Source organism: Lottia gigantea (assembly GCF_000327385.1).
Source record: "Lottia gigantea unplaced genomic scaffold LOTGIsca_22, whole genome shotgun sequence".
NCBI classification, from domain to species: Eukaryota; Metazoa; Mollusca; class Gastropoda; family Lottiidae; genus Lottia; species Lottia gigantea.
Window position 1 is genome coordinate 2,459,408 of NW_008708555.1, and position 72,089 is coordinate 2,531,496.

Genomic DNA, 72,089 nt, shown 5'->3' on the forward strand with positions numbered 1-72,089 from the left:
CTAGAACAGTCAGACTTAACACTATAGACGTAACGCCAATTTGTATACAAAGAGGGTAGTTTATACATTATGCGCTCAGCAGAGAAAATAAGGCAAGAGATCATCTCAAGTTCGCAGATTCCTTCAGCTCAGGCGACTATCAGATTCAATTTTTGATAGACACGCGAACTGGAGGCAACTACGAGCATTGAGTAGCTAGTGCGTTCAGGTCGACAAAATTAAAAGATTGTTCAAGTGGGCACAGCAGTTGTTGTCGGTCGCCATGTCGACCTAGGTCTCCCCTTCACACAACTCTATACCTAACTCTTAATGTTCAAGAATTCGTTTTCTCAATATCAATATTTAAAAAATAACTGAACCAAATTAAATTAATTGCGGTAAATTGACTTTAGGTTGGGATGCTTCGACAGCAGAAACATGGCTGTAATCAGAAGCCCACGGCGTTATCAACATCATTTTGGTGTGAGTTCTTTGTTTATTTAGAAATGCGAGGAAGATCCGCCATTTTGAAATGTCTTAATCAAACTTTATTTACCCTCGTTCCTTTCACCACAACGTTAATATGACGTCATCAGGAATCTCCAACGAAGTTGATTTCTCCGCCTTTTTTAATTGAACTTAAGATACTGCCTTCTTATCCTCACATTAATTTAGATACATATTGAATATTCAGATTGGTTCTTAAATTGAGATCTCGAAAATAATAAAAAAAAAACTACATGACTAGCAATACTCATTAACCTAAGTAATTGCTTACATAACTTTTTTTTGAGATTTTCAATCAATGACGAGTTTTAGAATGCTGTAGATATAAATAAAGTGACCGTCTTTCTGAATGTTTTTATGAAATTTTTATAGCATTATCAATCCATCTTTGAAATAGTCTCATTTCAACGAGATGATTTGTGAGTTTTCATATGCGTTTCACTTTGTCCATTGAAAAACTTGCCATGGTGCATTGGGGCAGTATATTGTGGATCTTGAAACCAGTCTTAACACTGTACCACTACCTCAGTATGTAGAGGCAATGTAAGAGGCGTGTTGCTTCTATTGAACGAAGGGTAAAAACTGGAATCTCGAATTCACAATGTCAATGTTTACATGTTGATAAATCAATCGGATGGAATGACAAGAATTAGCATAGTATTTGTAGTACCGTGTATTGTAGGACAGGTTCACGATACATGTAGTTTGATATGAAACACACAACTGCTTCGTCAAAGACGTAGAGTATAACCACCAGAAACCCAAATGACGGAACGAACTGAATGAATTTCTCAAATGATACTTAATGTAGAATAAACGAAATGTAAGAATCATATATGCGGCATAATGAAGTTAAGTTAAATGATTCTTCAGACAAATGTTGGAGAATCGCGGACACCCGAGATCTGGAAATAGGCAACGGCTTCTATTTTGCATCACACAAAGACCAGTTTAAAATTAAGATGTTCTGTATGTATGATAAACTGCAGCACAGTAATAGTACCTTACTAAACTTCTTAATTAAAGAAAGATATTTACGGAAATATTAAGTCACCTTATCAAGAAAACTTAAATGACAACCTTTTTCTTCATTAAAAGGTACAACAGAAACGCCAGAGCACGTGTGTTGCAGCAATAATGCTGGTGAACGAGTTGGACACATCGTTAACATTCCTAGGGCAGTCTGCATTTAACGATTTTCAATTTGTTTGACACATTGCTGTGCATTTAGTCGTCAGTCGGATATTGGTACATTGAATTAAACAAACATAATTCTTATGAAATCATTAGAGTATCGACTTGACTGAAATACAAACAATAAAAGGTTGCTGAATTTTCTTTCAAAATTAATACCTCACCTATGACTCCTATGTAATAATATTTAATAACTGTCGAACAATGACATTTATGTCGGTCATTTGTCAAAGCAGCAATTAAAATATGCATTTATCAACCATTACTTATTCATGAAAATTCTAAATACAGATATTATTTCAGATGCTGTTGTTCAAAAGAAGGTTCGGATTAAATCATATTAATCTACCAGAAATCATACTACATTAGGCCACACGAGTATCATCCATACCAGAGTGACAAAAAATATAGCCCTGATTACCAATACAGAATGCAATGCAACTAAACATAGAGAAAAACGAAACATATTTTTAATTGGTTGTATACAGTGTGTGCTCTGTAACAATCGGTGACAAATTTAGACTCACCTAGACAAAGACATAAAATAAACTTGTCGATAATCAAATTAACCTCAGTCAAAAATAAATACAACGGAATTACAATGTCAATGTTAATTACCGTAATGAAAATCTTACTGTGACAAATTGAAATTGATCAGAACAAAAAGTACAGAAACTACGTATGGGTTTACAGATTTTCTGGAATTATAGCCGCTAAGAAGATATTGCTAGATTTTGCTTACTTGACCCAAAAGGTAAGTATGGAGTCAGTGCACAGTGTTTTCTCGATGGGTGAATGGCATTAAGTTACAGTTAAGTTAATAGTCCATGTTTTATCAATATTTCGCGATTGCTGTATTTCCGCCAGCCGAACTTTTCCCGATGAAAAACAATCCTTCAAAGAGGCTTAGCTAGTAGTGACAAGGCAACTCAGGTATGCGATAGAGTATACCAATTGTTCTGATATATATCAAAAAGAGGAACGTTTAAAAGTACAGCACTGCACATTATGGATAGAACCTTAAATAAATTCAAAAGAAGTCGTTATGTTGATTGAGTAACATTATGTGTTCGACTTCATTTGATATTTTGCCTTTCTTGACTTCTGAATTATGTCGGTTAAAAGTTAAATAGTCTATTAATAGCTTAATATGTACCTAATCAAACAACCCAACTTGTGGACTTTTACGTGGACATTTATATCTTTTGATAGAAGCATGATAGGTATATAATCACAATTAATAAGTTAAATGTTTTCAAGAGGGTCGTTATAAGATGAAGTATCCATATCTAATTTATGACCGGAACGTACAAAGTGATCTGAATTAAGCTGCTGTCCTTGCAATTTCCCTCCCTTGTCCGTCCTCGTGTGTCAAATCAGACAAGTAGGGTGTAAAATTCCATTTAATTTTGATGGTATCATTTTGAAATAATATCAAGATGGTCGTCTTAAGTAACGGTATATTCACTGGCGTTTTAGATCGGAACGTGCTGTGTGATCTAACCGAATATACCCTTTGAAGCTAGTGTCTTTGAACTATTAGAGCACGAAGTGATGGTAGGCTATATGTATGTGAAGGATACACTATTATAAGGTCGAGTGTACTCATTTACCACCAAAGAAAATTTGAGTCATTTAAAACATTATTTACAATATTGACATTCTTGCATCATCAAGTTGTTACGGCAGTTGATCTTCAGATCATGAACTTGGATGTCATGTGTTGAATCCAAGGTATGTAGGAATACAGTATTTTCTTATTTCCAACTCGCATTCGTGATGATGATAGGAGCGCCTTGTAAGCAGGGAATTTCGATTTCGTCTCATGCTACATATTAGGCAATTTTTTCTGACTATGATGAGTGAAGACGATCTTTTGACCCAATTGTTGTCATTGGTCATCATAAAAATTGTTCGATTAATTTCAAAATAATTTTAAGAACAATATTGCTGTTTTAGTCCTGTATAAAAATTTGGACGATTGGAAAGAAACACAGAACTACGTTCTGCCATAGATAATACACGTGAACAAAATAAAGGAGAAGAGTGTTTTGCCAACATTTTAATGATAAAAGGTGGGTCATAAAAGTAACATCTAATACTGATGATATCACCTCAAACACTGGGTTAATTCTGTCTTTCTTTCTTCCTCAATCGTGAAGGATTTGTCCACTTTATAGGTGACAGACTTGGTTAATGTCATTATTCAACTCAAGACAATTTGTTTCGAAAACTGAAATTATTTGTTCACAAAATATCTAAGAGAGCGACTCTGTTTTGGGAATAGTTGATCAAAAACGTTTCTTCTCTGAGAGACATGGTCAGTGGTGAACAGGTTTTTATTCTGGCGGTTGGACCCCTCAGGGGTGGAAACCGTGACCTTTGTTCAACCAGTCAACCTTTGGTAGTCGAGACAATGTTGACCAACAATGGCATTATGGTCTGTAAGAGCGTTTTAATCCTTGCTGCAAAGATATACTGTAAACCTGAATGCTGTTTCAATACAGCAGAACCTTTATATGCGAAAAGCATTCATGCCATTCATTACTAGCCCTTTCATGCTTTCAAATTCACTTGAACCCGCCACTGTTTAATGTTATCGCTCCTGATCAGCTTCGTCGACAGGCGCAAAAACACATCGGTTTGTTGGGTGTCTGCAAAGTAACCAACACTCCAATTTATAATCAGTTTTTAGTTTTGCATGTCACACATCTGTGTTTCGCTAGGTGTGTTCAGTTAAACGATGCAGTTAAAGTAATTTAATTAAAATGTTAATACCCTATCAATGACATCAACATAATAAAACCCTCTAGATCAACAACTCGCTTCTACCTCACAAACAATCTTCCTTTTTTTAAGATACGAAATAGAATTGGGACAGGTCATAATGGCTTGCACATACTCGGGGTACGGTAATACAACAACGAGTAACCAATGATTATATTTGATTCTTTTTCTTTGCACAATATACAAAGATCTCGTATTGAGATGGACAATCTTATGACGAAGATGCTTTCCATTTTTTGAGAATTGAGAAATAAAGAACGCCCATTAGAATCGGATATCAAAAACCTTCTCTCAGCTACCATGGATTAAACTCTGACTGTTAGAGAGCTGAAGATGAGAGCAATAGTGAAGCTTCGTTGACCCCTTTCTCAATTTCTGTCGTTAATACAGCCTGTCTCTGCCCTCGTGATTAATAATGTGATCTACATTTTTAAAGGATTCTCAGTGATAAAGACGACCAATGTCCAAGAGAAGTATTTCTCTTGGCGGCCATGAGTTACACCATGAGAGCCGTATTCTAATTCCGATTTTTAACTGCAAATAGAGGGAATAGTCAGATGGTGCTATGGCAATCGAATTTAAAGAAATTGAGAAAGACTAAACGGTGGCAATGGGGCTAATGAAATTGAAACCATTTGGTGGGAGAGTAAATATACATTCTACCGAGGAAAAGTAAATTTGTCCAATTTAAATATAGACCTTTATTGTTGACACTTCCGACATTTATAGGTGTTAATGATTTTCTTAAATCAAATGGTGAATACAACACCAACTGAAGGTCTTGGTGAAGTTATTACTGGAATCAAACAGTTCTTAGATATATTATTAGAGATTGCGAAAAAGTTGCCTCCAGAATATTTTGCAAGGAATGAAAAGTCACACACAACAGTAGCCTCGATATGTGTCACATTGCATTTAATTCGGCATGCTAAAACATTAAAGGTTACTGAAAGTAACATCTAACGGCATATCAAACTTGAATATTACAAAATTCAGGGCCCAGAATTAAAATTGAGACTTCCGAATACTTTAATCCAAAAATAAGAAGACAATTAAAGTCTTTTGGAAAGACTCCGACAAACCAAATTCTGATCTTCACGAAATTTAGCTTTTTGCAATAACATGATTATTTTAAAAATAATTGATGTATTGACCAATTCTTTCCAAAAATTGTATCAAGTTCATTTTAAGAAAATAACAATTCAAGTTAAAAGAAAAAAAAATCCAGTTATACTTTTCCGAATTATTAATGTGCCTGGTTGTCGTATTATTAAAAAAGAAAAACTAAAAATTTAACAAACACAGAATGATACTGAAAAAACCCTAAAAAGAAGCAAACATATTTTAGTTTTACTTACCCGCGTTAAAACGGCCAGCGCACAGAATAATAAATATACTAATTTGGTCATTTTGACGAAACAAATCCTTTCTTACTACTTTCCAAGGATGAGATAAAATCCTTTTTTTTAGATTTTCTTCTTAAATTATACTTGTCGATACACAATATTTCGTTTATATTATAATATCAGTCTTAATTTTTAATCTACCAGTTTGAAATGGTCGACTGTTTCTATCTTTAAAGTAAAAGAGTTTTCCGCTGTGTTTATCGTAAGTGTTAGGAATCGACTGAAGTGGTGTAACTATTGAGTGTATTGAAGGATTGAATGCCGTGTAGATGTCGCCCCAGTGTCAACAAACAAAACGTGACATTGGTTCGTCTTTGACCCTTCCCCGCTTTTTCTTGACGAAAAAGTTACATTGGTAGATTGAGTTAGTCGTTACACCTTCTGATTCATTAATTAGTTAACAAGAGACCAACCTACTCAGATACTTTGTAACCAACAGACAACCAAATTTCGTAACGAATTTTACGAAGCTCTTATAGGTCTTTATGTTCTGTACCTCAATGAAGGCTAAGTTCAGGAAAGCCAAGGGAAAGCAATCCAAAGGACTTAGGTTTGAATTCTTATTTCTACAAGAACATGACAACTAATTACTGTTTCTCTCTTTGGCTCTGACCTTTTCTATTCTTACTTATCCATGTTCGAGAGAACCAAAGATTTACTTAATTTAAAGTAGTAACATAACTAATTTTTGTACCTCAGAAACTGTACCCCACAACCCGCATTTAAACCCTTGGATTCCCAAATTTGTGACCCAAAACAGTGATCCGGCCTTATCACCAACCAACCTACACTTACGTCCCCCAAAACAACTACTACACTCCCACTATATAGGGATTAATAGATATATCAAGAACTACCTTTATCATACATATTTGTCTTTTGTTCAAAGCTAAATCTTTACCTTCGTTGGCTATCAGTTTTTATGTGCAATGTAGAAAGAAGTCAAAAAGCATATTCATAACCACTAAACCTTAGAGCTGTCCAATTACCGACAAGATCTTTGACTATCCCTAAACATAATATTGTGTATTTACTAACACTAAAGATGCCTAAACATAAGTTGGTGCTGAGGTCCTGGAAAGACTTTATTCATACTCAGTATATATACTAATACTTATTATTGTACTTCATAGCATCGTCCTCTTGGATTGATGCCATAGGTTACGAGTTCAGATGGATATTATACTCATTTTGAAGTAAGTGTTATGGGAAAGCTGATTGGCTAGCCAAAATACAATTGATTCCAATTGACAATTTTTCTTATATATGTATGTCAATCTAAAAAATCTAAAATTCGGATTCAGATTAAAAACATCTGTTAACATGTTTGTCCCCACCCATCACGATTAATTAGTAATTGGGTGTCAATCTTTACCATATCTGGTCGCTATAAAGGTAAAGAAGCTGACCTATGATCTAATTTCCCTGCAAACTCTAGTGGGCAGGTTGGTTATATGCTAGACGTGAGATTACAGTACAGGGCCCAGTTCGTTCACATCTACCTGGTAATTGTAGAGTCAATAAGATTAAATTGGGAAGAAAGAAAAGAAAATAATAGAGGGATTAGTGAGTATTGTGTGAGTTTACTGTGGTCTACAAATTCCCGTTACGGTCGTCTTCAAAGGCGTGTACTTATCATTTAAACATTTGTCCAGTTTTTTGTCGTGTTGATCAGTCACTAATCCCTTTCTATCGCTGTATCACAAAGCAAATATAACAAATGCATACTCAACCACAAAGGAGCGGCGAGCTGTGCGAAATGCATGTGCACTCTTCTTTTGATATGTATTCCACCATCAGTTGACTGCAATTCGACTTTCATTCGGTGTTGTTCAAGTATAAGGGAAGTGTTTTTTTTTTGGACCTAGGTATAGGTGGTACAGTTTGGCTCGGCAATTTCTATTTCTAAATATTGTAGCCCTATTTGTCACATTATCGTAAATGCACTTCAGTTGCAGATATGAAATTTAATAATCATCTTTTTAAATATTTATCTTTACTCGTGTTAACCCAAAAACTGACAAAACGTTATATAACACACTGTCAGTTTTAATAAGAAGATTGGTAAAAAGATGAATATCGAAATCGATTCCTATCGATCGATGAAAACAAAAAAGGCTGTAAAACTTCACACTAGAATACTGTACTTAGAGATTTGACGTCCAAAATTTTGATCTGGGGCGAGAAATTTCTACATTTAAAAGTCACAGAATGGCAAATTTCTGAAAATCCTCGATTTCGTCCGAATCAATAGAACTTATTTGCGTTTGGGGATAAAAAATCGATTGTGATAGCCGGTAAAAAATGAAGTTGAACTGTTTGATATTTGTTCAACAAAAGTAGAGAACAATGACGAACAATGGTAAAATCTTTGTAAAATAGGATTTGGACTGTTGATGCGAAGATTATCAAAATTACAAGATTTGGTGTTGATCTTGTATAAATACGACAATAAACAGTTAAAAACTACATATTAAGCCGGTGATAATGATGGAACCCTGGTGTTAAAACTGTGGTAGACTGTTACAAACAATGAAATATCAACAACCGATCGTTGGTCAATTTGGATATGTTTCCTTAACAGATGTAACGATTAGATAAGATTTTCTGAGACTCGGTAATGCTCACATTGTTGTAGACTTTTGTCTCAAAAAATGGCACTTCAACTTCGACAACAAGACCAAAGGCAATGGATCCAACCAATCTTCCATGTGAGCATGTTACCATAGATCAATTTGCCTACAACTGATTAATCGTTTTACTGTGACTAAATTTCCCGTAGTTAAGTTTCTGAACTTCCAAATAAAATATCAAAGAACACAAAATATTAATTTACATTAATTCAAAATAGAATTTACATGTAATAAGTGAGAAAGTTACTTCAGACTTCTAGAACATAACATGCATCATTAGGAGTTCAACCTGATCCGGAAACAATGTTAATATATCTTCCTCCTACGTAAACCAAACAACTGTCTTCTTTCCCACAAATTATCAGTCTTGTCCACAATGACCAAACACCACTGTTTTTGTATTTGGTTTACTCACTACAACCTATATCAACACAAAACAGGTACATGCTCATTCCTTTACTTTCAGTTTCTCTTTTCATGTATCATAATCTATTGACAAAGACCTTCACATGGAACTTCTGGTATTCCGTTTCTTCTGTACCAATCCCTCATTGTACCTCATTCTGACAACAAGCTTCAAAACCAAATCATGGCAATTTAAGGTAAACCTTTCGCGTATATTGTAGAGGTCAAATGACATCCTAATACACGCGGTCATGGAGTTGATATCGCCGCAGTCGGCTTCCATATTCAACAGATGTTGCACATATATGATATCGGCTTAATGTAAATTTAGAAATTGTATCATGTAACATGTTCACATGTACACATGTAAAACTATTATTTACTTTTTAGGGAGCAGGTTTCCCCTTGTCAGTGATGCCGGTAAGAGGGCGTGACATGGAAAAAGCATCTTGTCGTTCGGATGGGACATCCATGCTGTGCACGTTAAAGATCCCTCAACAGTTAGAAATTGCAAAAAAAGCTGGCTTATGCCACTGTCCTGGAAAATTGCATCCTGCATTGCGTTGCCTGTCTTCATTCTGCAATAAAAGTACAACGTAAAGCTCCATTCATTTAATTTCATTTTTTCCCTTTTGAAGCAAAAAGATAGTAAATAAAGGGAGATAACTCTTTTTCGTTAATAGCCCTCGCCGAGTATAAACGTTAAATTAATGTTAATCGGTTCACCAGAAAACAAAACCGATACAGGTTTTAGTTTATCTATTGAGCGTTTGTGGACGGTTGTCGCACGGGAAAATGTATTAACTGTTATGATGACCTGGCAGATAGCAATCAGAAACTTGGTAAGTTTTTACAATGAATTATGACAATGACATTGCATCTAGAATATTATACAATGTAATGAAATGAACGGATTTTTTTTTAGTGCACATAATAGTGTAATAATAATAGTAATGGTATCAGAAAAGCTTACTCTCTTTACGGTTTTTAAATCGTTTACGAATCTGTCAATCGCACAAAGTTCTCTTCATCTCCACCACTAGTCGCGGCCACTTCGATAAGGGACAGTGGAGAACCGGGTTGTGATGACTATGGTGTGATAAAATCAGATACAGGCTGTCGAAATGCAGCTGGCAAACCAAAATAATGTACATTGTGATTCACTTCAGATACATATTGGAAAATGCTGTAGCATTATTAGCTATGTGGAAGACATGTGGAAAGCAGTGTGGAATTGACAAATCCAGTGGACAGTATACTGCATACAATGAACGTTCTCGTTTGTCTGGAACAAAGGTCTGCGTTAATTTGTCGGACACTTATTTTTCCCTTTTGCTCCAGTCGAATATAAAAGAACATTTTTTACGGAATGCAATGATCTATAATCATTTTATTTAAATTTTATTCAATAATTTCTACGTTGAATTAATTAGATTTTAGATTAATCTAAAAGTTGAACATGTGTATCAGGTGATTGGGTATGGTACTCAGAGATACAACCTCGATAGAAGAAGAAAGAAGATCCATACAATGCGGACCAATCTTCCATGATCTGGTGTTCAGGAAGACCATTCACGCTCATTCTATCTACGTTTGATGTCCCATCTTCTACATACATAGATCGCATCTGAAGGAAGGGAAGATTCGACAGGTCTTCATTGGCAGTTTCAACTTCAACGTCTACATCAGTTTTATCTAAACCAACGTTCAATTTATATCTCCAGATATTACCATCAGAGTAGTGTACTCTCAGCTCAGAGGTTTCAGGTTCGATGGTGATCTGGTCTATTCGTGAGCTTACTCGTTCTGCATCGGGATCAAATCTACCAGATAACAGAAACGTACCAAACGGTATCCAATCAGTACCATGAGTCGTTGGTGGTAGGAGTCGAATGACGCCATCTTGATAAATAACGAAATTCTGAGAGTAGTCTCCCCATGCAACCCGATTGTAGACTCGAATATAATGGGCTGTATCTGTAATATTGGTTCCGTTGATGGTCACTTTCATTCCAGGATCTCCGAGCCACCACATATCATGCTTAACTTTCTCTACCACAAACTCGCCATCGTCATATATCTTCTCCCCTTGTTCTTTAGATAACTTCCGTCTGGTCAACTTGATGGACTTAATGTTCTGGCTTCCCTCACCACAAACCTTCACTTCAACTTTATTATTGGATTTATGCCACAGGTTTTTGGGGTAAGGAACTTCATAAGTGGTCTGTCCAGAATCCAAGCGTATGGTGTTGTCAATAATTACAGTGTCGCCTACCGACATCTTCACCTCCATGTCACCTTGCAATGTTTGATCAGGAAATTCCAATACCAAAGATCCGCTTATATCTGTGACGTTAATGTCATGAAGAACATGGCTAAAATGAAACGATACGCCGTACAGGAAGCAGCGTCCCGGACGTTCTTTAACTTCTAATGTGGCGTCTTCTTTTTGTACAATTAAACGTTTTATTTCGTCATATTTGAATTCCCATATGTTCTCCTCCAATTTAAAACAGTTGGTTTTGTCACCTTGACGAGCGTTCAACAGACTTCTGTATGCAGGATGCTGGGCAGTGATTCGAAACTTCTTCAATTTTTCTTGATAAAAATCCATAAAGACGTTCTTCTCTTCAGCACACTTACTTGGTTTGCTCTTTTGAACGACTTTGGCGCAAGGACTCTTCTCTGTTGGATGTGCATCATGTTGTGGTATTTCTGGTTGACAAAACACTTCACAATGAAGCTGAGCATCCGTTAGCATGTCATCATCTACATCAAGTTTTACAGCGTCCAGATCACTCTCCCCTCCCTCAGCTGAAATCATAAGAACATGGCGGCCTCTGGTCAAAAATGTACGTCTACCACCTGACGTATTGCCTTTTTCGGGACAAGGAACGTTTGCCCCTGGTATTTCATTTCCGTCTATTTGGAAATTCAAAATTCCACTCCCGTTCGTGGAAATTGGTGTCAAGTTTACTATACCATCTCTTCGTAAACAGAATGGAATCTTCACATGCTTAGATCCAGCGATTTTAACCGAACTACCATCATTGTCTTCAAATTCTTCAGCCTCCAGTTTAAATTCCACCCCGAAAACTCCTGGAGTAATTAATAATAAACTCAATATTGAGTATAACATTTTGACTATTGTTCTAGCTTCTCATTGTCAAATTCTAATAACTAATTCGCTTTAGTTAATCGGGTTTTATTATTCACATTCATCCCAGTGCTTTCCCCATTACCATTTCGTCCGTTGTTGAAAGATATACAGTTGTTAATTGGGTTATTTCCCTTTATTACTATTGTTCCATTGTTGATTGTTGAAGACTTTTCTCACAGAGGTCTTACTTATCAGACTCATAATCTTGCATCATTGATATACAATAAACCGAAGAAGTACATCTCGTCGCGTTTTTAACCATCAGAATATTAACATAATAAATAATTAAACGCAAAGTATACATTTTCAGTCGATCAGATACTTTTAAACTACACTTGTGAATTAAATATTTCGTATTGACTTGATTTAAAGATATAATTAATCATATTTTTAACAAGTGTTCATTTTCATATATCAGGATGCATGCTGCCTTTAAAGGGCAAATAAAAAATAAAACAATATATTCTACGATATGTTACATTAAGCAAATTTTCCAAAACGGATTCATTTAAAAATGTCAGGTATCCCAAGATTAATCATTATTTTGCTCATTATGTGACGTCACATAAAGGTTAGATAATTAGATGTAAAATAATATTTGTTAAAGGGACGTAATCAACAAGTCAATATACACAATCACTAAGTGTTATTTATTTGAAGTTTAGATTTATTGACAAGTGAATAACGCCTTTTGATAGGGGATGGGTATTGACTTATGTGTACTGATAATTTGTGTCCCTGCATGATGAATATGGCAAAATGCCCTTTTTTCTATTGCCAAATTGTATATGGATACTAAGTATGGAATATCTTAGTCTTGATAGTACAAACATCAGCTATATGCATAGTCTCCGCAAGCCTTCTAATGAATCCGCATTCCAACAGACGGAATTAATGATTGTGCGCACCCAAAAACTAACGTTTTTCATTGTTGTCAATAACCAAATGTAGAGCAATAAACACTGAAAATAACCAATCTGAAAGTTCATCGATATACGTATCCAATCCAAGTTAAGCGAAATCTAGCTTTATTACATTGACAATCCAAACTTAGACAAGGGCGATAACTCAAACCAAAGAGTTAAAATGGGGTTCATTCGTCATTAATAGACACAAGCAGCCAAGTTCCATAAAATCTCTCAACAAAATTATAATCTCTTTTTTGTTTTCAACCTAATGTAAACGGTCGGTCAGGAATTACAACTATCACTTTATAATGCGGGTGTATAAAAAATATTTGTGTTGGATTTGTTAGGCTCTCTTCTTCTTACTGTGGGATTATTGTAGATCTTAACATTAACAACTTACTAATTACAATTAATCTAAAGTTAAACGTAAAGGAACAATATTATTGTATAGTTGTCACAGTTGAAATTGTAGACGGGTCATATAGACAGAGTTAAATGATATGTTAACTCTCTGCAAGGGATGCCATGTTTGTATCTCCAGTTTGTTATCGGTTGATCCAGAAAGTTAAAATGCACATCATTGTATTATGTACCACTCATATTGCCTATGTTTTGAGGCGATGGATCCTTTTCTCAGTTGTTTTTTTCGTGCTCAAAATAAGGGTTCAAACAGTGAGCATCAAGTGACGATTGGTATCATCTGTTTACAGACATTTTGCGATGGTGACATTTTGATGTGTGAAAGGGGCATCTGTTCAATTTCTTTTAAAAATAGAACTAAACTCTTCAACCGAATAAGAGAACAGTAAAACATCAACAAAAGTGGACTTCTATTATTCATTATTCTGTCAACCACAGATATATTACTCTAGAAAGTGTTTTGTGGTAGAAACTAACCCAAACAGATAGAAGGAATGTATTTTAATTCGTGAAAATGATTATATTCATAACGTTGCCAAAACAAATAAGAATTAATATAACCCCAAGGTAAAGAGAAGTGCACTTATTTGTAAACAAAGGGTGTTTCTATGGCATTAACCAATACATATATGAATTATATAATTATTAATGAATTAAGGTAATTAATCCGCTACAATCAGCTTAATGATAATGCTATTGTCATTGATCGCAACTACTGTTGACTGTTTAACTGTTATTTAATCGTACAACCCACAGGACCTACGTTTGGTGAAAGGTATAAGAGTGTCTTCCATATCTGTACAAAGGTCGACGATATTCAAGATTTTTCATAGACCGACGTGTTTTTAAGTTTTCTCTACCGAATTGCTCAGACAACTACAGTACAATGGGAAATATTGTAACCAGTACCACAGCACAAAGCCACACAGGTCAGTTATTGTTGCATTTTTTTGAAACAAATACATGTGCCAAGACTACGTTAATGTTTCTCGAATCAGTAGAGTTCGAGTTGACGAGGCCAATCGTAGTATGCATGTAACTTATATGAATCCTGATATAACTATCCACTATTCAAATTGATTATTTCACGGACTGTTTGTCGTCTATTTTAGGTCAAAGAGAGCCTCTGCCACAATGGATCCAGAAAATACACATGATACAAGAGTATACGACTGATAAATTTGGTGCTATTTCTGATGGGATGTACGAAGCCAGTCCAAATACAGTTGTCAGAAGCCGAGCTGGTCAGTTCCACACGGATGGTGCTAGATGGGGTCGAGGATTTACCAGTGGAAAACACGTATTTACCATCGTCTTCCCTGAAGAGCTTCGCGGAACGGAAGCATCAGTTGGAGTAGGCATGGAATCGGCTTCCTTACACGAGAAAGGTCGAATAACTCTAGTCGGAGATAACAGATACTCTTGGGGTATTGATTTAAGAACGAGGAGAGCAGTCCACAAGAAAAAACCAATGAAACGATATCCAGTAACACAAGTAAGATGAACTTTTCACTTCGTCTAAAGTGCAAGTCGCACACATTCTTGACATAAAAGCTATGATAGTGGGTGTTTCTGCCGACCGATGACCACATTTTGCTACCTTGATATGTTGCTCAAGATAAACTCCTCCTGTCAACGAACACTTATCATTTGCACACCTTTCAGGTTGTCTGATTGTGAAATCAGTCCTTATAATTAATGACTTCAGTTTTGAAAGAAATTTGTAGGTATCCTGTGATTTAAAATGTAAAATCCCTACTAATAAACCATCGTTTTTATTTCAGGAAGCCCTACCAGATATCTTCTACATGTATTTAAACATGGACTCTGGCACTCTTTCATTCGCCTCCGATGTAGGTTTCTATGGAACAGCGTTTCATGGTTTACGTCAATGTGCACAGCCCTTATTCCCCATGGTTTCTGCTACAGTAGAGGGTGCTGCTATTACAATGACGTATAATGGATCGGAGATGGGTAAGCTATGATCATTATTATTCAAAAACGGTACCAAATTGGGGGATTAATCATAGACTAAAAGAAAACTCAAAACAAATTAAACTTATTTGTTACCGGGGGGAATTTTGGTAGTTGTCGCCGTTGTACTTTTTTTGGTTTTTTGTATATGCTGTCTAACTTTTTACGGTCGAAATCCGAATAAAACCCAGTTTGAACACAGGAAATTCCACATACTAACTTAAACTAAGCAGATAATAATATTTTTCTATGAGGCAAATAAAGAAATTGTCAAGTGTCAAGGCATTTTCCTCTTTTGCCTTGATTTAGTTACAGCCCTGTAATAGAAAACCATAGACTTTGTTATCAAGAAACTCAAAAAAATTATTAAAGGTGGTTCAACAAGATATATTTAAGTAGCTAATCATGATTTGTTATGTGTATTTTGCAGATCCCGTAACAATGCAACAAGTTTACGGACAACAATCAACTACCGTGGTCGTTCAATAACAGAAAAACTCAATTTTCCAGCTTTCACCAGTCGTGCTTTCAGATTTATAAAAGGCAGAAATGTGTATTAATTTACAGTTGTTATATTATTGTGATTAAAGTCACTTATTGAAAATAAATTTATTTACTGTTTTTGAAACTTTTTCTAATCGTTTCTTGCAAGTTGAAAGTGCCAATAATACCAAATTTGTTTTTAGGAAAAGTTGCATCGACTGATTTGACAGTGCCACTGACAGTATTATTGGTTTGTTTTGCAAATGATCGTCGTGACAAACATAATATTCAAATCAAGGGAAGTAACCTGTATCTAAAATCTATTTCGAAAAAGGGACAAGTCTGAATATGGACAATATTCTCTTTCTATCGCCGTCTTAAACAAAAATTTCTTCTTGGTACGATGATTTATAGCAGTGAATACGGGCATAAAGAAGTTACAAAATCATATTTGAGAAATAAGAAGACCCCACGTACCAACGAAAATATCATTAAAAATAAGGTCTAAGATATAGGCCGATATAGGTCGTATATCTTTAGAACATGCACAATTTCTTACTTTACGATGGAATAGAGAAAATAAATTGAAGGAAAGTGCTGTCTATTTTGGACATACAATTTCATTTACAATTCTACATAGTCTAACATCTTGTTATAAAGAGACAATATAAACAAGTTTAAAAAACAAACACAATTCAAAGTTTGTTTATTTCATTCAGTCAATAACTCAACTTTTTAAAACAAACCCCTTAATTGAGAATACTGTTTGACACAACAGTCAGAAATATTGACTGTTCGTTTTAGACACGTTCTCATTTCAACCACGACTTGATGGTACAACTTCGTTTTATGTTTTGAAATGAAGATGTGGATGTATTTTTTGATAAACTAGGGTAAGATGTGAAACTTTCAAACAACATTTTGAACTATATTAGGATACACATCCAGATGTAATTTCAAATTTAAAGAGACAATTTGAAGAGACATTGATCATTATGTTTACAAACTTGTTCAGGAAATTTAACAAAGTTTTTTCTAAAAAAATGTGCTTCTACATGCATATTGTCTCTTCAACCTAGAGGGAGCCGCCGTGACTCCGTGAGTTAGACGCTTGCTCGCTAACCTGAAGGTCTAGGGTTCAATCCCTGCATAGGTCGAGATAATACCTTCGGATTTTTCAACCCGGTTTCCCCTTATCAGTGATGCAGGTGAGAGGGGCTGACATGGAAAAAGCGTCTAGTCGTTCGGATTAAACCGAGGCCCCGTGTGCTACGTTAAAGACCCTCGACAGTTGGAAATCGAAAAAGAGCAGGCTAATGCCGCTGTCGTGGCAAAATTTCCCTCATAGCACCGTGCATGGCGTTGCCCGTCTTCCTTAGCCCACATGGTGCAGAAAAGTAGGACGTAAAACTCCATTCGTTTCATTTCATTTTCTTCAACCTAGAACAGACCACGTATTCTCGAAACGATCTTAGATAGAATGTCCTAGAATCAATGTTAGAAGATAAGAATCTAGGACATCCAAACGCTAAGATCGTTTCGAGAATACGTGGCCAGGTCCATATGTCCAGCTTCCTCCAACTCGTAAAATGAAGAAACAATTAGTTAAAGAATTTTATGACCCACATGTACATTTTGTTATTGGGTTGGGAGTAAACTTTTCTCATAATTTCAATAGACATGAGTGGCCTTTGTCAAATTCCTTTTTCAAGGTCAACAATGCACCTAGGACGAGTGAAGATGAAGCGATGGATTGTATTAATAACCATAATAATTATACTAGTTATTCAGTATTTATTTACAGGTAAGGTTCTTTAAGAACTCAGAAGTTAGTTTCCATGAATCTTTTAGCATATGAAGGGACACAACTATAGAGACACCATTCAACTGAACCAGAAAAATGATGATATGAATTAATGAGTACAAAGAGAGGGATAGGGTCATATAAAATACCATAGCAGCCATCTCTCTTTGTCTCCCAGATATGCTGATATGCCATGTACGCACGTGACCTTAAGCAACTCCTTATCTGACTTTCGTCGAATCACATCATCAATCATAGTGCAAAGCTATCAATTAGAAAAAGGTCCATATAGAAACTTCTAACCGCAATTCACTCATTATTCACTCACTTTATCCTGATACAAAGATAAAACCTTCGGATCTTTCAACATGGTTTCGCCCTGTCAGTGATGCAGGTGAGAAGAGCTGACATGGAAAAAGAGTAGTCGTTAAAGTCGTGCACGTTAAAGATCCCTCGACAATTGGAAATTGAAAAAGAGCAGGCTAATGCCACTGACCTAGCAAAATTTCCCTCATTGCACCCTTAATGGCGTTTCCCGTCTTCATTAGCCCATATGGTGCAGAAAAGTAGGACGTTTCATTTCATTTTATACTGATACAACAGTTCACCGAGAAAGGTCTTACCACAAATTACTATTCCCTTGACTTTCTACGACAACAGGTGTTGAGAAATAAGAAATCAGGAACTTGTTTACTGTTGCCATGGATTAATATCATGGCAATAGATTATCGACAGCAACTTACTTACCAATGATAGCAGCAGTTTTGCAGAATAAGTAAGATACGAGTATGATTCAATAAATTATATTGTATTTACCAGGTATCAAAACTAAAGTTTCAAGAAAATACTTCCAAGATTTTCGATGGAAATCCAAAGAACCGAAGCAACAAGTAATACTGGTGGCATACATGCGCAGTGGTTCATCGTTTGTTGGTAATATTCTACAGTATAATCCGGATGTATTTTATGTATTTGAACCACTCTACACTCTAGAACAATTTTATACAAGTGCCATAAAGAAACCGATTACTTTTTTTCATAAACCACCATTGTAAGTATCATTATTTTTCCCTTTTGTTTTTTTATTATATTTCCCAGTAAGGATATATTTAAACACAGTCATATACACTTGATACTGCGGTACTATTTCGGGCTGTCCAGCACTTATCGACAAAAATAATGACTAATTTAAGGGATAGAATTAATAAATACCAGGGCAAATTAAGGCCAAAATCGGAATTTTAAAACTAAACTAGTGCAGTTTTAGACATTAAAATGCATTAATTTTACACCTTTTTTATTGCAAAACTAAAAAAAATAGGATTTTGGGGCCGCTGGACAGCCTGCTAATGTTATCAGATGATGATTGACCTAATGTTCTGTAGGGGACATTCATAAAAACAAAATGGTTGGAACTGACACAGAAAAGTCATGTTATCGCCAAAATATCTCTCATAGAAATTTAGTAAGATCCATTTCATTTCATTATTGGTAATTTTTTTAGATGATTTAGAAATTTGTCAAGAAGCATGTGACATTTATCTTATATTTTCAGTTTTAAGGGCGATGTAGACTATGAAGAATTGAAAAATGAGTATGTGTCAAAAGCGTTATCATGTGACTTCAGGAATCTTGATATCGACACACTGACACATATACACTGGATTCGAGGGAAAATGGAACCATATTACGAATGTCTGATAGGAAATGGGAAATTCAAATCAACCAATCAGAAAACTAGACAGTCAGCACCTGATTTAAAATCAATATCAAGGTCAAACATTCTTAAATGTTTACATTTTCTTTATAAAGAATGTGACAAACGAAACGTGTCGTTGATTAAATTAATCCGATATAAGATGAGAAGTGCCGAAATACTACTCGCAAAATATCCGAATTACAAAATAATCATTTAGTTCGAGATCCGAGGGCAATATTATACTCCAGACATAGGATCGGATTTAAAAAATTGCAGGTCACTGTGCAGAACCAATCAAAAGAGTTGTGTGAAAGCATGCTTGATGACGTCACTATTTATGAATATTTACGTCACAAATATAAAAATAGAACAAAGCTGGTCCGATATGAAGATTTAGCTGACAATCCTATCGAGGAATTTCAATCTTTATACAAATTCATGAACATTAGATTCGGTGACGACCAGAGGGACTATATCAACAATATGACTGATCACAATGGGCGCTCATGCGCATATTGTGTATCCAATAAAAAGGCAGCAGAAACTGCGCATGCGTGGCGATATACAATCGATTGGGATTTTATGAAAATAATTGAAAGTAATTGTGAAGATATTTTTGGCTCTTTAGGATACCGATCTTTTGAAAACAAAGCGAATTTATTGGACCGGGATCTGAAACTGTATGACAGCAAACACAATACGCATATTCTTCAGTGAATAATTCCTCAACTTACTGTATTATATCTTAGAAGAAAGAAAAATCCATATTCAGACGTAGGGGTCCAAGAATGGATACCTTCTCACGTGAAGTTATTACCGATAACATGACGAACCAAGTAACCACAATCAAGGTTGGCTTGACATTTCTTTGGTGTATTCTAATATAACGGCTGTCATACAGAGTTATCGGTCCTGTCAGTCCCTTGCAAATGAAGGGGACTGCAAGGACCGACAACTCTGTTAGAGATATATGTTGAACGGACGACATTACAATTGATATAGATAGCTGATATCTGCGTTCCATCAGTTAGTAAATTGGTAAACTTCGCTGATGTTAACATTATTAACGTGATCGGCCTATCAGGTGCGATCACGGTTCGAGTTTGTTTTTCAGATATTTTGTGTGACAATTAAAAAGTTCTGCAATTTAACATTAAAAAAATGAATAAAGGTGGGAGTAGGAGTCTCATTTATTTACGATCGACTGTTGCTAAGCCTTTCCCTCTTGGTATGATGTCTGCACTTTTTCAATAATATTTTTCCCCTTACAGCATTATTAGTTACTTTTGTAATTTATTCGAGCATGACATTTGGTAATCGACCAGGAAACCATACAAGTCTATACGACATTTTGTTTGTTTGATTCTATGCACAATTTTATAGATATTTTCGTCAGCAATGCTTCTTAGATCAATACATTGATCTTAACGGGATAGCCTGGTTTTTAAGTAAGTTGGAAAAAATTAAGTGCTCACAAAATTAAAAACTATTGACCAAAATTCAAAGAAAGACCCATACCGTATCTGAAAGGTTGAACAGAAAGCATCTCGCCCTGAATAGTTTAAAGGTTTTACATAATATCTTTATGCACCAAATCAATCATCTTTTCCAAATGTTTTCTTTGGGAAGAACAAATTCAAGTTGATCAAGCACAGAAGAAAAGAAGTGAAAAGTATATTTTAGAAATCTTTTGTAGAATTTACAACTTTTATAATCATAAATATTTTCATACTGCCTGTTAACTCTGTAATTAAAATGTGACTAAAATATAAATCGAAATGTACATGTTATTTAGAAGATGAGCTTGCATCTGTGGTAGGTTTGATTGATTTTAAACTTAGTTTACTCCTCAAACACCTTAAACAGTTGCAAGGAATTTGCAGAAATGTTTCCGTAAAGCTGAATCTGTCTCAGTAATGAATGGTGAATTTTGTTGTGCCTTCTTGGTATCGACTTTTTACTTTCGGCATTTCACAATTATATGTGACCTAAATATAATCCCTATCTTTATATCTTTCAGGGGATAATACTAGTACAAAATTATTCATTTAATATTGTATTGTGAATATCGGTTTACTATTATCATTTTGTGTACATATCCTACGAAGGTTTTGTTTTTATCGTCTTTGCTTACAAATACTAGTCGTCCAGAACGACCAGCATCTGATATTTAAATTACCAGAAAAACGTGGTCACGTGACAACATTGGCACGATTTAATATTCAATGATAAAACAATCGGTTAAAAAAAAGTTGAACACGATAATTTTGTATGAGCGTGCCAAGTGTCTGCCTTTAAACTTGGAGGCTGTGGTTGATCTTGACATAAGTACGTTTCAAAAAACCAGGTATTGAAATATCGACATTTAGGGAAATCCGAAGTTTGGTGTTATCGTAGCGTGGTGAAACGTTAATGCTTGTCAGAGAACATACCTGAACTTGTACATACTCGGCGACCTTGCCATATTTGAATGTTATCGTTGAAAACAACAACACAAAACAAAGGGGTGAACCATCGATAATGTTTTTCATGTTATCGTTATCAAAAGCAACTTTTGAATACCCGATTAGCTAGTTAGTGTATATTGTCGTTGATGGAAACTCAAACTGAACAACATTTAAATTGACCGATAAAAATCAATAAAGACAATGGAACCCTGAGTCTTGTTTTGAACATTTATCAATATGCATACATGTTTTCCAATAGTTAAGTCAGAGAAAAATGAACTTAACTTTTATTGCTATTGATTGAGCAGTTATTTGTGACGGAGAAGATGGCTGGTGCACTGATCAGAATAGCGGTAAGAATTTTCTTATCGCTCTTTACTGTACAAACCATAATAATTTTAACTTTAAGACTAGGAATAATTCATAAATTTCTTAAGGTCAATGTCCGTCATCTCATTGCAGATCATTCGTTTATATACAGTATCGCACTTGATTAAATCACCTTGTTGATGTCGGCGACCAAATATTGCTCGATGTACGATCTAGGGAGGCTCTGGTCCTGTAGGTGGCACATGACGGCCATAGTTTGTTGCTGAACGACGTGAAGTGCCTCCCCGTCGCTTGTGTCCGTCCCCGTTAGCATGTGGCCAAATTACGATTGTCGGCGAAAAGGTCAACGTATGCACACGTGGGCCTACACTTGGAAAAATGATGCTAACGCTCTGTAAGATCTGTTGACATAATCCGGCGTAGGTTCACGGCAGGGTCCTTGGGCTGAGTCCTAGAAAAAACCTTCAGTTAAGCAGAGATTGCTTCATTTCATTTGTACAAAACCAAAACGATATAGATTTTGATTAATTTTTGACACTTCAAAATTGTCAGAAATTTGTTCTGTGTGCCTTTTTGTTGTACAAAATCTGAGACCCAGTACCAATTCATTTCTGGCGACGGAGCTGCTTCACAGTTGAACTCTTAAAATTTAACCCAACAATGTTTGCCGACAATGTTGAAAAACTGTACTTATTTCGAAAATTAGTTTTATTTGTAAAAAAATCTTTTTTTAATTCTCTATCTGTATGTGTTTTGTAGATCTTGTAGATATATAGAGGAATAAAAGTCCATAATAATAATATTTTATCATTTTATCGTTTAGCTTCTCGTAGGAATTTCTTTGATGAAAATTCAATGTGAGTACATCTATTTGTTTATTATCAAATAAGCAGATCAAACCATTTTACTCGACTCATTATTATTAGAATCGATTGGCTCTCGACACTTGTATGGTCTGGACTGGTTCGCCACTTTTGGGGGTTCATTTGGATCTTGAATATATGTAAATATTCTTCAGAAGTACTAGAAATGTACGAAAATCGCATAATTCCATCAAAAATATCTCAAACTAGGAATTTCTCTTTCTTTTTCTATACATGTCTTTTCTGTATATTGGTAGAATCTCAAAAAACTTTCAAACGCCGGAAATTCTGGACACACACGGATTTGAAGTCTCAAATTTCGACGGTGAGCTACGAACGCTTTTAGTGATTAGCTCAGCTAATTCCGGATTCTGCTACAATCGGTCAAACGGATATCAAACCTGTCCCTTTAAAGGCTTTATACTACCTGTTGTAACTAAAAAAAAAACTTTGTACACAGAAGACGATCTTGAAACTTTCTTTGTTCTACCGAAATTTATAGCTAGCGAATGAGTCGACTACTTTATTCCAAAAGTAAATTAATAAATCATTATAATTACAGGTATAGAGATAAGCCACTGGGGGAATTATTTCGTTTTTACATTTTTAAAATGTTTTAGTGACTTTGAAACTAATGTGGATAACATTATAGTCGTCACTACAAGAAATGTATCTTCAACCATCAGTATCATTTGTATGGAGACGAATGAAACATGGGAGGTGTCTCTGGAACCTTTTGAAGAATATAAACTACATTTAAACAGTTCTGTCACTGCTATTCCATTTGGTGAAATATTACCACGAAAAGCGATAGTTGTCATGGCGTCGACAAAGGTGTCAGTATACGGATTTAGTGCGAATGGTTCGTCAGTTGATGGATTCTTAGTCATACCTGTAGCCGGACTTGGAAATGAATACCGAACAGTGAGTCCGGTGACATATAGGGCAACTCACTCATATCCTGAGGGTGGTCGTAAGTACTTGTTAAATTCTTCAATTGATTTATTTTCGTCAGCGTAAGAGTATCAGGACATGTGGCTAATTATCTTTTCTCATTTCTATAGCCGATTCAGTCACCTTTTTTTTTTTAATATTTCAGCTCAATTTGCAGTCGTAGCAGTTGAAGATGAAACTAACCTTACCATAACATTTACAATAAACAATAGGTGTATTATAAATAAACAACATAGATGGAACATAGGACAGCTGAAAACATTTACCTTGTCAACTTACGACGTACTGAATATATGGTGTGCTTCGGATACTACTGGGTCTCTAGTGCAGTCAAGTAAACCAGTGGCTGTGCTTAGTGGTAGTATAGCAGTTGCAATACCAATATCTGCTTACCCAAACCATGTCGTGGAAATGCTTCCGCCCACCAAAGATTATGGCTATCAGTGGGTAGTACAAGCACCAACCGGAACAGACTATTCTTCTATGTACCGAATAATATTTCATGAAAATAATACGACTATATCATTTTACGACCCACCTGAGATCTTTTATCCTGGAGACTTCATAGACGTCGAGATAGAAAATGATGATAAGCAACAGTTCTGTTTCAGCACCAATAAACCGGTTTTAGTTGTACTGATAAACAGGGGTACGAATGAACCTAGTTCCACATATCAATATCAAGGCGAAGCTTACATGAGTATTATCCCCCCTTATGAAAAGTATGGAAATTATTACGTCGTCCCATATGGTTTAATCACAAATGCTACAGATAGGTTGGCTATAATAGGATACACTGAGTATAGACATCTATTAGTACCACAAGTAACTCCATATGAATCGGTTGAACATTGTGATGATGTATTCGAAACATCAATAGTGTCATTGCCATACTCGTCACAGGTAAAAAGCTCAGTGTACCATTGTGCTCAACCATTCGCTGTTTTAATGTATGGATATAATGTAAAACTTGGGTATGGACTTCCGGGAGGATTTAACGTTACTGACACTTCAGGTAAGTCTGTGATGTAAGAAAATTATAAGTTACAATGGCAAATGAAGTAAGGTAACGCTTATACAACTGACAGCGTCGTTAAACACCCATTCAAATTCTCTGCAATTTTCTTTTTATTTCCAATTTATTTATAAAAATGTAGTGTTATTAGGACAGATAAGCTCAATGAATGGCATGTTTGTCATACAAATGTACTATTTGTTATATCAGGCAGCACATATCGCGATTAACGTCAAACGAGAAGACAGTAAAGTTGTGCTCAATCCTCTTAAATTTCATTTTTCGAAAATTTAAAAGAAGAGGTAAATTGTACGCAATACTATGATACGTTATTTATCTTTTTTGTGATCAGGTGAAGAAGAGTGTTTGAGTTCACCATGTTTAGATAATGGTTGGTGTATAGAAACTAGTTTATCTTTCTTTTGTTATTATGCAGGTCAGTTAATGAAAACTATCATTTAAAACTTTGGACGAACAGCTGACTATCCAAGCCCCTTTGTTTAATATGAAATCCCCAGATCCCCTGTAGCTACGGGCCTGAGCGCATTGGAAAAGGCAAGAATAGGTGTAAAATATTCAACACATGGAATACATTCCGAATGCACTACGACTTTATAACATAGATGTGATCAGATTTCTTTTTCTAATTTCGGTTGTTAAAAATTGTGAAAAATATTCGGATGTTTCTTTTGATATATGTATTTTCATTTTCGCCAGTTGTAGCAACGCACTGAAAAGGTACCTTTTTATTTTTAAGAAATGACAACTACAACAGCCAACTACAATTCATCTTACGTCACTGAATATTCAACAACCGAATCGACGATCTCAGACACGCCTTCTTCTACAACCGAAGACACAAGTACAACAAATGATGTAACGACTAATAACACAACGGAGGAAGCATCAAATACCACTGGTACGGAATCAAATCTGACTACCACACAAATTCCAAAACTCACAAAATATCCCACAACAACTAATTCTACGACAGTCTCTATTTCTGAATTTCGAAGGATTTATTTTCTGTGTGAATGCCCGTGCGTCAATCGCCTGGACACTACAAAGAACTTGCTTATTCATGAAGAAGAACAGAAAAAGAACATCCTGAGCAAAGCTAATTTATCAAAGACACAACGAGAGAAAACGAGTGCTGACAATATAACTAAGGCCGAGCAAGATCTAGGTTTCACTGCTGTTTTTATAATGACATCTATATGCAGTATAATAGTATTGTTAGACCTCCTAAAGCTAGCGGGCTGGATAAGAGGATATATTTGCAGGCGAAAACAAACTTTGGAAGAATCTCAACAGCGAAGCTGGTGAAGCCATCATTAGCAATAATATGAAATAAACATACTAAATACACAACATTTATTAACGGAAGTGTTTGCTTGCACGGATTGCTATCAGTTATAGCTTTGTTGGCGCTTCGAAAGAGACACAGTGTCACCCGCTGCTAAGAAAGGCTCAGATTATGACCTTCCTATCTACTAACACCGCAACATTACTCATTTAGTTGAGCTCAGGAATAGTTTGATCTTTTGCTTGGTCACTGTTTGATTGGCATTAAGTCATCGACATGACTGGAATATGAGCCTTTATGGATATCAATCACTTTATTTCCTAATTACGACTCTTTGACATTGGTAGATATCAAGTGTGCTCGTGCTACAGGTGGGGCTTTTGAGTCAGTTATTATCTGTGCAGCCACTCTTTACTTCCACAGAGTACATCGTCATATTATCACTAATTTAACCTTGTTATACAACATCTAGACTCCTCCCACTCGGTGAAACACCGAAAAGATGGACGGAAATTTTCGATATCCTGTAGGACCTTATGATTCTAAGATAAAGTCAGACTTTATACTTTTTAATTTTTCGACTTTTAAATTATATTTCAGATTTGCAGTTAATATTTTTTTTTATTCCTGAAAGTGTAAATATTATTGAATATATTCTTTCGGTATGCTCATTTGATACAATGTGAATGCTGTACAATTTGGAAAATTTTCTGATATTATTGATATTGCACCTTTTGTTATATTAAAGCTAATAAAGAAACCGAACGAAAGTTTGGTCTAGTTTTTTTTAGACTGAAATGTGAATACAATGAATGTTTCGACACAAGTTGGAAAATATCCTGATATCATCGATACACAAAGTATTATTCTAAACAGAGTTTAGGAAAACTAAGACATATGGATTATCCCACAAACGTTATTTTTGATTCAGCTTTCCAGGATCAATTAGTTATTGGGAATATGATCATGACGACCTGTGCCGTACGGGACCACGATTGATTGATATGAGTCCATCAACTATAAACAACAACAAACATAGGGACTAATCTTAATGTCGACAGTTATCGACCTCTATATTATACCGTATGGTTCAATGGTTTACTGTTGTTCGTAGTCATAAGTCACACACAGATTATGTCCCTTTCGCATTACAATGTTGTATTAATGGTATTGTAGGCTCTGTATTGCTTCGATGACGCCATTGTGTAAATAGCCAGAGAGTATAGATAGATAGTATAGTACAGTTATCTATATTCTCTGAAATATCTTCCAAGAGGTGTAAAACTATCACGAAAAAAGGTAGCGAATAGTAACAGGATCTTCTAGGCGTATGCCAACCTTCATTGAACTATATCAGAAGATGTTGACTACGCATTTTAAATGGAGGTTACAAGTAGCTTGAAAGTTTTTAAAATCAATGGACTCCCACAACATTTGAGTAGCCATAGCAATAAAAACTGTACGTATTCAACCTCGGATTATAAACTATTTATACAAGGGAGATAATCAATAATGATACATTTATTATATTTTTCTATTCCTACCGAACGATTGATATGTTACAATTTTAGATTTAATTTTTTATATTTTATGTCTTACTTACATGTTTATTTTACTATTTGCAATGGCAAACACATTGATATAATATTAACCGAGAAATAAATAGAGATATTTGAAAACCATTTTTTGATATTATTCTATCAATTTATATAGAAATACAACATCTTCTTTCATTACGACAATATACTCCCATTATTACTGTGGGTTTTAACCTAAGTGGTTGTCTAGCAAGTTTATATAGAATATTTAGAGCTCCAACATGGAGTAATTATGTCGACAATATCTAGGAACTGTAATGAATACCTTAAATGTTCAGGTTTGTCAAGTGTAAGTACCACGTTCTGTAGTACGAACCATAATAATACTTAGCAGAGCAACAATGTTTGCTTTATCTTCCTGATTCATAAGTTCTTCGAAGGAATTTCGTGTGAAATTGTAGGCTTCTGCACTGTTTGTGGGCGTTAAGTAATATTTATAGAACAGTGTTAACGAATCAAAACTGTTCTATAAATTACTTGTAACATTGACACCCGTCAAACAATGTCAAAAGTGAAGTAGGCAGATGCGGTTAATTGAGTCGACCAATCGAAACCAACAATCATTTTTCATAGCCTGACATTGAAGAAAATGCACGTGCATGCACGAGATGAAGTAGTTTAAAAGCGATTGCTTGGGTGTGTAATAAATGTTTAATGATGAGAACTCAGCGTATAAGGTTGGCTAAGGAGTTATCATGCGACGATGATTTAATTCTCTCTCAAAGCTTATATGAAGTAGAAGATGATCTAGAATTGTTTGTTAGTGTTCAGAAGTTAGAGAAATTGAATAACTAAGGTGGCGACGTAAAATCTGAAAATGAGGTTGATGCAAACTACGGTGACTTTGAATTGAAATTTACATGTACTGAAAATATAGAAAGAGCAATTGGTTCGATTTTCGGCTACTACGGGAAATCGACAAAGTGGGCGTTACATTTTTGACGATTGGCGAAAAAACAGATCATCAACGTCAACATTACCAATACCAACACTTTGTAAAATGAAACCAGGCTACAGAGATTTGTTTTAGCTCGCAAGAAATGCGGGGGAGAATATTCACCTAATTCTATCTACTACTATGTGTGGATTGTTGAGGCACTTAAAAGATGAGAATATACCTATACCTATACCTATTTGGGTTGGGTTGTGCTCGTCTTGGTTACTGACAGTAAAGACATAAAGCATTCTTTGGAGGTAAGAATGAGTAATTATTTGCTTTCTAATAATTCCAGTTTTTTTACTTCTTGTCTTATTTTTTGATCACAATATCGAGATAATCAGAAATCTATTTAGCAAGAAGGAAGCTGGCTATTGCTATTACTCTCTTAGTTTTCAACCGATTTTGATGAAACTTAAAATGGATGTTTCGTTTTTACCATCCGCATGCCGTGGTGTGCGTATATGGCTGTGGTCCACTATCTTGTATTATAGTTTTTTTGTATAAGACGTATGAGGTGTTTTGTATTAGAGGTTTCTTGTATTTTGTATTAGAGGTTTCTTGTATTTTGTCATTAGAGGTATCTTGTATTTTGTATTAGAGGTTTCTTGTTTTTAGACGTTTTAGGTATTTGGTATTGCATTATGCTACATACGTGTTTTGAATTAGACATTTCTACATAGCAGTAGGTTTCCCCAGCCCTACAAAATAACTTTATTATACAACTAAAACATCAAACAAAATTTGCCGTGAATATTACAATACAGTGTATATCATTAAGTGTCAGATGTTACATTATATACAGTGTTTCAGTAGAGATATTCGCAGATAGACCATTTCATATAAAGATCAAATTTAAAACTTTCAGCATGAAGATATTCTGTATTGTTGGGACACTGGTAGCTAGTTGTATGTTAGTTGAGGTGTTGGGAACGTGTCAAGACCAATCCGGTATGTATTTACTACTCTCTGGCCACATTCTAAAGTTCTAAAATGAATTTTTTCTCTCGTGTCACAAATATTAAAAATATGATTTTCAAGTGCATACCAATTGTCTTAGAATGCCTTTGGGTCCATGAATATATAAGTTTTGAAAATTTTCCACTTGAAATGAACAGACTTCTCTCCAAGAAATTTCATGTGAAAATGACACATTTTGAACTGAAAATCTCCCTCTGTAACAGTTTCAAATGATTTTGTTTTCAATGGTTGGAGTTTCATCAACCCAAAGACAATCGAAGACTCTTAGCAATATTTGGAGATTAATATTTCAATTCATTTAGAACTTGATGTGGCTAGAGAGTAAGTTTTCGAAGATAATGCTTTTTATTACTTACATTTTACATTATTTATTATGGCGCTCAATATGAAGATGGCGTCTACGTAGATTCCCCGGAGCCCAAACCAATGCTATGTAATCGTTGTTATGTATATTCATTGTGGTCGATGTTTTATTAAATTTGCCATTTGCATTCGATTTTAATATTTGACGGTTATGACACATGGTTATTATTCTCTGTATGGATACAGATAAATAGAGGCATATTAGCTCTAGCTGTCTGAACGTGAGTTATGTATAGTTCTACGAACAAGCCAAGAATTCGACCAAATCTGTCTCTTTTGATTTTCTTCAATCAAGTTAAAACACATTGGCGCATTTTGGTTAATTTTAAGTTAAGAATAAGTTAAACAGGGAGGTGCAACATATTATCCAAAATGCACCAATGTGTTTAATTTTGAGTAATAATACTGATCGATCGATCGATTTGTATATGGTAAATGCATTGTATTATATAGACGTATTATGATCTGTTTTCAGAAGGTTTGCATCATTTCCAGGCTTTGTCAAAGAATGCCATTAATGCACCTTTTTATTATCTTACCGATACCTCGAAAATAGCATATGTATATCATTAGAGATTTGATTACAAACGAAATAAGAATAAAACGAAATCGGACCGGAAGACTATATGAAGCCGCCATTTTGTTTGCAGAAAGATTACTTATTATCTGATTTTCATATTTTTGGTACCAAACGAGACCTAAGACGTTTCGGATGATTAGCCTCGACCAATCAGCCTCTTCCCCTTAGCTATGATTATCTACAGATGCGAGCGATTTTTGTCGCCGACTGAAATCTTGAGTAAAATCCCGCGTTTTCCCGTGCTTTCACGACAAGATCATCGCGTTCCCGACACGATTTATAATATCAAACAAGTTCGATATTTGTCTCCGTCTGCGTAGCATCGTCATCATCCAACCAGATGTTTTCCCCTTCATTTAATAACTAATTCGTTAAAACGAAATATTTTATAAAAGTACGGGAAATTGCGCCTATGGGCTCCGTAGAAAACAAAGTATACATTCCATTTGGATCAAGCTGATGGTCAATGGTTTTTTCAATATTTTTTTTCAAAACCAGCCTGTTTGAGTTGTTGTATTTCATTACAGTACTGATATTTTCATGGGTTTTATAATATGTATAATTTCTAATTAATTATTTCCATTACTAATAACATGGGTGAGTGATTCAAAGGGAAAAAAAAACTTTCAGAAATGCATCCTTGCATTAGTGCGTATAAATAGGCCTATTAACTTTAGAATTTTAATGGGGTTCTGTGAAAAGTACAGCGGCGCATTCCAAACACAACTGGCGAATTCTGGCTGAAATTAAATCTTTCACTATTAACCTTTTATGTGTGTAATATGTAAATATGCCTACTATACTAATCTAATTTTTTTTGCTCTCAGACAATTGGAGGGAATATCAGAAAGCGTACGATATCAATAATTACAGTGCTGAACACCGATTCTATACAAGAAAAAACGTGAATGGATTCGCTGGTACTTTCGTGATCAATGAGTAAGTATGATTAAAATCAATTTCTATCGAAGATATCAAAATGGAAAGCCAAATGTATAAGATTTTTTTTGGTTAATATAAAATAATTTCAGAAATACGCACTCAAATTATTCATATTAAATAGGGAATATCAAATGTAATTAATCATTTTTTTAAATATTTCATTGTCACTATAATATATGCTACACAATACACAAAAAATAAACAACACTTATTTCTATTGCGAATATGGTTACAATAAGATTTATTTAAATTAATATCAGAATATCAGACCCATAGCTTAGGACGTCCTCCAAATCAGCTTCATATATAAAACCTCAAGCTATTTGAGTGGTGGAGGTTGTCATGTTGGATCTGATCTGTAGGTTAATCACGACCTTGACCATGACAACTTAACAACCAATCAAATCGCCGATAACCTTCAGGAAAATGGCAAGAAAATTTTCATAATTTTCACTCTTCGCTGATCGATATACAGTGTGTGATAAATAAACACAGGCCTAACTAGGTGTTAACATTGATGAACTTTAGTGTTGATATGTTTTCGAATTAGTGTATATTTAATCGATTTCAACGCACGGTAAGTTCACAACTTGACCATAAATCTTGGCCACACTACCGACTGACTTGTCGTTAAATGCCGAGTAGCGTTAGTGATTTTGACTACTGCAGCAATGGCCTTAATTTCGATCCCATTATCTAAAAATACTTTGAAGCGAAGTAGGCATCCTTTCGCCGGCTGTCGAGTATATAATGTCACCCCTTTTTATCTATCCGTGTTCGTCGTTCCTTCTATTTACATTTTATCCTATCATTGATATTTTGTTCAAATGTTATTCCGAGAGATAGAACTAGTATTATTCCTTTCGATTCGGGTGCTAACAGCATCTCCCCCACCTTACATCCTCTATTGCAAAAATGGGAGTGATTGACATTATTTCTCTACTGCAGGATAAACTTGATATAGTAAATATACTCATTTTATGTTGGAATGCATGGTAGGAATGGGTGCTGTGTTTTCGTTCTTGTGGACAAAAAAACAAACTTATGACCATGGTTTCCGTGTAAATTTTTAAGGAAGACGTTCGAAGCACCAGTGGCAGAAACGACACTATTTCTCTTCACTAGCGATACTGTTCCATATTGGTTTTCAACATATTCAATGATTGTTTTACTTCACGGTTATGGAAGTCCACTAAAGGTATGTATCAACACTTAGATATTTATTGTTGCATAATAGTTCCACGTATATGTAGACCAAACTTTCGTTTCTTGTTTACGAGCCTTTATTTTTATATGGCCACTACAGTGAGTTTGACTCTAAAGAAAATTTAGTTGAAAATATTACTTGATATTTACTTGAACTCTGATCAAGGTAGCGCTCATGTGAGCCGAGGACTATCATTTTCATCTGTGTCTTTTCTCTGCGAATTGTTTTTACGTTTTCTGGTTATTGCCAGTTAATCACCGATACACAGATAGACTTATACTACTTACAGATATCAATGTTCCACCCCAGTGGTTCTATAACTGTGCAGTATCTTGGAAATAAATTTCAATCGTTGTGTCGAAACATAAACTGTCAACATGAAGTGAACATTGATCCTATGTCTACTCATAAGAAAGAGATAGTTGATCCAAGTGGATGGAGCATGTTTACGGCTGTTCTTGCTCCGGACCTTGTCGGTAAGTTTGATTTTGTTCACAATAATCAATTGTCCCGTGGAAACAAACCCGACAGATGACCTAAAACGAAGGTCCAATGTTGGTGTGAACACTGCTTTTACAAGCTTTGCAACTTAGTATTGCGTGCCCTCTTTTAGCAAAATTACTTTGTCTACCAATCTTATAATGAGAGGTACAATTTTCCTATTCGCTCAACTCTACTGAAACATTGTGTGAAGAAATAATTAAATAATTTCAGGAAAAGAAGGAACAAGGAAGATAATGTATGATTCAGAACTAAGATGTAAATTAGATGGAGTTATCGATAATCCTTAAAACATTTGAAAACTATTGAAATGAAATAAAACTGAATTTTACTTCTCATTGTTTGTTCCTTAACAGGGACAGATTCGCCATTTGCTTGGGGGGTGATTTGGGTCAGGAATATATTATGTACATAGTCTTTAGAAGTACTAGAAATGTACGAAAATCGAATAATTTTTTCACATTTGCGAGGTTCCAGGGCTGTAAAGCAAAACCCTATCTTCAGAACAAAAGACTCAGTTACAATTTCCATCCGCCTACATCTAATATTGAGGCAGAGTACGTGTGGGGATGGGGCAGTAAACGAAGGACCAATATGTTTGAGGTCGTACACATTAAGGATTTTTCGTCAGTCTGCAATCCAAATAATGGAATGGAATGGAGTTTTTATGCCCTTCTTTTCTGTACCTGGCTAATGAAGACGGGAATGCAGTGTGCAATGGTGGCAATTATTACCAGGACAGTGACTTTGCCAATGGCTATATTCTTGTGAAGTTTTTACCCCATGAGTCTGAGAATAAGTCAATCTTGAGATGCTTCATACTGTTTTATTTCTCATGGAATATTGAGTTCGACATTGATCATTCTGTCTCTAAGCTACATCTCAGTTTTGAATCAGATATTTTCTGTCGTGATCCTTCTACTCCTGAAAATGTAAAATTAGTAAAATATTATTTCAATTTACATATTTTATACAATGTGAAAGAGTGTTTCGGCAAGTTGGAAAGTTTCTGTTTGTTGTATCGTTATTCTAAATTAGACTAATCCTTGAAACATCATTCGTCATTCGAACCTTACACAGAGCAATTAGCTATTTGAAATAGATTCATAACGAACCTTTTGCAAATGGGACCACGACTGATTGAAACGAACCCCATCCACTTGGATCTACTAATTCTTTCTTTTGAACTACACCAATGGGAACTACATCTTCGCGTTGACAGTTCAGGTTTCTACACAATGGATGGAATCTATCTCCAAGGTATTTTACAGTTATAGAGCCATTCTCATGTAACGTCGACACCTATAATTAAACATTAAAACCAAACTTGTTACAAGTGATATATATAAACCAAAATGAAACCCGAAATTCACATATCGGCGAAATATTGGTAGCGGCTAATAAACTTTTCACAAGAGGAAACACATCAATCACAAGTGAGTAAGCATTTCATAGTGAATAATGATAGCAGGTCTGGCACCACCGTCATATATACCTGCTTCCAATATAACAGATTTGAAGAAAAAATTTTGGATGATGTCCACGAGCGTAACCGCTAAGTAACATTGTACCTGCAATGATGTGAAGCAAAACTCAAACCTAAGATGTTTTTTAGTAAATGTGAAAAATTTCTTTTCCGAAAGAACTAATTAAATAGTCAAAATGTCGAAATATTACAATATGTAATGATGGAGAAACAACATCAGACAACCAATATAGTTAATCTAATAACAATGGAGTTATACAGAGGATGAACAGTTTATGATAATCAGAAATGATGCAGACCGGTTAATCGGATGTTTTTTTTTTGTTCTAGGTGTCACTAAGCTGCAGCCAAAATCGACACCTGTAGGATAATTGACTTTCAATTTCATAGGTATACATTTCCGCTCTAATGTATATTCTCTATATTCAACAACTTTTTCTAACCCTTTGTTTTTATAATAATTTTAAAAAAAATGCTCTTGACCGAACCAGAGATAATACTGGACCACCTGGATCGGACCAGTACTTAAAAGAATATCGGAGCACCCACCATAAGGCGGTCTGATCTGCATCATTAACAAAGGTGTTATGTAAAATATAACAAAAACATCAAGAACTTATAACATACTTTCAGTGGACTTCCATAAACGTAACTGTGGACTAACATCATTGAAGATGACTTAAACCAATACGGTATTGTATCTTTAGTGTACAGCAATACTGCCGTTGCTGTCACTGGAAGTTCATGCGTCTCCCTTGATAATGAACAAATAATAAAAAATCGATCAGAATTTGCAAAAAACATAGATGTTAGGCAAAATGGCACACGCAAATTATTATTGGTATAACATCTGCTGAAGATTTTTAATCAAGAACGTGATGGTATACCAAATACCAAATAGAGTAGCCTATGTCGTATTGTCATTTGTGACAAAATTCACCGACCATGAACATTTGTGTGCCCGCGACAAAAGATCACAGAAAGTGTTTTGTCAAATAGTGCATCTATTTAGATTAAACAGGCCAACTTGGTATCGGCTAGACTTAGTTTCTTTTATAACCTACCCACTGATATTGTATGTAGCAGTAAAACCATCCGAGACATCCTTGTTGAACCGACTGTAAACACCATATACAGAATCGTAAGTATCGAGGCCGTATGCCTTTTGATATTCTTTCCAGCTGACTGAAAATAGCAATTTTGAGTAATAACACAGCTTTATGGAACTACAATCACTAGTTAATGTTTAATGTAATTCACGCACAGAATGTTAAGCATTGTCCCTCTAAAGCAATAATAAGTTTTGTAGTAGATACTTATTCTTCCATATTGAGAAATAAGTAACGCAAATCATCTTTTTTATCACAGAAAAACGAATTTCATAATGACATACCCGATTCGCCTATTACCACGACGAATACAATCGGCACCAGTAGAGTAATAAACAGACAGCGTATCTTCAACATGTTAACAACTACAAGTGAGCTGGGTATTGTGATGACGAGCGTAGCAGGTGAAGATGTTCATATTATTTCAACGCTCTTATGAAGCCCAATTTATATCCTTAATAATATTAGTGATGTCATAATTGTCCGAAACATCTGCCTGTATGTCAGCCTCTGATAGCTATTTTGCCAGCTGTCGACTGGAAATAAGTCTGTTTTAAAACGATTTTCTGAAGTTGTGTGTTTTAACATATATTTAATTACCATTGAGATGACTGAAAATTAGTGTAGGAAACCACCATTACTTTCGTTTTGTTAACATCACGTGACCTTGTGACCCTTGATTAATTAGAAAGATGGATATTTCCCTACATCATTTTTGTCACGTCTGTGGTTCCATCAATGTTTTGTTCAAACGAAACTAATCTCCAAAAGGCCATGGTTCACCATATTTTGCTGGTTGAGTTGGATCTTAAATATATTTCATTGTCAATAATCTTTAAATTTACTAAATCTGCACGAATATCATCAAATATTCCTCAAATTAGAAATTTCACTTTTTATTTATGTATACGAAAAGATAATTCGTCATTTTAACTTTCAAACGCTGATAATATTGGACACAACGGGATTCGGAGCCTCAAATTTCGGTGGTCAGCTGTAAACACTATTACTGATTAATTGGCAACAAGATTTTCGTTTCCGAGACTAAGGAACGATTGATCAATCGGATGCTGAACTTGCCCCTTTAAATTGAGTGCTTTGTACGTCGATGTTTCAATTAATTAAACATACTGTTCACGCACTATAGATTATAAGTGGTTCAAAAACTATGGATATAATTAGTAATAGAATAGTAATAGAATAGTAATTAAATATGGATACCGAACAATATTGAAACTTCGTATATAGTATTCCTGCTTGTCATAAACAGTTCTGCAACTTTTGAAAGTAAAGTTGTACCACATTATATAATTAACATTGATATTTTCATAATCTTAATGTACTACTGACCCTCTTTCCAACGATATATGACAATATTTTCATAAACACAATCTTTGAAATGTTAATATTTTTCGAAATCGCATAGCAGACATAACATCTTACGTATTTTCCTCACATCAATGTGCTCTTTATCCTGTTTATAACACAATGTGACAGGAATAGTTAAATACAATAATTCAAATCATTGCAATAGACAAATTACAAAACACAAAATTAAAATTGTATTTCGGTTATCTCATTGATAATAAAACTGTTGTTTTCATAATTATGAGGAACTATATCAATCATAAATGAGGAAGTATATCAATAATAAGCGAGTATGCCTGTTTTCAAAATGAAAAGTGGTAACAAGTGTCTAGAAAAGTACAATGGACAATACACTATATTAAAGTTATTCAGCTTGGTATATAATGTGAATATATTTTATGAAAACCAACATAAAATTTCATATATTGCCTTATAATAGTTATAAAAGTTACAGTATAGAATCTCTGTGGCAGCTCGTGCCTCCGTTATTTTAAATAGTACGGTTATAATTTTCTGAGATGTCTGAATACGTCAATTTTCCAAAGGATTGGCAACTAGAATTTTATATTACCCAATTATAAATTGTAATTGATTTACTCAAGCGATCAAATAACTAGTTTTGGTCACATCAGGTCTTTAATGGACAAGTTTTTGACATTTAAGGGGAGGGGGGGGGGGGGGTTTAAGTCATGAATATATGTAGATAGTCTTCATAAGAAATGTTAGAAAATAATAATAAACTAGAGCCACTCGTGGCAGAAATGGGACTTTGCAAATGTAGCAATTTGCTAAAGACCCTGAAAAAATCAACCATCGACGATAAGTAAGTCAAGCGCAAGAATAAGTCTAAAGTTGATAATTTTTTTATTTTTAGAAGATTCTAATACCGGAAGTAGACGTCAGACCTCACAAATGAAAGTATCAGCAGATAGCCAAGGTCAATGACCTTTGATCTTGTAAAGGAGAAGGTCTAAAAAGGTCAAGATCAAGAGATATCCGTCATCAAAATTTCTAATTGCACACGACTATAAAACCGGAAGTTGACATAAGACAGCAAATATAAAAGTATAAATAGATAGCCAATGACAATGACGTTTAATCCTACAAAGGTCAAGGTCAACAAAGGTCAAGGTCAAAAATTGAAAATTTTGCATTTCCAAAACCTGTTCCTTTTTTTGAACTATGAAGCGGAAACAACCGAATTTTTAAGAAAAAGTGGCTCAATATAAGAGGTAATTGAATGCAAAGTTCCATTTTGAACAAATGTATACTTTGCGAGTTTGCGAGTTATGCCCCTGGCCAAAAATGTCAATAATGAGTAATTTAACCCGGACGTGCTACGCCCACTTCAATTTTTTTTTGCATAGGTTAATTGATATTCAGAATGTTACGTTATGTTCGCAATGTCAAGCTCCTACATAATACAGGTCAAAAGATATAGGTCAACAAAAGTCAACAAAGGTCAAAATCGAAAAATGAAAAAATCCAAATGTTAAAACACGTTCCTTTTTGGAACTATAAAGCTGAAACAACTAAGCTGTTAACACAAACTGGCCAAAAGGATGAGGTAATTGTGTGCAAAGTCTCTTTTTGAATAAACGCATCCTATGCGAGTTATGCCCCTGCCTCTAAATGTAAACAATTAGTAATTTAACCCGGATGTGCAACGCCCACCCCAAGTTTTTTTGTCATAAGTGAATTCATATTCAAAGTATTCAAAATATCAAGGTTCTACATAAAATAGGTCATAAGATATACATACACCAAGATCAAAAAGACACAAATATGGTAATACAAAACTCAAATTTGAAAAAATCACCAATTTCAATTTTGCTTTAAAAAAGCAATTGTTCTATATCTATGTAAAGTGCATGAAAAGCACATTAGGAAACCGAAAAAATTAACCCTCTAAATTAATTAGGTCACGTGCTAGAGCAATCCAAAGTTGCGAATTTGGCTTTTTACGGATAGCTATAAAACCGGAAGTACATGTCGGAGGTCAAAGGTCAAAGTATCAAATGATAGCCAAGGTCAATGACCTTTGACCTTATGAAGGTCAAGGTCATCAAAGGTCAAGGTCGCGTGGTGTGATCGTTAAAAGCATGAAAAAAATTCACATCAAATTTGAGCATATCAACATTTACCCTGAGGCCCCATTTTGAGTTTTACAAAAGTGTGTTTTTTCAATATGGCGGCCAAAGTATCACTTCCAGTCTGGATTTTTTTTTCTTCATTTTTTTGTAATAGCATTTACTTACGTTCATCATAAATTTCGTTGACCTATTTCAATTACACCGGAAGTTATTCGACCGGAAGTGGATTGTACTTTCCATTGATTCCCCGTTTAAAACCGGAAGTAAAGTTAAATATTTTACAAGTACATATTATTTACTTTAGTAATGCCCCTTTGCATATTAGATTTCAGATCAATCGATGCAAAAGCTAAAAAATTGCAAAAAAATTGGAAAATTTGATCGAAAAAAGTGAGCGACGAATCTTCGAATTTCGTAATTTTTCAAGTGCTATCAGGTCAGAAATTACAGGTAGATTGTAAAAATGAAAACCCGAAGAAAATCGATGCCAAAATACGCCTTCTAGAGCCGATTTTCGATTTTTTTCACATGTTGAACTGTGGCACTTCCGGGACATTTCGATAACAATAATTCCTTCACAAATTTTCCTATTTCTAGAGATGTATTTCCTATATATGACAGCGTCTCATAAATAGACTACTCGTCTTTTTAACTTTCAAAAGCAGATAATTCTGGACATACATGGACTTGAAGGCTCAAATGTCAACGGTGAGCTGTGGAAACTATTACTGATTGGCTCAGCCAAAAAAATCTCGTTTCTGTGACTTAAAAATCCTGTTTCTATGACTTAAGTATGATTGGTAAAAAAAAAAATGGCACACCTGTACATTTAAAGGCCATGGTGCGCCATTACCGAGGATTGGTTTGAGTCTTGAATATAAGTAACTAGTCTTCAGAACTTGTGAATATACTAGAAACTAGAATTTTAAATTTAATGTTTTTATTTTATGTGATATTTTAACTCGTTTTATTTGCTATTTTCAATGGCTTAAACATTTATATAATATAAACTAAGAAATAAATAGAGATATTTGAAAACCATTTTTTGATATTATTACATCAATTTATATAGAAATACAACAACTTCCTTCATTACGACAGTATACTCCCATTAATACTGTGGGTTTTAACCTAAGTGGTTGTCTAGCCAGTTCATTTAGAATATTTAGAGCTCCAACATGGAGTAAATAATGAAATATCGACAATATATCAAGGACAGGATTTGGCCCCACAAAAGTCTATCAAGTGAAGGAATCGCTGTAGTATTTTGCTTTATAGCCACCATTTTCAAATATAAAGAGAAATAACTACAATGTGAAAACAGTTCAAATGTGTAAATTTTGTTGCAATTCAGCTATAATGTTGAAACATTTTTATAGCAACTGAATGTTAGGCTTGAGTGGACGTCTCTAATCGTGTGATCCAAGACTAGTTCTTTAAGGAAAGTTAGTGTGCAACTGTTTGTGGGCGTTTAAACAGTGGATATAATTTAGTGTCAGATGTTACTCAAAGATTTACAATATAAATAGAGCTATTCACAGATAGACCACTTCATCTGCCACGCAAAAGATCAAATCAACAAATTTCAGCATGAAGATGTTCTGTCTTGTTGGGACACTGGTAGTTAGTTGTATGTTAGTTGAGGTGTTGGGAACGTGTCAAGACCAATCCGGTATGTATTTACGAATTTTCTTAATTTTTTAAGAAAGATAATACTTTAAATTACATATATTATACAGCAACAATATGACACTCAATACGAAGATGGGGCTTACGTAGATCACCCGGAGCCCAAACCAATTCTCTGTAAATCTTTGTCACGTGTCTTGTTACTTTACTGACTGTGTAGATCCATTGTTGTCGATATTTTATTAAATTTGCCAGGTATGTCCATTTTTGATTGAAGGTTAGTGCTCGTGGATTTTTTTGTATTCCCCGTATGTAAAGTAGAGACATTTGTCAAATGTCATGTGACGAAAATTCAAAGTTACACTTTTTTGTAATGGAAGTATGCATTTTTCATTGTAAAAATGTAATAATTTTGGAAGAATACCCTTTCAAACTCAGCATGGAAATTTTCTCAAAATTTCAATTCCTGATACAATGGTCAAAATCTGTAATTTATATAAATTTGAATAATTCAATTATCTATGTAGCTTTCAATTTAAGTTATCAGAAGTCAATGAATTATCGTTGTAGTAGCGTCGGAGTGTTAATTGAAACTTTTTAAAAATAAATCTGTTGAATTTTTAAATTGGGAATAAATAAAAGAATACCCAGTTCACAAACCCAGTCACAGAGTCGATGCAGGTTAACCTTTCAGAACACATGCTTTGTTTCGCTAATGCCACCCACAACGAACTTAAATCACTATGTTATAAGTAAATAAATAATGAATTTGTTGACTAATAAGGGGCACAACTCGTGCCTAATCTAATGTTTTGCTTTCAGACAATTGGAGAGAATATCAGAAAGCGTACGACATCAATGTATACAATCCTACACATCGATTCTATACAGGAAAGAACTCAGGGGCTTCGGTTGGATTGACTGGTACCTTCGTGATCAATGAGTAAGTATGACTGAAAACCATTTTTATCGAAGATATCAATATGGAAAGCCAAATGTATCAGGTTGTGTTTACTAATCAAGCATAATTTTAGAATTACACTCAAATTATCTATATTAGATAGTGAATATCAAATGTCATTAATAAACAATAAACACTACAAGTTAGTATGCGTCAATCGCTTTTGAAAAGTTCATGACTTTGACCATGACAACTTAACAGCCAATCAAATCGCTCATGACCTTCCGGAAAATTTTTGACCATGGTCAATGTCCATTTTTTTGCTTCAATTTTTAAGGAAGACGTATGAAGCACCAGCGGCAGCTACGATACTATTTCTTTTCACTAACGATACCGTACCATATTGGTTTTCATCATATTCAATGATTGTTTTTCTTCACGGTTATGGAAGTCCAATGAAGGTTTGTATAATCAATTAGTTATTAATTGAACATTGCATTATAGTTCCACATAAAATTAGACCAAACTGTCGCGCTTTTAATACAAGCTCTTATTTTTATAAGGCCGCCCTTCTTGTTTCTTCGTCAATAACCTTTGACCTAACCTGACGACCCCCGCCTTAAACACCTGAATATAATTGGGTCAAATTGTAACATCCAATAAAAAGGCGTGCTCCAACAACGTTCTGCACTTTCAGTGGACTTGATGATCTAGTCTAATGCTTCTGGGAATACATCATTTGTTGTGTTAGCGTCACACCCAGTCAGTGCGTGAAAGGGCAGAGATTTGATTGACGGCGGGTGTCATCAATTAGATGAATATTAAAAGCATAGTTTTAAGACCCTAAAGTGGCGAAATAAAAAAACGGAACGAATGTTATATCTAATTTTACTTGGTTGATTAATTGATCTCTGATAAACTCTTGCTAAGGTGGCACTTGTGAGCCCTGTATTATCATTTTAATCTGTGTCTTTTCTCTGCGACTTAGTCAATTTTTTCTGGTTATTGATTGATACACAGATAAACTTATATTACGTTCTACTTACAGATATCTCTGTTCCACCCAAATGGTACTATTAGTGTACAGTATCTTGGAAATAAATTTCAATCGTTGTGTCGAAACATAAACTGTCAACATGAAGTGAACATTGATCCAATGTCTACTCATAAGAAAGAGTTAGTTGACCCAAGTGGATGGAGCATGTTTACTGCTATCCTGGCTCCGTACCCGGCTGGTTCGTTATGATTTTGTTCACAATAAACAATTATCCCGTGGAAACTAATCCGAAAGATGACCGAGTATGAGTAAGGTCTAATTTTGGCGTAAACGCTGCATTTACAAGCATTATTACGTGATACTCCATGACCTCTTTTAGCATAAATAATTTGTCTACCTATCATAATGAGAGATACAATTTTCCTATTCGCTCAACTCTACTGAAACATTGTGTGAAGATTATATTAAATTGAAATAATTAAATAATTTCAATCATTACAGGAAAAGAAGGAACAAGGAAGGCAATATATGATTCAGAACTAAGATGTAAATTAGATGGAGTTCTCGATAATCCTTAAAACATCACAGACCAAAACTATTGAAATAAAATAAAACTGAATTTTACTTCTCATTTTCTGTTCCTTAATACAATATTGACGATCGATTGCAAAGGTCTGTCTTGAAGAGGCAGATTCGCTATTTTGTGGGTTGATTTGGGTCTTGAATATATGTAAATAGCCTTCAGAAGTACTAGAAATGTACGAAAATCGAATAATTCCTTCAAAAATGCCCCGAACTAAAAATTTCACTTTTTATTTCTATACACACGTATGTCTGATCTATATATGGCAGAGTCTCAAGAACAGACAAGTCATTTTAACTCCGAATAATTCTGGATACACAAGGTATTTTTAAGGCCAAATGTTGGTACCAGTGTGTTCTTTGTAATGGAACATCATCGCCCCACCTGGTAATTCGAACCGTTGGGATAGATTTAAATCACTTTTTGAGCTGGCACTTGCTCTGGTTGACGGAGAGAATTTGTGTGGTTCCGGGCCTGTAAAGCAAAACCACATCCCCAGAACAAAACATGAAGTTACATTTTGGTATTGAGGCAGACTAAAAGTCGTGCAGATGAGACGATAAACGAAGGACTCATATGCTTCCACATTAAGGATATTTCGACAGTCTGCAATCGAAAAAAAGTAATGAATGGATGTCCAGGTCCTACTTTTCTTACCTAATTTGGTTAATGAAGATGGGAATTCCCTGCAGTATGCAATGAAGGTCATTTTTGCCAGGACAGCGGTTTTGCAAATGGCTACATACTTGTGAAGTTTTTTCCCCATGAGTTCTAATAATAAGTCAATCTTGAAAATACTTCGTTTTATTTTGTAAGGAAAATTGAGTTCGACATTGATCATTCTGTCTTTAAGCTACATCTCAGTTTTGAATCAGATATTTTTTGTCGTGCTCCTTCTATCCCTGAAAGTGTAAAGTGTATATTATGTAATACAATGATAATACAATATTTCGACAAGTGTCTGATATTGGTTGACGAAGTACTATTCTAAACAGAGATAAGTTACCCTTACACCATAGCGATCACCCGTTTTGTATGGTTGCGAATTTGAATAGCGGTCATAAGTTTTGAACGGATAAGACATGTGATGTTTGTGCTTAGTAAAACAGTGTCGTTACTCTAAATTTGACTATTCCCTGTAACGCCGTTCTTCAATCGCAGTACCTTCCACCGAGCAACTAGTTATTTGAAATAAAATCATAACGAACCTCCGGCAAACGGAACCATGAATGACTGAAACGAACTCCATCCATTTGGATCTACTAACTCTTTCTTTTGAACAGTACCCATAGGAACTATATCTACACGTTGACAATTCAGGTTTGCACACAATGGATGGAATTTATCTCCAAGATATTTTACAGTTATAGATCTATTATCGTGTAGCGTCGACACCTGTATTTATAAGAAAGAAAGAAACAACCATATTTTACAAGGATAACAACTTAGGTTCACAGTGAAGATTCCTTTCTACCAGCTGGTCCTTGTCCAAACCTCTTGGCATTGATCCCGGATAGCCGTAACCATTTCCAGCTGGGTCGACTGGAATGATGATGACTTATTCAAGGTCATCAGACTTTCACACGCCGTACATATAGGGCTTTTATTTGGACGTAACCAAGCGACTGGGCTATAGAACCTCAAAAATATATTGAAACCATGCTTGTGGAATCCCAGAATAAAAGTTACAGAAGAGCTTCTAAGAGGAAACAACCGAGTAACATTGTAGCTGCATTGATGTAGAGAAAACCTCAAACCTAATACGGTTATCCTAATAACGAATGGAGACGATGAGATGATCATAATCAACAGTGGTAAGTTCTGCTGACTGGACCACAAGGTACCGAACTGTCTACAAAATACCGGTACCTGGGGCAAAGACGACGAGCGGCGAATTTTGTTCCTTAGTGTTTGTTCTTATGCACCATACCCAGGTGTAACTAAGCTTCAGTAAATGTCGCCAACTTTAGGGTCATGCGGACGCACGTATTTTGCATAATGCTCCATTCCTCAATTTCACGAGTTTAAATTTCGGCTCTGATTGTCTATAGTCAATTGCCTTCATCTTCAAATGAAATAAATTTTGCTAATCCTTTATTTTTAACATAAGTTAAACAAAAATGCCGATAGATCGCTTCTAGACTGGACCACCTGGGTCGGACCTGTACTGGACCACCCAGCATAAGGTGGTCTGGTCTGCATCACTAACAGTAGTATAATAATGTAAAATATAACAAACACCAAATACGTATAACATACTTTCAGTGGACTTCCATAAACGTAACTGTGGATTAATATCATTGACGATGATGTGAACCAGTATGGTCGGGTATCGTTAGTGTACAGAAATACTGCAGTAGCTGCCGCCGGTAGTTCATACGTCTCGCTTTAAACAGAGTAAAATGAGCAGAATTTTATCTTCTCAAGGAAAATGGATAAACAAATTATCTTTAGTATAACACAAAAAAACAACAATTGTTAGGTCTATAAAAAGATGCAGCTTTATGGAACAACGATCACTAGTTAAAGTTTTATGTAACGTTTCGACGTTTTTCCCCTTCGTCCTCAGTCACAGAATGATAAGCATAGCCCCTCTATAGCGATAATCAGTTGGTTCATATTTTCATACTTATTCTTAAATAAGTAACACGATTGAAAACATATTCTTTTAAAAAACAGAAAATAGTCATAAAATCCGTTTTGCCAAAACCTCGACTAATACAATCGACATGCTAACATACTGAGTAATCTATTGCGTCAAAAACATAAACTGCATTATGACATACCCGATTTGTCTTGACAAATTCCCAATACCTCGACTAATACAATCGGCACCAGTAGAATAATAAACAGAAAGCGTATCTTCAACATGTTAGCAACTGAGAGTGAGTTTGTTACTGCGATGTTGATCGTAGCAGGTGCAGATTTCTATATAATGTCCACGCACTCATGAAGCACAATTTATATCCTTAATTTCATCGATTTCATTATAATCGTAAACATCTGCCTCTATGCCAGCCTCTGACCTTTTGATCCTTAAACTTTTGGAAAGATGGATATTTTTGTATTTCATTGATTTCAATCATTTTCCTCCTACAATGAAAAATTCCAGAACGTTGTGTCCTGAAAACATTTCTAGTATTAGCTTAAGATGCCAGTAATCATGGTACATAGCTACGCTCTCATTTTGCGTTAAAGTACGTCACTAAATTCATCAAAATCAAACCTCTTAATGAAATGCAACTATGAAAATCCTCGAACCGATTTTCTAAAACCATTTTGCACATGCGGACAACTGACTGCAGCAGGAAGGATAGACGATAAAAACGGTCTTAAAGGCCATGGTTCGCCATTTCATGGAATGTGATAATGAAAATGTTTTACAAAATATGCTGAAGGCCCCTTTAAAATTGATCACTGTATAGGTTGATTAATTATTGATTCTGTTTACGCATTGTAGATTATTAATGATCCCAGAACTATGAATATAATTAGTAATAGAATAGTAATTAAATATGGATACCGAACAACATTGAAACTTCGTATTAAGTATTTCTGCTTGCCATTAACAGTTCTGCAACTTTTGACAGTTGTACCACATTCTGTAATGTAATTAACATTGATATTTTCATAATCTTAATGTACTACTGATCCTCTTCGTATAAGACATCATTAATTTTTTTTATTTTTTAATATTAATTTTCACCAGGGTGAAAATACAAGTTTTTAATTCAAAATTATGTTTTATAATTATATTCCAGTTTTTTAATTCAAAATTAAAATAAATAGATATTAGTCTTCAGAATAACATTACTCCTTCAAATATACATCAAACTGGAAATTTTTCTTTCTATATATGTCTTTTGTGAACACATAAGATTAGCTAAAATAAATTCCTGTTTCTTAGACTAATGTACGATTGGTTTAACGGATGGCGAATATATAATACTGTGGTGGCAAGCAAACTAAATATGCCCTGGTCGGTGTTTGGATTTCCAGAATATATTATTGTTGTAAATAATATTACAAGTTGCTAAAGCAAAAGAAAGCGATTTGTCTCCTATGTGACAAATTAAAATAAATCTTCTACTGAAAACGGGATCCATCATAGTTTAGTTTCGCAGGAAACCGCGAAAAAAGACAGAATTGTGATCTTCTAATTCTCTCTTACAAACCACTGATATCCTATTTTGGGTTTCGTTAACCGTTGGATTCAACTAGAACCAATCAATTATTCGAATTGAAGAGCATTAAGTTCACATTAACTTTGATGAACTGCAATTAATAAGTTAATTATCGTGTCAGCATCTAGTCAAACTTTTACTTAAAGGAATAGATTTTGGAAAAAATATATGTGTATCGGGGACACTGATAGCATCGATTTACACCTCGCCTATTCAAAAGCAAAATTTCTATATTTTAAATTAATTCATTGCCCATATTAATGAATAAATAAAACCCTTTCGTGTTGGCATATTAAGACCGTTATAATCTTCAAGTACTTTGAGATTGTATTTGTCATAAAAAATCAGAAAATAATATAAAATATGTTTATCAATATAAAAATGATTTGTAGTAAAAAAATCTGTACAGGTTCATGTTATACGAAGGAAATGATGAAGAGATTAGCTAAGACTAATGATAATGAAAACTGTAGTGAGACGCCGTGTGCCATGATCTCTGTTGTGGTAGTGTCAATGCTTATTTGCCCTCCTAACGTAAAATACACAGTTGGCGATTTCTTCCCATCGCCTCCATAATTATAACCTAACATTCTAAGTTTATACACTCGTCCTCGTTCCAGATTTGGAAGAACAGCATGTGTCACTTTCCCAACCACAATTTCTCTGGCCAATGCCATCTGTTCGCTGAGCTCCCAGTACCGTATCTGTAAGATAGATTATCATATTCTTCGATGTAAAAATAATCGGTGATAAACAATCATATTACATAATATTAACAATAGACAGGACGTTGGTTAACTCCAGTGGTGTAAGATATCCATGGATAATGAACTGACCTAGTCTTGAATGCACGAGTTGCGTCCCTTATTTCATTATCATTAATAGTATTTACAGCAAACGAGTCTGTGTCGGTAAGTCAAATAATGCATAAAAACACACGTGGGAATCTCCACGAAAAAGAAGAAATCATCTAACCTTGTATCCTAGTAATGCTTCTTCATTCATGGTCGTTGAAATTCCTCGCCACCATACGTTGATGCTGGAACTGTCTCGTGATGTGACGTTTACATACTCCGGATATAGAAGGGGAGCTGTAACAAATTACCATAACGTTACTTTCAATCTATCCTATTTTTTTCTTTCGTTAATGGTTTATTGTACGACTTTTTTTAAATATTGAGCATAATTGTGGTGTATGTTCTCGCATACATTAATTTAAGAACACGCGGTCAGTTTCTACAGGAATTCAAAGAGTAGCAATATGAGTAATGGTATACAGAATAAAGTCTATGGGCAACAGGGGCGTATCAAGTCAAAACCCGAGGAGATTTCGGACGGCTTGATATAAATTTTGAGCTTTTATAGGACTTAATTTCTAAAGAAGGCCCTCCCCCTAAATACGCTACTGTATTGGCAAATTTCTACCCATTTAGACTTTAACATTACACTATATATAGGTAATATAATAAATCAAGACGTACGATAAGCCCATGTAGAGACTCTCCAATCCTCACTTTTAGGACCAAGACCAGCTGCATTATAAACCTGTACATTCACCCAGTAGTCTGAATTCTCTGTCACACCAATAACTCGACCAGATTCCGCTTGGCCAAGATGTCGGACAAACAGCGCATCTTGGTAGGTAAGGCCTTCCATCCAATAATTTATCTGATCAAAATGGTATAAAAGCATAAATATATCAAATGAACGAGAATAACGACTAAATGTATTTGGATCCTGTTGTAGGTGACTGAGTAGGTCTTGGGCTACGAGACATAATGATATTCTCGTAATCTCAATGGTCATTGATAGTAATATTGTTTACTATAACGCATTTATAAATGAAGACGTCTTAACTCTGTCAATATGAAAGATGAACAATCTGGAACCAATGGATAGTAGGCAATAAGTATAGTGTATAATTTTAACTCACTTGGTAGCCTTTCACACGGCCTTTCATATGAGCTCTGTCATCCGGAATGGGCTGCCAAAATACATCAAAAGCTGTGGCATTTATTTCCGAGGCTGTAACATCAGAAGGAGTTGCAACAGGCACTGAAATAAAACAATAAGTTATAAAGAAAGACTCTCTATTACAAGCAAAAAGCTTTCATAGAAACTGGAGAGCTCCATTTCCAAAAATATTTGGGAAAAATGGCAATGGAACTCCAACGAATATTTATTACGAAACGAAACCTTTGCTTTTTGGGTGTCAGCTCGGACAAAAATCCAAATTACTGTGTAGCCATATTCTGGATACGCAGTCGTACTTTGTACTAAGAAAAGACCCAAAGATGTTGCAATTTTAGACAACGGGTCTTCAAGAGAAAATGTTGGAAAAGAAAAGTAAGAACCAAGTACTCACTGTCCGGTGCAGAATATATTACAGAAATAGTAGAATTGGGACCGGCTCCCAGAGAATTCAGCACTTGAACTTTGACCTCATATTCTCTATAGTAATTTTCATATTCAACAATATGAATAAATCTATCTTTGTCACCACCCACCATACTCTAAAATGTGAATAATTGGACAATCAAGTGGCTTCAGGCATAAATATGCGTTATCCGATTCGATCGCAGTATAAATTTCTAAACTCGGAAAAGGTATAGTGTGGATGAGATGGCAAGCTGTCTTTGGAACTCGAGGCGTGTTGACATCACTATACGAGAAAATTTATGTTTCATAATGATATTTGTCTGTACCAATCAATATGTGGGGTTGCGAGATTGGGGCACTTTGACAGGCAATTGGCAAATTGAAAACAATTTTATATTTAAATGTGTATATGAACACCGTTGATAACCTACCGAACCGAGCCAGCTCCCAAAGTTGTTCTCCTTCTTCCTCCAAAAAACCTTGTAATAGAATCCTGGACCAGCACGGTAAGCTTCGTGCATCGGCTGAAATAAAGTTAATATTCTGTTGTCGCACATGATGCAAACAATCAAGGATCTTTTACGGTTCGAATTGGACTCTTCAAATGGTCCTTTGTCAAAATATCACTTCCTTGTAATTCAAGACTGTCTGGTTCCAAGCTCAAAATCTTAGAAAAGCTTACAGTCATGTGTTCATAGTGGAAACCTACTAACAATCCTATGCACTAAAAAAATAGTTTAATTCGAAAAAATGCAATAGCATGTGTTTGAGACAGCTGAGTATGATCTATATAGAAATAATTCCTTCCGACAGTTGACCTATACAGATAAACTTTCTGATAAATTACGATATGATCTCTGTACTCCATAAGATCTGTGGACACTGAAAATCTCAACTTTAACTTACTTCCCAAACTATTCTCAATTCTCCCACGCTACCTCCACCACCTGTTATATCTTCTAATGGTGTCACTGGAGGGGCATCGGTGATCCCGTAGAAAACTACGAATATATATAATTGTGGTGAACCATTTATATGGTTTTCAGATTTGAAATTAATATGTTGAGAAGGGCATCTTAGAAATCTAAGATATTTTTTTTTTAAACTTGGCATGTATTCAAAACTAAAGATTTTTTTAAATCACGATGAAGTTTTATGGATTTATCGGATTGTAGGGATTAGGGATTCCGTTGCCTAAATATTAGACGGGATAAGTTCTCTGGTGAATATAGAATACTCTTCTCGGCCATGTTTGATAATTTATATTTTATGTTCATTCTAAAAGGTAGAAAACCTTTAATATGTTTTCATGATATGATTGAACAAATATCAGCTTGTAGAGTAAATGAAGATACTCCCGTGCGTTCATTTACAAAATTTTTATCAGTGGAAATACTTACTCGAAGGTAAACTTGGCCCTCCATAACCATATTCATTGTAAGCAGCAACTCTAAAACTATATCTAATACCGGGTGTAAGGTTTTCAAGGTGGTAGCCCTTTTTAGCCGAATCATCGGGCAACTCTACTTGGGTCACATCGATATCTGCAAGGAACCGTTATGGGTATATTTATGATGATTCATGGCCAGGATAAGCAGATACGGTAATAAAGCATATACAAATATTAACAGGTGGTTCTGGACAAAAATATTCATTAAAATATCCAAAATAAATATGCACAAAGTAAAGCACTGCTGTTTCAGATTTCCATATTTGTTTTGATAGCAATTTTACATCTACCTCCGCCGACTAAGGAAATGACATACACGTTCACCAGCTCAAAAGTTTAAGGGATTTAAGTTTTGGTTTAAAAAACAACACCTTTGTTATGACCCGTATATTATCCTGGAAATATATGCAGGTCTATTAGCTTTGTGTAAATTCCACACAAACGGGACCTGGCTTTTCCAGTCAACCTCTGTCAGTGAAATCTTTTAAGAAGAATCTTTTATGGATTAGTCATCAAGCTGAATTACTTACTGTTTTTCCATGTCTCCCATTTCTTGTCCAAATGATTCATAATTTCTATCCTATACATGAGTATTGAACCACCATGTGTTAATCCAGGAGACCAGCGAATATCTAGATCTCTACCATGAATGTTGTTAGCAAACACACCACCTGGTTCTCCGGGTGGACCTGGAAGGCAGCAAAGGATTGAAGATGAATGGGGTGTCTACTGGGCTTTTCAGCATATTTGGGGGTATTTCGGTTAGCAAATTATGTGTGAAAGAAATGAAGCTAAGACAACAATATTGTGATCTGAATTTATGTGTTTTTAAGGACGTGTATTGTAGAGATCCAAAGGCCAAAGCGTTAATCATGAAGTATCAAGTACCTATATGCACTTACCATAGACCGTCAGAAAGGCGCTGCCAGAATCCAAATCTTGTGGAGTTTGGGCAATGCATTTATAGTCTCCTTGGTGTATATACTGGGCATTTCTAATATATAAACCATGTATTCCATCTCGAGTACCCTACAGAAAAACAATAGCAATAATTGTTTTCAGCAACTAGGACACTCAGTCGGGTTTACCATAGATATTTTCATGATCAATGCACCGATACTATGTATGCCCTATTTTAACATTGCTGTCATACAATATTTAAATTTCTATACACCTTAGACACCTATCAGGTTGGTTAAAAAACTACAACAGAAATATTTTGGATTGGAATACGTAAAAATTTGTTATATGAGTAACCGACATGTATTTATTGAAAATATTAAATTTGCTAACTTCTTAGCCTTTGGATAGTTGACGATTGACTTTATTTAATCTATTACTTACCAGCGCATAATGTGGTTCCATTTCGAAATCAATCTGTCTATCATAGAAGAACCAAATGTAGACCAGATCATGCTTTTTAGAATCATAGGAAGCTTGGCAGAACAGGAAGGCTGTATTATTCACTAATATTCTTGAATTATCTGGTGGATTCACCAGTTTTGTTTCGCCTGGAAATACATCAATTATTGCTTTCACTTTGGTTTCGGAATTACGCTATGATATGAAAGTTTACTTTCTTTGGTGGACTGTAGAAATTAGGCATGTGAGAATTTTGCAAAGGCATGAGCAATATCAATGTACCAAAACAAGTATACGCACTCCCTTGTGGTCATTACATCAACATTACACATATGGGGCCAGAACTATTTTCTGTTCTCATGTGAAAGTAGCTCGCTGAGCCTATTTCGTTGTGCTCACGCACACTCGTGAGATCACTATAGGAAGCCCATAAACGCATTATTTCTGTTTATCGCCAATGATATGCCAGTTTCTACTTAATATCATTGTACTTACTAGTAATATAAATAGTTGCTGATGATGTGTCACTTCCGAGATCATTGGTTGCTGTACAGGTATATTCGCCAGAATCAGATTGACTTAATTGGGTGATAATTAGATTACCATTTGGCATAAAGATATGTTTACCGTTGCTGGAACCTACTGATAGACCCATTTCACTACCATCTTTCTGCCACGTAATTGTTGGAAACGGTGCACCTTCCGGTGAACAGATCAGTGTGATGTTACCGCCTTCAGTAGCTACTGTTGATTTGACCGGATGTTTCGAAAAAGACGGCGGGAAGCCTGAAAATCGTACATCATAAGACTTTTAATGCGGGTTTAATCCAAAATATATTGTTTACTCAATGCCTATAATACTAATATGCCTATAATTCACCTAATAACACTTACTTAGTATTCTGAGTTGAGCGCTGCTGAAAATTACACCATGAGTATTTTCAGCTCGGCATTGGTACATTCCTTCATGTTGTTTATCCACGGACTCTATCGTCAGTACATTTCCCTTTACCTCATAATCTCCGGGCACTGCTGTGAGTATTTTGGTGTCCTTGTACCACGTGTATGTCGCTCTGGGTACAGCTATTGTAAGACATTTCCACGAGATTTTCACTCCCTTGTCCAGATGTTGGTTCTTCAGTGGGAACATGAAGTAAGGTTTGGCTGTAACAAGATTATAAGAACATTGTCTCCGGTGTATTATTGTAGTTTCATTTGGACTTTGGACAAAGGACATGTTGGTACATATCAAAGGACATGTTGGTACATATCAAAGGACATGTTGGTACATATCAAAGGTCATGTTGGTACATATCAAACGACATGTTGGTACATATCAAAGGACATGTTGATACATATCAAAGGAAATTTTGGTACAAGTAATATTTTTCGGTTTCACAAAACATTGAAAACAGATAAGAGATAATAATGTGTAAAGTCTACATATGGTCATTTAACAAAAAAAAGATACAACTAAACGCTACATCGCGCCACCAGAATGCGAAAATACCAAAGTCCACATTTGGTCATTTAACACAAACGTCGCAACTGATATGGATAAATGATAATGGAATCTCACAATGAATGAGTGTCCAACGGACCTTCAACAGAAAGGAGTATGGTTTTCTTAGCTGTATTACTCTTTCCTCGTCTTACATGGCAAGTATATGTTCCACTGTCCTCTAACTTTGCGTTGTGAATAATCATTATACGCATACTGTCGTCAAACGTCACATTCGATGGTAGTCCATAATCTTCTCGTTCCCATCTATAGTACATCGGTAACCTATAGGTAGACGGTGAATAATGATTGAACCACTGTGCAGCTGCTTTGAGTTAATAACAAGATCATTGAGAAATTAAAAAGGCTATCCGTTGCAAATAAACAAATTAAACCAAGATATGATCATACCTCTTAATCTAATACCAAAATCCTTTTAACGATGTTAATGTATGGCAGCCAACAGCAAGGTTACTTAGTAACAAAAGGTAACAGTATCTGGCTTTGTGATTTGAGAAGGTATGCGTGAGTGACTGGGCTGCGCTCCGTAGAAAACAACGAAACTGAGCTGAACGTTGTTTTTTGTGGGCGTAAGTATTTGGAATGCTGTTATTATATCATATATTATGAAGTCAATTAGTTTTAGGTTGGAAATGTGACCTACTTTCCGTAAGCGAAACATTCAAGTCTGACATTTTGTCCTTTTTGGGGTTGAGATGGAAACACTGCAGGGAAATCGTTGTGGATTAATGGTCCATAGTTATTGGCATCTGGAAAACAAAAAATTTCGGTTTATTAGACATACTTGTCGAACTAACATTTTTATTTCACAAAAATGTTTCCAAGACGCCTATAATTGAGAATAAGAGTACATTGTCGCATCATATTTAGCCTTGAATGGGGAAAATAAAACAAGAATAGATCTTTATACACTATATCATATGAGTTTCAGCCGACAATTCTTACTCTGTTCGGAAAACCTGATGGTACCTCTGACCTGATGACTTCACTACTATACAGCATTTGAAATTTGATTAACAGAGTTATCTTGCTTATTTTTTATCATTTATATTTAAGATATTCATACAAGTCGGTTAAAGAATAAAACCAAAGCCGTTATTCAACAAGATTAGTAACTGAAACCTCATGGACTGGAACACACAATTCTCTTCCGTACTAAACAAATAGCTTACTTTCTGTCACTACTTCCAAACCAATACCAAGACTGGCTCTGGTGGGTGGCTGAACCGTTGCCATGGTGACATCATTCGATGTCGTCAAGGTAACTACACAGTGATATTGAGCAGCGTCACTTGGTTGTAATTCAGAGAAATACAGGTGTCCATTTTGTGATATAAACATATGTGGATTTAATCTTGGACGAACGAAATGGCGAATGTCGTCCTGATACCATTGGAAATTTACCGCTGAAAAAAAAGAAGTCCGATAAAACAAACTTAGCTGAAATGCGAGATTTTCTAGTGAGCAGCTACGATTATCTCTATAAACCTCAACATACAGATAGAAAGACATGGTAGAATCTGGTTTTGATTATGAGTAGAGGAAGAGGATATCATTTCGTATATATACTAGTTTACTCTTGCCTCCTCCTCTGTGTTGTGTCTCACCCAATCTGCAATTTCCTTCTGTAACAGATTTGATAGTATCTGCAATTTAACACACATTGAGCAAAAAGAACTCAACAAATATGGAATTGTTCTTATGTAGCGGTTATTTAATTACTTAAATTACAAATACAGCAGTACCTGGATTGTATTTTGGTGTATTGCAGCTAATAAATGTCCCTTGATATAGGTAGCCTCTCACAGCTCCTTGTGCATCGTTAGAAAACTCTCTCAAATCTGAAAAATATATAATATATCAAAATTAATATACAGTGGTGTAACCTATTTTCGTGGATATAAGGATTCAACACCGAATTTCGTAAAAGTTAAAAAACGAAAATTTTTTTATGTCTTAGATGTTTTCTCAGATATTCTATAAAATAATTAAAATTGGTTTGTTTAGATTTTCTTTTTTTAGATGAATCCTTCCTTTGACCCATATTTCATGAGTAACCAACTTGACAACGGCGGCAGAATGCGTTACCTATTTTCGTGTACACTGTTTGATCTATAAATAAGTCGAGAAAAACACGTGGTGGTATAATTAACCTTTCTTAGTATTTATCTTTAATATCAATTGAATTATAACTTCAAAGAACCACGATTTTAAAATGAAATAGTGACTGACAAAATAAGATACGTAGCGTGATTTATTGCTAAAAGTCACTGAAAGAACATAAGAATATGGTCCACTTTGTGTTCCATAGAAATTTTCTGCTGATAAGGAATCCACTAGTTGACCACGTGACTTCATTCGCTGGACTACATTCTAGCAGACGACACTTGGAATTTCGATTACCGATTGGGATTATAAGGAAATTCGGCCAATAAAAAATGGTAACGTTTGGTAATAACTGAAATCCGCCATTTTGTATTTGTCAAAGTACAGTAATACATTTTACCTTGCTTGAAACTACTGGATTCATTCTACTACCTGATATTGTAGAGAAAACCCATGTTTATCAAAACAAACTAATGCGGAGGTCGGGCAAGTTCGCTTATGTAAATTATTAATCCTTCCAGGAAATCCACGAATAATAGGTTGCCACGAAATTAGGTTACTTGACTGTATATAATAATTTGAAAATTTCAGTAAAAAAAACGAAAAGAAAAAATTTACACGGAACTTACATCCACCAACAATGTCCACAGGACTGCTCAAAATCGACCCGAATTTATTTTCAGCCACGCATTGGTAACTTCCTGGATCTTTGTCTAGGTCTGGGTTGGATATTGTCAATCGGCCATTTGTCATAGTGTAGCGGTCATCAGCCTGGTAGACGATCTCCTTCTGTTTAGCAGTACCATAGCCCTTATACCAGTGGTATACAGGCTGGGGCAAGCCAACCGCTGAACACTCCAGAAACACTTGTTCTGATTCTTTTATCATCATCACTGATTGTGGTTCTTTGATAAATCGTGGACCCTTCTCTATTTTCCCCAAATCTTGAGTTTTGGATCCATATGCTGAAAAAGATAAACATTATAGTGGTGAAACGATATCTGTAAGTAATTGTTGCATCGATATACATGTATATGTTTTATGTATGTTTAAAGTTATGTGTATATATGATTTATGTGATTCTACATGAGACATTCACTAATTTGGATATAACCAGTTATTCGCTTTACAAATATACATTGTAACGGTGACTCCTGTAAAATAAAACAGTTCAGTAATAATTCAATATCCAAAATTTAAGGAAGGTGTTATGAACAAGGACCAGATCAAATAAATTTTAGATTGAATGAAAGGATCAAAACTATGATTAAGTTTGAACTATTGGAGAACTTACTGTAATCTCTTTTAGCTTCGTTGATTCGGAAAGACTCAGCTATGCTTATCTCGCATATGTATGGTAGGCTGCGCATCTTAGCACTCCAACCCCATAAATATTCCTCGTGTGTTACTGGAATAATGAAACAATCAAACAAAGTGGGAAGGCAGAAATCATAAAACAGCACTTTAAAAAGAAGCGAACAACATGTTATTAAGAAATATGAAAATTATGGTTCTCTGGGATCCTGTCGACCGTCTGGTCCTCTTATAAATCCTTCTCAGATTATGCATTCAGTTGTGTCCACTAGAATTCTGAATTCGGATAACAATCATGACATTATTTAATTTAGCATGATACTACTGGATCGTCAACTTTGCAACAGGGACGTCAAGTAGTAGTTTCGATCACATTTCATATTATATCATAACTTAATAATAAAACCTGTCCACTTACAATCAAATGTGTAAATGATGTGGGTTTGTACTGGTTTTCTATCAACGTCTGCATCGGTTTTCCAATGATCTTCTATAACAGTCGTACCATCTCCTTCCCATTTCAACTCTCCACCGACATCCAATCCACTCGTGAACCAATTTAAATTTCTATACAAGGAACAAAACTCACTAGAATAATACAGCCTACTGGCAAGACTTCGTTGGGATCTTTGATGGTGCAGAGAACTGAATGTTCACTTTTAATATTGCCTGATATTGTCAAATTCGTTTGGTTTACCTTTCGAATACGGTTCTTTGATTTCGTATAATTTTTGTACGTATTACAGTTTGTGATACAATGCTTATTTTCAAGTAAGCCAATTACCAAACTCACTGATGAATGTGTAAGGTAAAACCGCAACTGTAATTATACAATGTATAATAATAATTAAGAAATTTACTGAAATAGAAAATGTCTAAAGCTGTTGATTTGAATGTAGAAAAAGTTTACCTATTCACAACGTTATTCTTTAACCACGTGGCTATGAATACATGTTCCACGTTATCATTTACACTCAACAGCGTGGCTCCGTCAGCCTAAAAACAAGTTAAATGGCATTTTTGACAGTCGGTTATAGGAAATGGTTATAGCATAATTAATTTGTATGGTAAATGTCATAGTTAGCTGACAAAAGTCCCCGGGACTGGGGTTTTTGCATTAGTCGTGACTTTTGATATGATGTCTTGCATATAATTGTTACATTTAACCAACATGCAAACAGCAAAGAACAGTTTACATCATTGATTTAGAGGTAAATAAACTGTTTGTGATTGGGGTTGAGGTGTGTGTGAGATTTGTGGTCACCTAATGAAGAAAATCATAGATCCAGGAGACTATCATTCTCTTATGTTGGTGAATTATTTAATTCAGGCAATTTACTACATAGAAATAACGAGTACCTGACAAGCTCCAGTGGATTCAAGGTAACCATGTGTTGGATAAAAATTAAACTTATAACAAGTCTGGTCATTCTGTACCCAATCCAATGGACAATCTATTTAAACAGTACAAAAGAAGAAGTGCTGTATTATCTACATGAAATAATAAAACGAACATGATTCAGTGGGACCTTGCTCCAATATTCTTGCAAAAAAAAACACATTTTAGTAACGATGCAAATAATTCTCAATAATTGTTTTCGCAAACCAGTTATGATTATATCATTACACAGTCATTTACTGCTCTATTGTAGCAATGTAACGTTTCGACGATTTTACTCTCTTCTTTTTGAAGTACCATTGTCGAAACGCCGTACTGTTACAATAAAGCAGTAAATGCTAACTATAAGATTTGTTTTGTTATTAAGTCAATTAAAAGAAGAACAAATGAGAATGCTAAATCAACAAACATTCCTTACCGAACTGTGACCAAGTCAGGGGCACAAACAACAGTAAAACAATCCATATCTTGATCATCTGAAGATGGAAGTTATATCGAGTATTAATGTTAGTAATACACGTGAATTAAATATTGAACTTTTCCATATGGTAAATCCGATTTTCTGTTATTTGACTGGGTTCACTGAATCCTCAATATCATTATTTTCTTCCTTAATTATTGGTAACATATATTAATTTATTCTTTCGATAAGGGAATCACTCTATATTTGTAAAATGTTTATAAAACACAATTAATGATCAAATATATAATTGGATTACTATACATTCCCAGATATTGTATTCGGAAAGCTTCACATATTCATATTCAGCCACTTGGAATACAGTAGTTATTTTTATGCTCACCCTTGAAATTACTTTGTCGAAAACTTGACAAGTGACCAATATTAATAGAGATTAAATTATTATTGCGATAAGTAAGGTAATTATATTGATAAACATATATACATGTACTATAGTCATGATAACTACGGATTAGATACACTCAACTGTATTGTAAATATTCCCAATGCTATTACGTCTATCGGGAAATGAAGGCATTTTTCAATATGTTTCGATCCAGCTTTTAAACAATTGCAACACTAGATCAATGACTCGTCCGTCGTCATATATAAGCTAATCTTCATCTTTAATTTGAACTAAGCAATGATCCATGACTAACATTTTAACGGGTGATATTTTGAAAAAATCAACTTTTTAACATTTTTTCGCTGTTATTTGTTCTAATGCTCTTGGACTATTAACCATAGATATACTTATCCAGTGCAAATCAGAGATCTGTGAGTTAATTTGTAAGCATACCTTTCGGAGTAGCTTTTTTGTAATTATTCGTATATATATCGATATATATTAAATGACGTTGTTTTAGAATAGCAGGTTTGTATTTATTGCATTGATACAGAATTTGTTTGACAATAGATTGAACATATATAGGTTACAGCATACAATATGCGTCTTTTTTTAGAGCTGTAATTCAATGTGTCCTGAAGGTTGTAGCAGAAGGGACTGTTAGTTACTTAATACTAAAGCTTTAGGATTTTCGAAGGTTCCTCGGGAAGAAGGATGAACGAAATTACATCAGTTCCAATTGCCTATCTACATCAAACAATGCCTGTCTCGGAATAACTCACCTTGCAAAGGTTTTTAGCTATGGAAATATAGATTATATCCATTCTCTTATAAAATACGAAAGGTACCAATCTACGAATAATGTTGGACTTACTTTTGACAAATTCAAACACTCGGTTCAGTCACCGGTAGAGCACATTTTCCAGTCGTTTATCCAATATTTTGAACGGTTTTTCCAAGATGGCGAACGGATATGTTTAAATATTAGCAACAATCGTATTATCTCTAAATTATGAAAAGTCAAGTTTATCTAAGTTGACCTGATAATGGACCTAGATACAAGGAATGTTCACAAATATTACTGATATTTTATATATAAAGATTTGACGATACACATCAGTATTGGGGGAGATCCTTCACCACGATTACCACAATTTATTATACATTTATCGTACCTGTATTTAAAAAAAAAGGACAACAAAACAGTGAGACCAAGGAAAAGGAAATACATGTATGTCTTAATAAACAGAGTATTTTGCAATTATTACTGCCTTTCAATCATGTCTTGTATTGAAAGGTACTGTAGAATCTGCGTCACTAAGCTATATATAGAAGTAGCACATGTTTAAAATCTCGGAACTTTCAGAATTCTGACAATCACGTTAATCCGACATTGTTTTACAGTCTCAGTGTATGTCGGGTCATACAGAGCCTACTGTATCATGAAATTCATTGATAATCCAATATGTAAGATGATTGCAAATGACACATTCTTCTTCAAATTGACAATATCAATCATTCATATCAATTCTTCAGAGAGCTTATGCTTACATAACATCAAGCAATTGTTACTATCATAGTGTATAAGTGGGTCCAAATGGACATACAAGTATAATAATTTGAGAAAATAGCATTGAAGAACTATGGAATCGAAATCATAAAACTTCTACAAAATCTGTAAAAAATTAGAATAGCATAACCTTACCTTTACAACCAAGATCCTTATCATAGTGAAGACAACATATTTTCATGTAAAATATGCCTAACGTGAGATCATGGTTAATTTGGAAAGAACAACCAATTTCCACATAAGAATCACGATTTCACGATTGTCGTGGGCAATAATATTAAAATCTTTGAAAAGGGCATGTAACTCATCACGATTATCAAAATACTGCATTCAACCATTCTGTGTTGTGTAGTGTTACAAGACTGTATCCCGCCGACCCTTTATGATCCCTTACGTGCTAAAGACCTAGCATTATATTTTATCATTGATGAGCTATTAAACATGAAATCGATAAGAATTTTACTGTTATTATCTATAAAATAAAATGGGTTGCCTCCCCTTAACTCTATTTAGGATCAAATCATAAATACTACACACTAACACGTATGGGAATCATCTCGCTGTCGATGTTTCTGGGGTAATAATGTAGATCGCTTTCCGTATTATGTAATGTAACGGGTTTTCTCTTTGTAATGCTACATTTGACATCAATTGTTATTATGAGTACCGGATATACCCTTCATCGTTAAGTTTTCAGATGAGCCCTGTGTGCTTTAGACCGAAAAAAACGAAAATAGCCATGTCGATGCCACTTTCATAAACAGGTTTTTTTCTGTTAGATTCTGCATGATGATGTCCAATGCCCCTTTCTTTTCTAGATCTATGATTTGATTTTTTTTTCACAATGGGCATCATCGTTTCGGTGCTAACCTTCTCCGTTTGGGCAAGATACGGTACGTTTGAGAAGATAGACAAATATCTTTAATAAAACCAATTCTTTAGTACTGTCCCTACCATCACTTTGATCTTCATCACCATTTCATTTTCAAGTGCATCGGGACGAGATGAATCACATCAAAGGCCCTATAAAATTCAATTAAATGTAATGTTTAGTGTAATTAACGAGATATGAAGTTGGTCTCCATGTATTTGCATGTCTGTCAGTTGATTAGAACTGAATGACAAGTCAAACCTAATGATAGAGTATTCCCTGTGTAGTCTGTATCAATAGGGCGTCTAGGAGTTCTGAGATTCATTAAGGTAGCTGTCAATTTGGAGTCTATAATAAACATCGTTAGCTATCTTCTTTCTTCTCTTCAGAGTAATGTCACAGTCTGGAAGGTTTCCCTATATCAAGGTTTCTTTCCTATACTGTACTTCCTGCTGTATGTTTCCTATACAAGCCACGTTAGGCAACAGTCATTGCAGCTTGTCCGTCACTAGTTCTTGCTATAAAATCAATCTTGTTGCAGCGAAGGGCTAAAGTCTTTAAGGAATAGCGCTAGTATAATCATTTTGCGATTAACAAAGATCGGAAACCATAAACATCCTGTAACACACGGACAATATGAAAGACCTTTCCTCACTATGGAACCAGTTGACGACCATGCAGAAACGCCAGTCAGTCATCTCTTTCAAATGATAACACTCAGATCTTAAAGCCATTTTTAAAAAATGTTTCACTATCTTGATAAACGCAGGAGATATCGCCACTGGGTAGTGCCTGAGTTGTCAGACTATCCAACAACATACTAGTTCTTATGCCATATTCCCATGAGTTGGGACCATAATATTTCACAGTAAAGATAAGAAGATAACAATAATAACATGCTTAGATTATCATATTACATCGGAGACAAAGTTCAGGAGTGAATTAATTTCTGCTGTCAAGATACGGTATTATTTAATCAAAACTTGTTAAAGCTCATATAATCTGAGAGCTGGAGTTTATATCAGAGGATCATCAAGTTATTATAGCTCGTCTCTAGAGACATCATCATAGACATCGCCAAATCTTCCGGATATGACTTCAAATTAGGGGTTCAGTAATTTAGTTCTCCAGTACTATTCTTTACGCGACACGCTTTAACTGTTAAATATAAGATAATAGATACGACTGGCGATGCAACAGGACATGATTACTCACCCTCTTACTACCTCTTAGAATGGACATAATATTCTCAAACTTGGCCAAAAAGAGTATATATTCATCAGTTTGAATTACCGGGTGCCATGCCTTAAGAATAGAATACCTATATAAGTCGATATATCCATTAAACTAAATAATTATTGAAACATGCTTCTAAGCGTGTTTGAAAATTACTTAAAGTATTATCTTTATTAATGTTATTAGTTTTAGTGGATTGCAGAGGGATTCTTTTGTATAGTTATGATACCAGGTAAGTCCACTGATGAACTAAGACGCATTTTAGCCATGTTTAAAAATTTCAATTTTTTGTCATCTTAAGGGGTAGTAAAACTTTAATATGTTTGTAGTATAATTTTATTGTGGATAGCAGTGTTCAATTGGAGCAATTAAATCAGCAGCAATCGGTAAGAGCGGTGGAATCTCTACAAGACGTCAAGCTGCTTGGCTAAAATCGATCGAATGGTTGTTATGGGTCATTTTTCCCATTTTTGAATCCCATGGATCTTTGTAAACCCAAGTTCTTCATCTTGTAAATATGTTTTTTTTTCTTTTTATCTGATTTCACTCATCCAAACAGGGAAGACTCTGAAAAGACATAGACAGAAAGGAGAGAAAAGCTTTGAATCTCAAGGGACACCTGAAAAATTAACAGTACAGTAAACCTTACAAGTAGATACAGGCTTTGTCTTATTTGATGTCCAGGGCACCATGGCCTTAATCAAACCCTTGTTAACCTTTAAATAGGTGAACCTGGAATGGAAAGACATAGTAAACAAACTATAGTATGTCTGATGTTGAATGTCAAGTGGTCTAGTGGTCTAGAGATATTTATGGAAATTTGTTAACGCAGACAAATAACGAGGTGCTATTTCTTAAAGCAACATTATATATATTTACTGGCAAGAGAATGCCAGTGTCTGATGACTCGTTCCCTTGTGAAATCACAAGCTGCTATTTTCAGGTACTATTCCAAAAAAATAGTTTAATGATCTGGCACATAAGATAATTAAGTCTACGAAGCACAACGTTAACGTGATTGGTGATGGCATTTTTAACTGATTGTGTAATGAGTCCTTAAAGCATTAGATGTCCGCGCATGTGTCTTATTATGTCTATGTGGATGGCCTCTTCATTGAATGGCACAAGTCTAGATTTAGTGTAGATTCTAAGATATCTGAAATATATAAAACTTTTACTCTACTTCTTCAAAAATCTTAGACAATAGTTAAACATTAAGAAATAACGATATCTCCCTCTTATTAGTAAAATGCATTATTCTAAACGGTAAACAAATCTGAGAGCATGTAATATTCGCTTTGATGTGCCAGGAACATTTACCAATTTGTTCCAGTAGTCTAGCAACCTTTATCATGCTACTCTGTAGATTTCTGAAAACCAATGGCTGTCACTCACATAGCCCAATTCCTTTACAAATATTCAGCTTCAATCAGACTGATACAAGATCTTCAAACATTCATATTAGCTGATCATATTAACAGGTGTCAATTTTGCTTCCAATGTGTTGATTTAATTTGGGAAATTACTAGTTATAAGGATTACAAACTTTGCGTTTCTTAATAGTTGATAAAAGCAAATGTTGAATCACATTAAACAGGCGGATTTCCCTTGCATTTTGCCAATGAGGTTGTTTAACGACGATCGTGTTAGTTTACTATTAATTGTATCAGTATATTATGTGCAGCAAAGTGATTGGAATAGATATCCCACCATTTTGGTTCCGTTGATTTGTTTACCCACTCAGTAAATAAGTTCCACTCTTCACGGACAGTAAGGTCAAACATAAAAATAATATCACAGCTTTCATAATCATTTATTTCTCGTGATGAATAATGAAAACATTAACTGAACACAATACAGTGTCATACGTTCCTGAAATCTTAAGTATATTTTTGAAATATTTTCGAGCCTGGCAGAACTAATGGTATTTTAAACGCAGATAATTTGCTGTTATTAACCCGGTTATTACAAAGATTATTCCGATCTTGTCGGCATATCGCATCCTTTCAACCCATTTTAATATTATTTTCAAATTTTACAAATGTGTCTTAAATTGTCGATGATGAGACGTCTGGTGCCATATTCACGATCTTAAAAGAAAATAGATGAAACAAGATTTTTAAGAATCTGTCAGTGTTTCTTAAAATTCATATTTTAGCAGGTTTCTCATTGACAAAAACTGCAGTTCATACCGTAATTTCCGTTCCTCATTATTTTAATTAAAGAAAGACATGAAGATGAAGAGAGAATGTGCATAATTTGATGTCAGATTATGCTGTTTTTAACAGTTTTCATAACAAAAAATTAATTTCCGGTAATTATTATGTAAATTAGCTGTGAAAAGACACGAGAATGTGTGATATGGAAAAGACTGGATTAATGTAAGGAGACTGAATATCTGAATTAACGTTCAAATTAAAGTATTTGCGATTAGCTTTGCTTGATCTCCAGGTTGTTTTTCATCCTCCAATTTTAATAGTAATGACCCCGATACTATCATCTTTGAGTATTGTTACTCTCGAGCGCATCTTATCGAGTCCCCTGTAGGCTTACTGTTAATATCAGAAGAATTATCTCTATCTGTATTAACGGAGGTTCGGCATGATTATTTACAGGAACCGGAGCAAATCATGAATCCAGAAACGATTGCAGATATTTGTAGGTAAACTATGACTCTTGCAGAAGCCACACGTTGATTATATGGAAGGGAATCGGATTGCTAACAGCAGTCCCTGCATCGTAACCTGAAAGTAAAAAGGTAATTTTCATTTCCGGTATTTTTAGATTGAATGAAATGAGTAACACCTAATCAGAGATAGACTGAAGTGAAATGATAATCTTAATGCCTCTAGAACACTGTCAAAATTAGGTTTGTTGATGTCTGTTCAAAGTGCTAGAGGCCTAGCCACATACACAAAACCAATTTAACATAAATGGCGGATAACAATGTCTGGGATTAAGAAGTTCACATCAGATTTGATCACTGATCAATTTTGTTCCTGGTTCATAATATGATATATAAATTTTAGAACTTAAAAAGATCTCTAACCTCATAAGCTCCTTAGAGTTAATTTTGTTAGCTCTTTATCATACAAATAAGATGCATAACAAAGTTGTTTTTAGAAGGTATGAAGGACGGGAACGTTTAGTTGGGCCTTCTAGACAATTTAAATGTATCACCGTTCCAAGAGAACAACAATATGTCAACTTTTATCTTTTAAAAACTTCACCAATGTGCTAATTTGCAATGACCGTCTTTAAGTCAGCACTGGTTTGTTTAAAGCGAAACAAAGAACATTAATCAAAACAAAGAAATGTCAAGCAGTTGTGAAATAATGTCGGCCATGTTGTGATTTATTTAGTTTGATAACATAATAATGTTTTAAGGGTCAGAGATGGTAGAATGTGATTTTCAAGACCATTACTCTCCGGCTGTACCAAATCAACGATATGATCTTTTTAGACCACGGCGACATAAATCAGTCCCTAAAGTGTCAAAATCAAATCAGCCTTCTTCCCAACACCAACAACTCCTTCACTCTTTCTTTGTTAGCTTTCGGAATTAGATTGTCAAAATTTTAATTTTTCATATTGAGAAATGTAAAATCCGTAACAGATTAAAATGGTCATATTTAAACTTTGTGCCATGACTGACGTATCCATTCAGCTTAACGAATTCGTATTTACTGACTGACAGTCTTCGTTTTAATTTATCAAAGATATTCAGGAGATCGTAAAGATTATAGTAACTAAAACCTCTTTAATTTTGTCGTGAACTTCATTGCACCATCATAATTTACGAACGGAAATTTACAACTTTAAAGAAACATCGTAAGCACAATAATGTATGTTTTGGCTTTTGCGAAATTACAAATTATTACATTACTGTAGCGTCTAAGACAATTTTAGTACGAAGAATAAAATAAACCATGTATTTAAGTAAGTTAACGCACCAAAAGATACGTCAAGATATATTTTTAATGAAATCAAATATTTCGTTTTGATGTGGAGCCAATTCCCAAGAGCACGGTAAAATCAAGCAAATTTATATTCACTATTGTGGACATAATATTGCTTAAAATAATTCATTAAATAAATAAATTTCGTCGGTCCCGTATACAAAGTTAAATAAATCATATGCGTGTGACGAAACGGAATAATTTTATTGAAGTGTTGCTTGGAGAGTTGAAAGACTCTTGAAGACAAAATGAAAATCAAATAAGTTTGAACCTGGGGTTTCTAACTCAACACTAAATGTCACAAATGAACTGCGGCAAGTCGGTATAATGTAATTTTAAACAATTTATCAGAAAATAACGAAGTTTTGTTGGAAGTAAATTTCTCTATTTATTAGATTGGGACCGGGGTAAGGAAACAAAATTGAATTTAACAAGACATAGGATGTCTCGAGAATTTTTATACATTATTTAAGTTTTATGAAGAAGCTTTGATGAAGTAGATTTAACGTAAATCAGAAAAGAAATTGTGCTGATGTCAAAGTTAAATATTTGTCAAAATTCTCGGAAATTGTCTCACACTCTTTCGGCTTGGAAACTTGGATTATGCAAACCGGAAACCTTCTCCAGAAAGTCTTTTGTATTGGAGGAAGGCAGGAAGGGCAGGAAGGATCTGTAGTTCGCTTTTCCCAGTGTTACAACCAGTGCTGACTTTGACCCAGTATTTGGGCCTCGGATGGACGATGTCCACAAAATCCGGTGTTGGATAAGTACTTTTAGAGCTCTCGGCTAACACAAACTGACACCTTACACTCACAGCCAAAAACCAAATTTGAAATCACCCATTAATGAGTATGGGTTTTAGAATATAAATAGGCTAAATGTGAATCATCAAAACAACAATCACCGAATTCTATCACAAACTACATGGATATGGACAATATATCATAACGCCAGAACATGGTCTGAATCGATAGGTTGATTCGAACGTTAATCATTCCATTTTATCATCATCATCATCATTTTTATGATATTCCTGAAATATCTCAGATTACCGTCTTTTAATTAATTATATCATAACTAAGAACAAAATCGATGTATGTAGTGTCATATGGCCAGACCAGTACCTTCATTGATTTCATAAAAACATAACTATGAACTGTTTCATCATATTACCAGATGTGTCTTTTATCTTTGTTTTGAAGCTTCTGATCAAAACAAATCATAATTATAACTTGAGAAATCTGTCTTCTTTGTTTCCCCCTTTATCAGAGATGTAGATGTTTCGTAACTCTTGCGAGCCAGGATGTGTGAATTAAGAAAATCTACAATCCTTTTCAAACACGTAGCAATACAGAAAACAAGAAAAAACGATGATGGTTTAAACTCTTCTTTTTGTCCATGTCGCAAAATATATTTTGATTTTTTTTAATATTATGTGTTTTATCATCATCAAGTCATCAGTAGTTATATGATGTTATTTTAAAACAATTTTATTGGCGTATGAAGTCGTAATTGAACCAAACATGCACTGACGTCTAAAATTGGTGAAACCAAATAGGCTCCAATTAATCGTGAACGATCGACTTGATGAAATGTATTATAGAACTATTGAATAATTATTGAATAATCAAGGGCCATAAATCGTCGTTGAAAAAATTACTGTCAACCTATTGGATTATATCAAATTATATAATTGCGGTTCGGTTTAGATATTCATTTATCATCTGAACGTAATATGACAGAAACCAATATGGCTGCTGTTATAAATATCACGTGATTCGATTTGTTGAAGATGAATGAGGGAAATTAAGCTTTCTGGATGAAGGTCAAGTAATTTTGATTTAACCCAATTTGAAACGATGTTTTAAATGTCAGAATCGGTCATTTCCTAAATGATTATGTAATTAATGAAATGGTTTGGACTGAAGACATTTTACTTGTTTGTCAATTTTGTAATTCCTCCCATCCATCATTCTTCTTGAAACTCATTCGTTTCCATTCTGTCATATTGACGTATTATTTAATAGGATTATTAAAATGGTCAAGAGGATTCGTTTTTTTTCCACGAAAAAAGGCCCTGAGTAATTCAATGTAAAAGTGGGAACGAAATGAACTTTAAAGACCACATGATAATAAAAGAAGTTGTGGTTAGAATCACATTAATTTGAAATACTGCTGATAAAAAAAATACCAGGGTCCACTGGTTCCAACAACTGTTCTTAACTATAAATCCAGATTTATCAAGTTTTCCGGAAGTGTTAATATGCCCTATGTCGCTCGCGACAACCGTTAAGTCTTATAAATATTTGGTATGTACTTGTATTATGACTTTACCCTATCTTACCCTTAACATCGTATAGGTACAAGTTTTTAGATCATATAGAACAGTCATTAGATGATGTAGGACAGTAATTAGATCGTGTAGGATGGTTATAAACGGTATTCATATTGCCCAGCAACATGGTTCTATTTTTGGATATCACCTTTACTAAACTAAAGAAGTGTAACTTAACAATCATCATCTTCTCCGTGAACAAGAATTTAATTTAACGTATCGATTAGTTGTTACTGATCTCACCCGTGGGATTCTACTTCCGCTATAGATCACTACGCCACGCCATGTACTTCCTGTGGAGGAAATAACCTCCGCAGCCAAGTAAGGAAAATGAAATATTGGGTGATCGCAATTTAATAAGAAGAAAACCTGAGATAAGAAAAAAAGACTAATAGATAATTAAAGCTATTGTCTAGAGTAGCTGGTTATCGGCCTTGCATCGATACCAAATATGTCTAGATGGCTCCACCGTCGTGGGTTATCGATAAACCGGAAATAGAATCAGCTCACGAACGAAGCCGACAATCTCCGAAACATGGTTATTGATATCTCCCTTGAGTCTCGTTTCCGCTATATATTACTCCGCGACGGCATGTAGTTCCGGTTCACAAGAAGATTATCAGTCAATATTTCGACACAAGATAGATGGGGGTAATAAAATGGAAATCATTTATCACCTTGGTAGTCTGTGAATGTCTATTTGGTTTGGATTTTTCTATTTTGGTTTCGCGGTGCAATCCAGGAATAGAGGGATTTACTTACTTAAGGAAGCTGTATTTTTAACAGCGTTTTGCACGAAATATGGTTGGAAATATCATGATTTTCCCATCAGTGTGTTGCACAAAAGTTGTTCCGTTAATGTACTTGTTTGTGAATGTATCACAAGTACACTTCCTCCAAATACGTAATCCGTGTTATCACTTTTGGTCAGTTTTGTGCTTTTGCGGCTCCTGAACATGAACATTGACAGCTTGTAGATGTTTCACGGCAGATAAATCGCCGATTAAATAAGTTTCACACGAGCCTCTAATTGACATTTTAAACTCCGAATCTAATTACCAAAGTAAAAGACATAAATAGCTAAAAACGTACAAACGTATTAACAGTTTCTTATAGAACTCCGATTAGATTAGTCCTTTAAGGAAAGCCATTTAACTTTTTTCTATTCTAATTTACCAGGACTATAATGGATTGGTGACATCTTCATGTTAATATTGGAAGCCAAGATACAGCTGTGCACTTCTTCCTACTGTAAATGTGGTATTCAACATAAAGAATAATGATAGATAGATAGATAGATATTTATTGTATTGTTCGCCTTTTTTGGGCAGCATACGTCATGATACAAGATAATACATATGTAAACGAATAAATACTCTGTGACAGAATGCAGAGTTCACATTAAAGTTGGTTATAAATTCATACAAGTCGAAATAACGAAATTATGAGATAACATAATTTGGAATATATTGCAGCATCTTACACAAAATAAACCATAACTAAAGCAAGATACATCTTTAATGGGGGATGTGACGGTTGATCTACCCGCGCGGCACTGTTTAGGACGTGTAGTGGTCGAACAATACATATTATTGCAAAACGCATTAAAAAGGTGGTGAAAATTGAACGGTTTAGGCAAAGTTTCTAAAACAGTTCATACTGTCATTTGACTAATCAGATAAGTCCGATAGATAGTAAGGGGTGATGATAAGTACATATTGAACTACGGGACAATTGCCAGTGAAATCAAGTTACGATGGGTAGTAAATCAATTTAGTACCAGATGAAATATTGGAGTAAATACTTGTTAATTTAATGACTTGACTCTCTGATGTGATTACCCAGCAGTCTATCTGTATAACTTAAATCGTTTTTATACAATCGAAACATTTCTGTGGCGTTGTAAAAGATTTCAATTGTGAAAGCTGGTTAAGCATTAAGAGCATGCCATTGCTAACGAAACTCTCCTGACTTAGTATGTTTGAATAATATTTTAAGATATATCACTTGAATATATTATTTAAAAAACAGTACGAGGTAACAAGAT

General features: G+C 34.8%; 9 protein-coding genes across 9 annotated transcripts; 5 read left to right on the forward strand and 4 right to left on the reverse strand.

Annotated features, from left to right (window-relative positions):
* Positions 1-10,352: 10,352 nt before the first annotated feature.
* On the reverse strand, positions 10,353-12,050 carry LOTGIDRAFT_159929 (hypothetical protein; the record flags this gene model as incomplete). Its single annotated transcript, XM_009054618.1, has 1 exon — positions 10,353-12,050. One exon carries the CDS (start codon positions 12,048-12,050, stop codon positions 10,353-10,355), a length of 1,698 nt encoding a protein of 565 aa, XP_009052866.1.
* Positions 12,051-14,285: 2,235 nt separating this feature from the next.
* Positions 14,286-15,862, forward strand: LOTGIDRAFT_159930 (hypothetical protein; the record flags this gene model as incomplete). The annotated part of the gene is made up of 4 exons (XM_009054619.1): positions 14,286-14,328; positions 14,512-14,894; positions 15,184-15,373; positions 15,804-15,862. The coding sequence occupies 4 exons, from the start codon at positions 14,286-14,288 to the stop codon at positions 15,860-15,862; spliced, it is 675 nt and encodes a 224-aa protein (XP_009052867.1).
* Positions 15,863-17,596: 1,734 nt separating this feature from the next.
* On the forward strand, positions 17,597-19,576 carry LOTGIDRAFT_159931 (hypothetical protein; the record flags this gene model as incomplete). The annotated part of the gene is made up of 3 exons (XM_009054620.1): positions 17,597-17,660; positions 18,480-18,711; positions 19,216-19,576. 3 exons carry the CDS (start codon positions 17,597-17,599, stop codon positions 19,574-19,576), a joined length of 657 nt encoding a protein of 218 aa, XP_009052868.1.
* Positions 19,577-23,233: 3,657 nt separating this feature from the next.
* LOTGIDRAFT_159932 (hypothetical protein) lies at positions 23,234-26,294 on the forward strand (the record flags this gene model as incomplete). The annotated part of the gene is made up of 5 exons (XM_009054621.1): positions 23,234-23,324; positions 23,562-23,972; positions 24,099-24,968; positions 25,321-25,404; positions 25,726-26,294. The coding sequence occupies 5 exons, from the start codon at positions 23,234-23,236 to the stop codon at positions 26,292-26,294; spliced, it is 2,025 nt and encodes a 674-aa protein (XP_009052869.1).
* A 5,032-nt stretch (positions 26,295-31,326) lies between these two features.
* LOTGIDRAFT_159933 (hypothetical protein) lies at positions 31,327-33,673 on the forward strand (the record flags this gene model as incomplete). Its single annotated transcript, XM_009054622.1, has 5 exons — positions 31,327-31,330; positions 31,561-31,672; positions 32,750-32,873; positions 33,172-33,358; positions 33,597-33,673. 5 exons carry the CDS (start codon positions 31,327-31,329, stop codon positions 33,671-33,673), a joined length of 504 nt encoding a protein of 167 aa, XP_009052870.1.
* A 569-nt stretch (positions 33,674-34,242) lies between these two features.
* LOTGIDRAFT_159934 (hypothetical protein) lies at positions 34,243-36,335 on the reverse strand (the record flags this gene model as incomplete). The annotated part of the gene is made up of 5 exons (XM_009054623.1): positions 34,243-34,307; positions 34,499-34,685; positions 35,497-35,623; positions 35,934-36,054; positions 36,263-36,335. 5 exons carry the CDS (start codon positions 36,333-36,335, stop codon positions 34,243-34,245), a joined length of 573 nt encoding a protein of 190 aa, XP_009052871.1.
* A 4,694-nt stretch (positions 36,336-41,029) lies between these two features.
* Positions 41,030-43,544, forward strand: LOTGIDRAFT_159935 (hypothetical protein; the record flags this gene model as incomplete). The annotated part of the gene is made up of 5 exons (XM_009054624.1): positions 41,030-41,111; positions 41,891-42,011; positions 42,307-42,430; positions 43,018-43,204; positions 43,468-43,544. 5 exons carry the CDS (start codon positions 41,030-41,032, stop codon positions 43,542-43,544), a joined length of 591 nt encoding a protein of 196 aa, XP_009052872.1.
* A 333-nt stretch (positions 43,545-43,877) lies between these two features.
* LOTGIDRAFT_159936 (hypothetical protein) lies at positions 43,878-46,420 on the reverse strand (the record flags this gene model as incomplete). Its single annotated transcript, XM_009054625.1, has 3 exons — positions 43,878-44,023; positions 44,758-44,944; positions 46,364-46,420. The coding sequence occupies 3 exons, from the start codon at positions 46,418-46,420 to the stop codon at positions 43,878-43,880; spliced, it is 390 nt and encodes a 129-aa protein (XP_009052873.1).
* Positions 46,421-53,396: 6,976 nt separating this feature from the next.
* Positions 53,397-54,703, reverse strand: LOTGIDRAFT_115778 (hypothetical protein; the record flags this gene model as incomplete). Its single annotated transcript, XM_009054626.1, has 3 exons — positions 53,397-53,710; positions 53,819-54,088; positions 54,526-54,703. The coding sequence occupies 3 exons, from the start codon at positions 54,701-54,703 to the stop codon at positions 53,397-53,399; spliced, it is 762 nt and encodes a 253-aa protein (XP_009052874.1).
* Between the last annotated feature and the right edge of the window lie 17,386 nt (positions 54,704-72,089).